The sequence below is a fragment of the Eschrichtius robustus genome, chromosome 2 (assembly GCF_028021215.1).
Source record: "Eschrichtius robustus isolate mEscRob2 chromosome 2, mEscRob2.pri, whole genome shotgun sequence".
NCBI lineage: Eukaryota > Metazoa > Chordata > Mammalia > Artiodactyla > Eschrichtiidae > Eschrichtius > Eschrichtius robustus.
Genome location: NC_090825.1, coordinates 42,973,344 through 43,045,432, shown reverse-complemented (window position 1 = coordinate 43,045,432; position 72,089 = coordinate 42,973,344). Strand labels below are relative to the sequence as shown.

The following is a 72,089-nucleotide window of genomic DNA, read 5'->3' as shown; positions in this document are numbered from 1 at the left end:
TTAGGAATCCGCCCTCTTCTTCACCTCCAACATGAAAGCATCTCCTGATTCCCATCCCCACCACACTTCCACCCCCACCAAGGGCAAAAGCTTTTTTAAAGCAACACATATGCTTGGTGAGTCAAAGAACAAAAATTCAAGGACTTCCCTGGTAGCACAGTGGTTAAGAATCCGCCTGCCAATGCAGGGGACACAGGTTTGAGCCCTGGTCCGGGAAGATCCCACATGCCACGGAGCAACTAAGCCCGTGTGCTGCAACTACTGAGCCTGCGCTCTAGAGCCTGCGAGCCACAAATACTGAGCCCGTGTGATGCAACTACTGAAGCCCGCGCGCCTAGAGCCCGTGCTCCACAACAAGAGAAGCCACTGCAGTGAGAAGCCAGTGCACCGCAACGAAGAGTAGCCCCCGCTCGCCACAACTAGAGAAAGCCTGCGTGCAGCAACGAAGACCCAACGCAGCCAAAAATAAATAAATAATTAATTTTTTTTAAATTTCAAGAAAAAAATTAAAGCCAGTATGGATCCTTACAAACTAGCTTATTCAATCTTATCATCCTGCTGACAAGGAAAATGAGAAGATGAATGAGTGAACTTTCCAACACCTCAAGAGGAAAAAACTCGATCCGGAGGGTTCTAATAGAAAAAGAGGACAGCCCTGCCCTCAGAAGTCATTGTCTGGAAAGGAAGATGAGATAAACAGGCTTAGAATCAGGCTTATCCTTAAAAAAGAACACATCAGAAAAGTCAAATAAATCCAAGCCACACACCAGGCTCTGAGTTATCTCCAGGCTAAACGATGAGACAGCCCCAAATGTAGAGTGATACCCCAATTTCTCAATGTAGAAGATCCTAAAGAAAAAAATATGGACACCTTGAATGTTTACATTTCTGAGATGTTGATTAAATAGTCAGATGTCTAACTACAGTCCATATTTTAAGTCAGACTATATAGAATATAGGATATATAGACTATTGATTTTTTTCACTCATACCTTATGAAATAATTCTATCCAAATCTTCGTATGCTCTTGGACAGCAAGACCTTTCCTTGTCATCACAAGCTCCCCTTTTTGAATCATCAGCACATTTTCCCAGAGCTCAGCCCATCTAGTTGTTTGAGACACAGCATGATGAAGCTGTCAATGGAAACAGCATTCCAAGCCCTAAGTACCACTTGTGTAATATTAACACAGTTTCCCCCAATTATCTTAGAAATGCCCATGTATCATCTCTAATGTAACCTCTTATCATTTTGTTTTTTAAAGGAGTCTTTTAAAAATTTGTTTACAATGAAATCTAACACATTAAAAATTGAGATCTTACTGCAGGAGTTATTTATTGCTAAATCTTTGGGTTTTGCCTCTGGTTCCTTTTATGGAAATTCTCCTGGTGATCTCCACATGCTTTCCAAACTAGTGTGAATTTTGATGAATGGGTTTTTCCTAAACAGAACTTATTTTCAAAGTAATTGAGAGCGAACCTATAAAATGAGAAACCTTATAAGAAATTTACTACTGAGGGATTCTTCCTTTTCTAGGAAATGATTTTAAGGGAAACACTCATTTTCTATTCAGGCAAAAAGCTGTATTCATCAGGCATGCCTTCCTGGAAGAAAATAATTTTCTGTGGAATTTTGAACAAGTAATGGGCATGAATTGGTGAAAAGGAGAGGGACTAGTGTGTGCAAACTGTTCTCATATTAATGTTGCCTTGGTTTTTGGGGTCAGATTGAACTATAATTCTTTTTGTGATGTATGATTTAAATTGCAGAATTGGGCAAAAGAATTTTTGTTAACCTCTCTGAGTAACATCCAGATATTACCTGCCCTGCTTCCAGCCCTTGGCCAAAAGTAATCAAGGATGCCCAGTTGTCACATCTCCATTTTTCTCAGCATGGCCACAGTCAGGTTGATCTGCAACCCGCAGTCAAGTGCTACGGGGAGGGAATCCCAGGACAGAAACAGAAATGCCCAAGATGACATCTAATCAAAAATCTCTGACCTCGGGGCTCCCCTGGTGGCGCAGTGGTTAAGAATCCACCTGCCAATGCAGGGGACATGGGTTCGAGCCCTGGTCCGGGAAGATCCCACATGCCGTGGAACAACTAAGACAGTGTGCCACAACTACTGAGCCTGCACTCTAGAGCCTGCGAGCCACAACTACCGAAGCCCGTGTGCGTGCCTAGAGCCCGTGCTCTGCAACAAGAGAAGCCACTGCAATGAGAAGCCCGCGCACCGCAATGAAGAGTAGCCCCCGCTCACAGCAACTAGAGAAAGCCCGCAGCCAGCAACAAAGACCCAACGCGGCCAAAAATAAATTAATTAATTAAAAAAAAAAATCTCTGACCTAAATTAAGGAAAGTTCAATAGAGACATCCAATCACCACATTTTTACTGAATTTGAGGCAGCATGGGGCAGGTTTCTCTCTTCTCCAATAGAATCATGGAAAGCAAGCCATTCCCATTTCCAAACAAGGTGGGCTTGTGCAAACAATACTGCAGGTGTCAGATTCTCTCCTGATCCCATGAAAAATGAAGTGTCATGACTCCATGATGTCAGAGACCTCCGCAGGGCCTCCCATAGCACAGAGGGAATAGTAAGAAATAAAGTGAGTGGGACAGACAGGAACTTGAGGCCAGCGAGGTGCCCAGGGCACACAGCACAGCATTCAGTGCACATGCTCAACCCTGGGAGTGAACCCCACCCTGCTTGGTGACCATGTATCCAGCTGGGAGCCAGGTTTCCTGTCGTCATATGAGGTTGCAAGTTGTCCAGGTTCTCCAACTGGGCAAGTGGGATGACTGAGAGGATTATTCTAGCACTTCAGTGAGGAATGGACAAGAGAGGGTAAAGCCTGGAATGAGAAACTGTTAAGGAGAGTTTCTCTGATGCTGGTGAAAACTAAAGGGGGCTTAGACTAGGAGGAAAACAGGAAGGCAAAAGCAGCTCACAAGACATTTAAGATGCCACATAGCCAGTCAGGAAAGAGAGAAAGGAGATATATCTGGATAAATGAGCCAGAGAGGCAAAGGAAAATCTACTCTACTTTTGATGCTGTCTCCAAAGAGAGACATCCTGCAGACAATTAGGGAAGCCTGAGGTCCCAGGTGCCTGTCATATGACACCAGGTTCCATCCTCCCTCTTTAGGACTGGCAGACTTCTGTCCTGGGGAGGCCAATTTGTTGGTTTCAGGGGCTCATGTTCATGCCATGTCTCTGGCTGTACCTATGAGCTGGGGAGGGTTGGGCCGACAGCAAGGGAGGACTTCCAGGGTATGACTAGACAGGGAACTTCACAAGGGTGTCTCCAGGCAACTGCTAATGGCAAAGAGCTGAGAAATTCCTCAATTCCACTTTCAAGACAATTGTAGTCAATACCACTGCCCAATTAATATCTTCCTTTATCCCTCCTTCCTATATTCCAGCACCAACTACCTAAACTCCCCAGGACGCTGCCCTGTGACTTCAGGCCTCACCTGAGGTTCTGTCTGTGAAGAGCATCGAGCACGATGGCACTGATAAGGGGTAGGAAAATGTGGGACTTCTGCCCCAGACCCTCTCCAGGTTCTCAGTAAGGCCAGGTTTATACCCCACCCAAGTTCAACTCTTCCCAGTTACACAGATAGACCCACACAGAAATGAACGAACAATGCAAGGTTACCCATTAGAAAAAGCATCCAACAGTGAAAAGCCGAAAGCTTTTTCTACAAGATCAGGGACAAGACAAGGATGCCCACTCTTGAAGCTTTTACTCAACATAGTATTGGAAGTATTAGCCAGAGCAATTAGGCAAGAAAAAGAAAAAAAAGGCATCCAAGTTGGAAAAGAAGTAAAACTGTCACTATTTGCAGATGACATGATATTACATGGAGAAAGCCCTAAAGACTCCACACACAGAAAAACTGTTAGAACTAATCAACAAATTCTGTAAAGTTGCAGGATACAAAATCAATATACAAAAAATCAGATGTGTTTCTATGCAGTAATAACACTATCAGAAAGAGAAATTAAGAACACAATTGCATTTACAATTACATCAAAAAGAATAAAAAACCTAGAACATTGCTCCCCAGCTGCAGTGTCAGGGCAGCCTTTTGGCACTAGGAACTCTGGTCTGAAGGGCTAGTGCAAGGCCTCTGCATGCAGTCCCCTGTGAGCAACTGAAACTAGACAAAGCATGAAGGAAAAAAAGAAAAAGATGGGAAAAAAGAATATCAGAAGAGAGTGAGCAGCCTGCCCAAGGTCACACAAAACTAATCAGAAAGAGAAAATTTCCAACCCAGATCTCCCCCCAATTTTTTAAAACATATATTAATGAAATAAAATAGAAGAGAGTTAAATTTGAATAAAAGTTCAAGGTAAAGAGAGGAGCAAGGACAAGAACCCAGACCTGGACCCTCCTAGGCAGCCTTAGCAGTAGTATATTAGTATAGTGTATAAAAATCAAAACAGTTAACATTTGCCCTCCTCTAACAAAAACAACCAAAATCACAACTAACTGCTGAACAACCGTCGACAAAAAGACTGGAACCTACCAAAAAAGATATTCTACATCCAAAGACAAAGAAGAAGTCACGATGAGATGGAAGGAGAGGAGCTATTGTGATATAATCAAATCTCATACCCACCATGTGGGCAACCCACAAACTGGAAAATAATTACATTGCAGAGGTTCTCCCACAGGAGTGAGAGTTCTGAGCCCCACATCAGACTCCCCAGCCTGAAGGTCTGCCATCAGAAGGAGGAGCCCCCAGAGCATTTGGCTTTGAAGGCCAATGGGGCTTGAGTGCAGGACTGGGGGAAACAGAGATTCCGCTCTTAGAGGACACACAAGTTGTTCTGTGCACTGAGACCCAGAGCAAAGCAATGACTCCATAGAAGCCTGGACCAGACCTACCCGCAGATCTTGGAGGGTCTCCTGGGGAGGTGGGGGTCAGCTGTGGTTCACTGTGGGGACAAGGACAGTGGTGGCAGAGGCCCCAGGGAATAGTCATTGACGTGAGCTCTACCAGAGGTCGCCACTTTGGAACAGAGACCCAGCCCCACCCAACAGCCTGCAGGCTCCAGTGCAGGGACACTTCAGGCCAAACAATCAACAGGGTGGGAACACAGCCACGCCCATCAAAAGACAGGCTGCCTAAAGTCATCCTGAGCTCACAGACACCTCCAAACACACTAGAGGGACAAGACCCAGCTCCATCCACCAGTGGATGGGCACCAGTCCCTCCCACCAGGAAGCTGAACAAGCTCCAGGACCAACCTCACCCACCAGGGGGCAGACACCAGAAGCAAGAGGAACTATGATCCTGCAGCCTGCAGAATGGAGACCACAAACACAGAAAGTTAGACAAAATGAGACAGCAGAGAAATATGATCCAGATGAAGAAACAAGATAAAACCCCAGAAGAACAACTAAATGAAGGGGTGATATGCAATCTACCAGAAAGAAAATTCAGAGTAAAGATAGTAAAGATGATCCAAGATCTCAGAAAAAGAATGGAGGCACAGACCATGAAGACACAAGAAATGTTTAAGAAAGAGCTACAAGATTTAAAGAACAAAGAGGGATGAATAATAAAATAACTGAAATGAAAAACACACTAGAATGTATCAGTAACAGAATTAATGAGGCAGAAGAATGAATAAGTGAGCTGGAAGGCAGACTGGTGGAAATCATTGCCAAGGAACAGAATAAAGAGAAAAGAATGAATAGAAATGAGGACAATCTCAGAGACCTCTGGGACAACATTAAATGCATCAACATTCATATTATAGGGGTGCCGAAGGAGAAGAGAGAGAGAAAGAGATGGAAAAAAATATTTGAAGAGATAATAGCAGAAAACTTCCCTAACACGGGAAAGGAATCACTCAAGTCCAGGAAACACAGAGTCCCATACAGGATAAACCCAAGGAGGAACACGCCTATACACATATTAATCAAACTGACAAAAATTAAAGACAAAGAGAAATATTAAAAGCAACAAGGAAAAAGCAACAAATAACATACAAGGAAACCCCCATAAGGTTATCAGCTGATTTTTCAGCAGAAACTCTGCTGGCCAGAAGGGAGTGGCACAATATATTTAAAGTGATGAAAGGGAAAAACCTACAACCAAGAATACTCTACCCACCAAGGCTCTCATTCAGACTCGACAGAGAAATCGAAAACTTTACATACAAGCAAAATGTAAAAGAATTCAGTGCCACCAAACCAGCTTTACAACAAATGCTAAAGGAACTTCTCTAGGCAGAAAAGGCCACAACTAGAAACAAGAAAATTACAAATGGGAAAGCTCACCGGTAAAAGCAAACATACAGTAAAGGTAGGAAATCATCCACACGCAAGTACGATATCAAAGCCAGCAATAGTGAGAAGAGGAGAGGACAAATGCAGGACATTGGAAATCCCTTTGAAATTAAGAGACCAGAAACTTTAAAACAATCTTGTACACATATAGACTGCTATATCAAAACCTCATGGTAACCACAAACCAAAAATCTACAATAGATACATACACAAAAAAGAAAAAGAAATCCAAAACAATGCTAACGATAGTCACCAAATCACAGGAGAAGAGAACAAAAGAGGAAGGAAGAAAAAAGACCTACAAAAACAAATCCAAAATAATTAACAAAATGGCAATATGAACATACGCATCAATAATTACCTTAAATGTAAACGGATTAAATGCTGCAACCAAAAGACACAGACTGGTTGCATGGATACAAAAACAAGACCCGTATATATGCTGTCTACAAGAGACCCACTTCAGATCTAGGGACACATACAGGCTGAAAGTGAGGGGGTGGAAAAAGATATTCCATGCAAATGGAAATTAAAAGAAAGCTGGAGTAGCAATACTCATATCAGACAAAATAGACTTTAAAATAAAGACTGTTACAAGAGACAAAGAAGGACACTACATAATGATCAAGGGATCAATCCAAGTAGAAAATATAACAATTGCAAATATATATGCACCCAACATAGGAGCACCTCAATATATAAGGCAAATGCTAAGAATCATAAAAGGAGAAATCAACAGTAACACAATAATAGTGGGGAATTTTAACAGCCGACTTACACCAATGGACAGATCATCCAGACAGACAATCAATAAGGAAACACAAGCTTTAAATGACACAATAGACCAGATAGACATTATTGATATTTATAGGACATTCCATCCGAAAGCAGCAGAATACACTTTCTCCTCAAGTGCACATGGAACATTCTCCAGGATAGATCACATCTTGGGTCACAAATCAAGCCTCAGTAAATTTAAGAAAATTGAAATCATATCAAGCATCTTTTCTGACCACAATGCTATGAGATTAAAAATCAACTACAAGAAAAAAAACTGTAAAAAACACAAACACGTGGAGGCTAAACAATATGTTACTAAACAACCAATGGATCACTGCAGAAATCAAAGAGGAAATCCAAAAAAAAAAACCTAGAGACAAATGAAAATGAAAACACAATGACCCAAAACCTATGGGATGTGGCAAAAGAAGTTCTAAGAGGGAAGTTTATAGCAATACAATTTTACCTCAGGAAACAAGAAAAATCTGAAATAAACAACCTAACCCTACACCTAAGGCAACTAGAGAAAGAAGAACGAACAAAACCCAAAGTTAGTAGAATGAAAGAAATCAGAAAGATCAGAGCAGAAATAAATGAAATAGAAATGAAGAAAACAATAGCAAAGATCAATGAAACTAAAAGCTGGTTCTTTGAAAAAATTGATAAACCTCTAGCCAGACTCATCGAGAAAATAAAGGGAGAGGGCTCAAATCAATAAAATTAGGAATGAAAAAGGAGAAGTTACAACAGACACTGCAGAAATACAAAGGATCATAAGAGACTACTACAAGCAACTATATGCCAATAAAATGGACAACCTAAAAGAAATGGACAGGGCTTCCCTGGTGGCACAGTGGTTAAGAATCTGCCTGTCAATGCAGGGGACACGGGTTCGAGCCCTGGCCTGGGAAGATCCCACATGCCGCGGAGCAACTAAGCCTGTGCGCCACAACTACTGAGCCTGCGCTCTAGAGCCCACAAGCCACAACTACTGAGCCCACATGCCACAACTACTGAAGCCCTCTCGCCCAGAGCTTGTGCTCTGCAACAAGAGAAGCCACGACAATGAGAAGCCCGCACACCGCAATGAAGAGTAGCCCCCGCTCACCACAACTAGAGAAAGCCCACGCACAGCAATGAAGACTCAACACAGCCAAAAATAAACAAATAAAAAAATTTTAAAAAGAAATCGACAAATTCTTAGAAAGGTACAATCTTCCACGACTGAACCAGGAAGAAATAGAAAATATGAACAGACAAATCACAAATACTGAAATCGAAACTGATTTTAAAACTTCCAACAAACAGAAGTCCACGACCAGATGGCTTCACAGGTGAATCTGGCTATATCAAACGCTTAGAGAAGAAACACCTATCTTTCTGAAAGTCTTCCAAAAAATTGCAGAGGAAGGAAAACTCCCAAACTCATTCTATGAGGCCACCATCAACCTGATACCAAAGCCAGACAAAGATATCACAAAAAAGAAAATTACAGGCCAATATCACTGATGAATACAGATGCAAAAATCCTCAACAAAATACTAGCAAACAGAATCCAACAACACATTAAAAGGATCATACACCATGATCAAGTGGGACTTAACCCAGGGATGCAAAGATTTTTCAATATACACAAATCAATCACTGTGATACAGCACATCAACAAATTGAAGAAGAAAAACTATATGATCATCTCAATAGATGCAGAAAAAGCTTTTGACAAAATTCAACACCCATTTATGATAAAAACTTTCCAGAAAGTGGGCATAGTGGGAACTTACCTCAACATAATAAAGGCCATATACAACAAACCCACAGCTAACATCATACTCAATGGTGAAAAACTGAAAGCATTTCCTCTAAGATCAGGAACAAGACAAGGATACCCACTCTTGCCACTTTTATTCAACATAGTTTTGGAAGTCCTAGCCACGGCGATCAGAGAAGAAAAAGAAATAAAAGGAATACAAATTGGAAGGAAAGAAGTAAAAGTGTCACTGTTTGCATATGACATGGTGCTATACATAGAAAATCCTAAAGATGCAACCAGAAAACTACTAGAGCTCATAAGTGAATTTAGTAAAGTTGCAGGATACAAAATTAACGCACAGAAATCTCTTCCATTTCTATACACTAACAAAGAAAGATCAGAAAGAGAAATGAAGGAAACAATCCCATTTACCATCACATCAAAAAGTATTAAATACCTAGGAGTAAACTTACCTAAGGAGGCAAAAGGCCTGTACTCTGAAAACTATACTACACTGATGAAAGAAATGGAAGATAACACAAACAGATGGAAAGATATAGCATGTTCTTGGATTGGAAGAATCAATATTGTCAAAATGACTATACTACCCAAGGCAATCTACAGATTCAATGTAATCCCTATCAAATTACCAATGGCATTTTGCACAGAACTAGAACAAAAAAATTTTTAATTTGTATGGAAACGCAAAAGACCCTGAAATAGCCAAAGCAATCCTGAGAAAGAAAAATGGTGCTAGAGGAAGCAGGTTTCCTGAGTTCAGACTATACTACAAAACTACAGTCATCAAAATGTATGGTATTGGCACAAAAACAGATATAATATATAATATTTTATATTATATACAAAATAGATAATCAACAAGGACCTACTATATAGCACAAGGAACTCTACTCAATATTCTGTGATAACCTATATGGAAAAAGAATCTGAAAAAGAACAGATATATGTATATATGTATAACTGAATCACTTTGTTGTACACCTGAAACTAACACAATATTGTAAATCAACTATACTCCAATATAAAATAAAAATTAACTTAAAAAAGTTAATATTCAAAAAAAGGAATAAAATACCTAGAAATAAATTTAACCAAGGAGGTGAAAGAGCTATACACTGAAAACTATAAGACATTGATAAAAGACACAAATAAATGGAAAGATATCCTGTACTTGTGGATTGGCAGAATACTGTTTAAATGTCCACACTATCCAAAGCTACCTAAGATTCAATGCAACCCCTATCAAAATTCCAATGGAATTTTTCACAGAAATAGAACAAACCTAAAATCCTAAAATGTGTGTGGAATCACAAAAGACCCCAAGTAGCTAAAGCAATCTTGAGAAAGTACAACAAAGCTAGAGACATCACGCTCCCTGATTTCAAACTACATTACAAAGTTATAGTAGTCAAAACCATATGGTGCTGGTATAAAAATAGACACATAGATCAACGGAACTGAATAGAGAGCCCAGAAAAAAAACCATGAATTTATGGTCCATTAATTTATGACAAAGGAACCAAGAATATATAGTGAGGAAAGGACAGTCTCTTCAATAAATAGTTCTGAAAAAAACTGGACAGCCACATGCAAAAAATTAAACTAGACCACTACCTTAAACCATACACAAAAATTAACCCAAAGTGAATTAAAGACTTAAATGTAAGACCTGAAACCATAAAACTCCTGAACTAAATTCACATTAAGCTCCCAATCCACCCTGCAAAACAATGAAATTTATTGTGACAATAGAGGCATTAAGTGTATTAAGAACACAACTTTCTCAAACAGACCTGAATTTTATTGAATCCTAGTTCCATTGCTTTCTAGTGATATGACCTTGGGCAATGTCATCTCATTAGCTCTATTTTTTAAAAAATGAGAATAATAATTGAGCCTACCTCACAGAGTTGTTTTGAGGCTTAAATAAAATAAGACCCATAAAACTTTTGCATAGTGACTGGTCCATAGTAAGTACTCAATAAATGGCATTTAGCATTAGTAAAATGATATGGAAAGTACAAAGAAAGAACACAAAACCTGAATTTCTAAGTTTTCTTTTCCTTCCAAATATACCTCAGGAAGACTAGGCATCAATTAAAGGACACAATGGATGGGAGTTTTATCAGATTAGTAAATGTTCCACCACTGTTGTCCCAAACATAATCTAAGCTTATTTTGTAGGAATATAACTCAAAGAGTTAAAAGACCACTTTGTCTTCAAGGGGGAGAAATGCTTGGGTATAATGTGGGGTGAAAATCAGAGGCAAGGAGAGCAGTGGAGAGGCTGTTGCTCTAATTCTGGGAGAGACTTGAACAGTGACAGGGTCAGGAAGACAAAGAGGAAGGAATGGATAGTTGAGGGTATTAAGGGGGTAGGATCATTAGTATGTGATCAACTGATTAGATACGGTAGGTAAGGGAGCGGGCACTCTAGCTGCTTTACCAAATGTGAGAGGAGAGGCAGTCAAGTGGGAAGAGAATGCATTGGGGAGAGTCAAGTTGGCTTCAGAAATGCATATGCAGCCGGTGAAAAGCAGAGACTGGAGCAGAAAAGATACCTGGGCTAGAGGCAAAGGCTTGAGAATTCTGAGCAAAGGTGTGTGGACTAAGAATGTCACCTGCCATTTCAGTAAACAAAGGATGTTGTGGCCATCAAGCCCTCAGCCACTGCAGCTGTCCCCTACCAGAGGGAAATTCAGGGTGGAGAAAACAGGATACTGGTCCTAGGTAGTTAAGATGTATACCAAAGGAATGATTACAATAAGCCCAGAGTCTTGTGTCTTCCCATACATAAAAAAGCATTAAATTCATTAACTTGAGAGGTCTGGTTTTTGTGATTCACAGTAATCTTTTGATGTTCGACTACGTAGGTGTTTTTTGGTTTTTGTTTTTTGTTTTCCATCCTATATATCCTGGCCCCTCCCTTATCTCTTTGGAACAGTTCCTCAGAGCTTTCTGAGAGGCTGTCTCCCAGGCTATAGTCCTCAGTAAGACCACCGAATAAAACATCATTCTCAGCTTTTAAGTTGTGCATTTTTTTTCAGTTGACAGGTGGTATAGCTTTTACAATTTTTTTTACAAAAAAAAAAAAAAAAAAAGATATCAGTAATTGCCTTCCAAGATCTGACGAATACTGAGTGAAAAGAAGACACAAAGTGTTGAGGCGGGACCCCCAGGTCTGAAGCAGACAACCCACCTGGCTTCCGGGTTCCCCAACCTCAAAATCTCCAGAGCACGTCCGCTCCTCTCCCTCCCCTCAGCCACCCAGCCTCCCCTCCCCTCCCAACTCGTTCCAACACGCCCACAGGAAAACCTCCATTTCAACAACTAACACGCCCCTCCTTTCTCTATCAGCTTTGCCCGTCTTCACCCTCATCAGGACCCTGCAGGTGTCTCTCCCTCCATCACATTCATCCAGAGGTCCACACCCAGGATAAACCTACTTACCTGTCTCTCCTCCATGCAAAATATTTTTGGGCACACCAGCACCATGACCAACCAATCACAAATGTAAAGTTATTCTTTCACCACTGCAAGAACTATTTCTTACCTTTCCTTCACTGCTCAAAACTTCCATCACCATTTACTCTCCTGTGAGATAAGCTTGCCTCACATTCAAAACACTATTTAAAAAAAATTTTTTAAACACACAACAATAAGCACATCTCTTATTCACTGGGCATTTACTATGTGCCAAGCACTGTATTCAGCTCAGAACAATCATCACTTCATTTATCTCCCCTTAATTGAATTCCATGATACTATTCCCCCCACCCCCATTTTATAGATAAAGAAACTGAGGCTTAGGGAAGCTAAGGAACTCATGCAAGGCCACAAGTGAGCAGGCAGCAAAGCTTGGGGTCAAAACAGGTCCGCCGGCAATGCTCTTGCTCCAAGCACCAAGCTCTAGCCTAAATATTGGGGGTCACCCACCCACAGGCGGAGGCCACAGGGGAACATTAAATGACAATCTTTGATGAACACACATAGCACAGTACTTGGTATATGTTAAATAAACATGTGCTCTGTATATTTAGCTGCTAAATGTGGCCGCCCTGCCAGGGTGCCACGGTACCTCCCCATCCAGCCAATTGCCCAAGCGTTGCTTCCTGCCCCTGTCCCTGTGGCTCCTCTTTGGTGGGCAGCTGGTGTCCTCGGCCTCCACACGCAGTCAAAAGTGCCTGGAAAGTTACACATCCAGTGGGGAAGCCCGTAGCAATGACCGAGGGGTTTAAGAGCATAAAAGCCCAGGCCCCTTGCCTTGGCCAGGGACACGCTCTGGGGACCCAGTCAATTACCTCCAGCATCTTCTAGGGGTCAGGCAGGGGCTGCCCTCCTCAGGACCACGTCTGAAATCCCACTCTCCTTGGCTTCTTCCCCTTTCCCATCAAGCTTCCCTCACTCCTTTCCCAGTGCCTCCTGGGAACGCGCTGGTGATAAATTTGCTACACTTGGTGTCTCAGGGTTTGCTTTGGGGGAATTAACCTAAGGCACCCTCCCTCCCAGCACCCTGAACAGATGCAGCTGTCACTGCTCTGACCATAATGGGCCCAGGCTTGATCTGGGTTGAGAGCAGACAGGTGTGCAAGGAGGGCCCAGGTGATGGTCGGAGGCCGACTCACTCACAGGGTCAGACTCTCTCGCCTGGCCGCAGCCTACCAAACTCAGAAAGCGCCCATCGAGTGACCTCTTCATGCATTCCATTTAACAGCCGGGCACCACTTGGGACACTGGCTGGGGGAGCTTGCTGCTCGATCCTGTCGGCCTGGCAGGTGCTGCCCTGCTTCTCCACCCACAAGGAAAGCTGAGCCCTGAGCCGGCCCTCCATGTGGACCCACCTGCCTCTGAGGAAACAGCCTTTCCTCCTTCCGCTCCATGTCCCATTTGGAAGGTGCTGGCCTCACAACAGCTTCTGATTAGCAGCCAGTTTGGCGTTTTGAGTTACAAAACACTCAGCCAGAGTTATTCTATACTCTGGCACGAGAGGTGGGTGAGGGACCTAAGAAAATATATGTGACCTGAGAAAAACAATTATTGGCTAAAAACCAAGAAAAGAAAATTGCAAGGTTATGTAAGTAAGCTGATATCAAACATAACATGAAATAAACTTCATTATTTTGGAATTCAGAAAAAATGTTATTATGTTGGTAAACAAGTTGCAAATTACATTAGAATAGAGGGATTTTCTCAGTTCACAAGAATCCCTATAGATGCAGGATGACTGCTGAGAAATCACAAAACAAAGTTACATACAGTCAAATAATTTCAAAAAAAAACATAAAAACCTTTCCAAATTTTTACGGCAAAAAAAAATTATACTTAATGTGAAATGTGGAAATTTCAATATATTTGACAGTATGTGGGCTTCCTGGGGCCCACGAAAGCTTTCAGGGTGCCCAGCTTTCAGCATACACTGTACCATCCCCACCTACTTTCACCAACCAACATGCCCCAACTCATCAGCCACAACTCTGGCAGACCAGCCAGAAATCACCCTATTCTCCACTGTGTTACAAGGGGCTGGGACATTTGGCCAATCTAATCTGAGGGGGCTGGTCGGAGCCTCAAAGTGAGGACGAGGATGGACACACAACAGTCTTTGCCAAGAGCCTGGCAGGGCTCTGGTCCACCGGGAGGAGCGGATACTTCTGTGACACCAGTGTCCCTCGGGGAGGATGGGATGGCCTGTGTATAAAGCCCAGGTCATCCTAGGAGATGGGACAGAGCAAACCCTGAGGCCTGCAGTCCCACACCCACCTGGCTTGATGGCAAAATCACTTAATGGTTAAATGGTTAAAAGATGGACATGGGCCGCAGGGGTGAATTCAGGAGACAGTCAAGTTCGTTGCTGTTGTAAGAAAAGGAATGAGCATTCATGGGCGGTTCTCTGTGACATGACCAGGTGTACTGAGGGGCCAGCTGGGGTCATGAGGAGCATCATGGGAACTGGGAGGGACCCTGGAGCCCGACTGGAGGTTGATGGACCTCCAAGGAGTGGGGAGCAAGGGCCACCCTTACACTCCAGCTTTTCCAGTCAGGGGACGGGCTCCCTGAGGGCATTGTTGCAGGGCACAAGCTGGCTGACGGTCTGGGGACAGCTGGACCATCACACTCAAGATAATGCCAGCCCGAGGACATAACCTTAAAAGAGGGGACAGGCCCAGGGCCTGCAGCCTAGGGTTACCCCATCTTGGTTTGCCTGGGACTTTCGAGTTTTAGCACCGCAAAGCCCACATCCTGGGATACCCGTCAGTCCCGTACAGCTGAGTACCCTACCCACCTCCAGGGCCACATACAGGCCCTCAGGAGCTGGGGGCACAGCAGACAGTGGGAGGGAGAAGCAGGGAGGCATGTAACCCTAGAAAACAGAGCTTTGTTGCCAGCGTTCTGTAGTCTTGCTGGTGAGAATAAGCCAGAGAATTCCTGGTTTGTTATTGGGTCTGTGTCCTAATCCCACCAAGGGTGTGGCCTGTGGAAGCCAGGGTACTGAAACCAAGCAGGACCCCATGGGACTCCTGAGTCCCCCGTTTCTTGTTTGTAGGGAAGAGACTCCAGCCTCCGTGACCTTCCCGGAGTTCCAAAGGGCAGATTTGAACAATTACTAATCAGGGAAGGGAGGGAGTGCAGAGACAAGGGAGAAGCCAACAAGAAACTATAGCGCAGCCTTGGGGTCTTTGTTCCACCTCAAGGCATACACATTAACAATATCTTTGAGCTCTTTATAGAACTAAAACCCAACAAATGGAGGCAGTTAGCATTCTTCATACCAGAGAAGACCACCTGAGGCCAAATTAAAGGAAACAGAGATGCTCATCAAGAGACCACCTGAGACCAGATTAAAGGAGTGCAAGCCTTGTACACACCCTGATCCTGTCAGCAACCCCACCCTTGAACTACTGCTGTAAAACTCCTCACCTATCCTTCCAGGTTGGGACACCCTGCTTTCGAGGGCAGGCGCCTGCTGTGTCCCCCTTTGCCTGGCAAAGCAATAAAGCTTTTCTTCTCTGCTTCACCCAAAACGCTGTCTCCGAGATTCGATTCGGCACTTGTGCACAGAAGCTGAGTTTTCGGCATCAGTACCAGAGTTCAAACACCTGTAGACTTCACGGTCACTTCCTCCCTGCTGCCCCTCACCGGCAGAGGCGGCCAGGCACCAAAGCCAGCAAGGAGTGGGAGGAAGCTGGGGTGACCATTCATGAGCCCTGAGGATGGCTCTGCCGCCACCCCCCCAGGTTTGGTCCCAACTCACATGTAGTGGCTCAGATCCCAGACACCACCGTGTGCTGTCCCCAGGCTCTCGTGGGGCCTGACTGCTTTCCCGGCCTAAGAAGTCAGGAATGTGTCCATCTGTAGGCCTGCATGTCTGCTGTGCTGCAGGCAGCATACCCATGGGCCCCCAATGCCACCCTGTCCTCACCTGAGACCGCAGACCTCGGAGGGACCCCCCGCCACAAGCTCATTTGCTTGGGACTCTCCCAGCCAAGGAGGGCAGGGGGAACACAAAGGATGATATTCAGACAGTAGGAGCCCTGGGTTTCGTTCTGTTGTTTTTCTTTTGGGTTTGTTCTTTTCAGAAGTTTTTGTTTCGGGGTTTTGTGGGTTTTTTAAATAAATAAATAAATAAATTTATTTATGGCTGCGTTGGGTCTTCATTGCTGTGTGCAGGCTTTCTTTTTAGTTGCAGTGAGCAGGGGCTACTCTTCATTGCAGTGCGCGGGCTTCTCACTGCAGTGGCTTCTCTTGTTGCAGAGCACAGGCTTTAGGTGCACGGGCTTCAGTAGTTGTGGCACACAGGCTCAGTAGCTGTGGCTCGCAGGCTCAGTAGCTGTGGCTCGCGGGCTCTAGAGTGCAGGCTCAGTAGTTGTGGTGCACGGGCTTAGTTGCTCCACGGCATGTGGGATCTTCCCAGACCAGGGCTCAAACCCGTGTCCCCTGCATTGGCAGGTGGATTCTTGACCACTGTGCCACCAGGGAAGCCCATGTTTGGGGGTTTTTTGTTTCTGGTTTTTGTGTGTCTGTGTTTGGGGTATTTTTTTGGTTTTGTTTTTTGTTTTGTTTGTTTTGTTTTGGCAGGGGGAGATGGAAAAAATTGCTTTGGGTCCAAGAGATGCTGCCTTTGGGTGGAGCATTTTCCCTTTGGTTAAAGTATCATGTGTTCTCTAGAACCAGCCCTGAGATGTCATGGAATTGTCAGTTTAGGAGGCTGTTACCTTACCATTAGGAAATCAGCATCCAACAACCCTAGAGGCTTTTTTCCCGGAACTCATATTTTTTTCCTGGAAGACAACAAAGGCTGGCTGAATAAAACACATCTTGGGAGGGGCTTGAGTTACAGATACATGCCGACTCCTCCAGAGAAAATGTTCAATTTAGCTTCTAAGTAAATATTTGCTATTTATTTGGAAAGGCAAAGGGAAGATTTTTCGTCCTTTGGGTTCATCCCTGTGAAGGAAGATCTGGAATAAAGAAGCTCTGAGATGTGTACATATCACGGCATGGTTTTGACTCCCCGGCACTGGGGGTTGTCCACCAGTTGGGGTGTGCTGCCATGGAATGCCAAGCGCTGCCATGTCCTGAGCGTCAAGTTAATACTTGGAATTCTGAACAGAAGTTTGTTTGGCGCGGCATTCCCTCCCCTTGTCCTCTCCCGGGGCCTTGCCCTTGTGGTTCTTATAAGCCAAGACCCCCAAGGGTCCCATCAGCTGAGGGCAGCCCTAGGTCTGCTCTCTTGGCCGCTCTCTCTGGGAGCCAGCCCATCTGGAGGACAATGCGCCCTGGTCAGTCCTCTGCCCCACAGGAGTGGGGCCTGTCCCTGCAGAGCGAGGCCTGTGGAGTCCAGCTGGGCTTGAGACCCGGTGTGTCTAATGCTGGGGTGACCATTAGCAAGCCCTCTGGGTCACAGATCTAGGGCCAGGCACCCTAGGCAGCTTTGCTGGCAATGAGATGGTATGGATCTCTGTCTGGGAGTGGTCCACATCCAGCTCCCACTGGGCTCTGGTCTCAGACAAGGCTGGTCCACGGGTCAGGAACACTAAAAAGTAGACAAAGTTAACAGATGCGGAGTGAGGCTTTGGTTGGGGCCTTAATGATGTGCTTCAGGCCTCAGGCAGAGCTCAGCCCCAGCGAGCAAAGGGAGATAGGACTCCAGAAGAACCATCAGAGAGATGCAACAGTGCTGGCTGTGTAGATGGAAGAGAGGGTCACAAGCCAAGGAATAAAGGCTGCTTCTAGAAAAGGCACGGAAACAGATTCTCCCCCAGAGCCTCCAGAAGGAACGCAGCCCTGCTGATGCCTTGATTTTAGCCCTGTGAGATGACATTGAACATCTAACCTATAGAACTGGAAAATAATAATTCATGTCATTCAAGGCACTAAGTTTGTGGTAATTTGTTACAGCAGCCATAGACAACCAATACCTGTTAACTCTTTAAAAGTGTAGCACTCTTTAAAAGTGTAGCACATGAGCAAATAATTTAAAAGAAACCTCGCCCATTACTATGCTAAGGAGTTTGGATGTTACCTGTGGACCATTCCATCAGGAATTAGGAAGCAGGCAAGAGATGGAACCAGATCTGTGTATAAAATCATTCTGGAGGTAATGTGGAGGATGGGTTTGTGGGTAGAAAGTAGGGCTGCAGGAAGGAAGACCAGTGAGGCATCTGCTCAAAGGTCCAGATCAAAGATGACCAAACCAGGGTTGGCACGGGATTAGAGGGAATGGAGTAGAGAGGGCTGATGGGGAGAGAAGTTTTGCAGAGAGGAGTATAAGGATTTGGTGACCCACTGGATGCTGGTGACGAGGAAGGCGCTTCAATGACTCCAAGTGTCTAAGTATGAGAATGGAGAAACAAGGTCTGAAAGAGAAGTAAATAGGTTGTGGATACACATTCTTTGTCTTGGACGTGTTCATTCCAAGTGGAGATGTCCAGTGAGCAGTTGGAAGTGTGGATCCTGGGCTCGATGCAGATGGAGATTTGGGGATGACACAGATGCAGCTGAAGCCTGAGTGTAGATGACGGAGAGCTTGTGAAGCGATCTGTCCACCAGGGACTCAACCCCAGGGAGCTCCGAGGGTCAAGGGGCAAGTCAGCCAAGAGGAGTCTGAGAAACAAAGAACAGAAGAGTGATTAGGGAGGAGTGGAAAGAAGGGATTAGTGGGAGGGGAAAGTCACCTGCAGAGCCCTGTTCCAACTGTCATGGGAAGTCCCCTCTTCCACCAGACCTCCCTTTGCCCTGCCCGAGGTCCCAGGGTGCTCCCAGAGTCTATCACTCTGTCGTGGCACCTCGTCTGGCTTCTGCAGCCTCCCAAGCCCATCCTGAAGCTCAGGCTCCCTGGGTCTTCTCCCTTCCTCTCATTCCCTGTGCTGAGAACATGGACATGGTGCCCGCCCCCAACCCTACCCACTCCTGGATCTGAAACCAATCTCAGGGGTCCTGGCAGGCAATGAGAGAGAGGAAGGGTCTCCAGGCCCAGCCAAGAAGAGATTCTCAAGGGCCCTCCACACCTTGGAGTCTCCACTCCCCTTTAACTCTCTCTGACCCCAGGAGCCAACTTGTTATTGACCAGAGGCAGAGTAGCACAAGAGGAGTTGGGAGGCTGGGCTCCAACCCACCACTCCCTGGTTGCAGAACCTTGGCTAAGTCACTTAAGCCTCTCTGAGCTCAGTTTCCTCGTCTGTAAATTGGATAATGGTACTACCCTATCTATGGTCCCCACCCTTCTGCAAGTTGGGTAATAGCACCTCACAGCGCTGTGAGAATTGCTGGATAAGGCACAGAAAGCCCTTAGCACATGCCTGGTACAGCAAGTGCTGGTAAACATTAGCTGTGGGCGACCATAGTGATGAACAGAACAAAATCTGGTAACCGCCCCACTCCAGCGTTTCTCCAACAAGAGCGGGCACGCATGTGCCTTATATTTGGGTACTTAAGAGGCCAGTCTGGTGCCCTTGTACCCTGTTCCAAAATTGTCTGCTCCTGAAGCACTTGCTTCCTATTCCTCTAGAATATTTTAGCAGTGCAATCTTCTCACTACCAAAAAAAGGAAAAGAAAAGGAGTTCAGCCACCTGGAGAAGCTGCTACACTAGATGTGGCCCTTTCTACCCTGAAGCACAGGCCGGGCTGTGGGGTCACAGGTAGCAGAGGCAGGTGAAGATCGAGGAGCATCCTTTGTCCTCTTTTAAGTTGGAAGCAACCAGAGCAAGTTTAGAGGCCGAGAGGAAGGAACTGTTGGAGAGGGAGAAGTTGAAGGTACAGGAGAGGCCGAGGAAGGGATGGACGAGAGCAGGGCCACCTCTGCCTCTGAGACCCTCCCAGAAGAGAGACGGGCCGGCAGCGCATCCTCCGTGAGTGAGGGCCACGTCACCTGCTGAGAGCAGTGAGGGGAGACCCCGAGGGAGCTCGAGGAGCGGGAAGGAGTTTGAAATGCTGCCATGAGGAATCAAGCAGGAGCACAACCACAGCTCGGGCGTGAGGCCCGGCTGGCTCCTTGGTGGGAGGCGCGCAGGGGTAACTGCCGGCGTCTGATCCCTGGTCACCTGGAGCTCTGGTGCTTCCCACAGCCACAAGACCCCTCATGTCTAACAAAGCTAGCTTTTTACATTTTTTCAAGTCTCATTTTAAACATCTGAGTGGGTAAAGCTTTAAAATGGAAATATAGCATTACATAAAAACGGTATTACAGCTTTATTATTTGAAAGATCAAAATGTAAAATGCACTTATAATAAAGCATTTTAAAGGCTATTCTCATTACAATAACATGTTTTCATACTCTCCTTAAGACAGAGAACTTTCTTGCACATGCATTACGTGTTGCATCGACATATGAACAATATGTGGAAAAGACAACGTGCACAGCCCACAGAGAGGCGTCTCTCCTGGTACACGTGGTCAGCCTTCCTCGTTGCCATCATCAATCTGGTTTGCACATCTTGATTTCTGTCTCCGAGTCCAGGCCTCGGGACACCTTCCTGGCATTTCGCCGTACACATATAGTGAAGTTGGGCAGGACAGAGAATTCCATTCCTACAAAGGGAATCAGCACCTCGATTCCCTTGAACAGCCCCCTGCGGCTCAGGGCCGGCTGGCTGTGTGCTCTCCTGGAGGGGTCACCTCCCACCACCCCCCTGCCTCTCCCACACCTTTCTCAGCAGCAAGGGGACAGGCATCTGGGCAGGATGGGCCAGCAGGAGCTCAGTGCGGAGGGCAGGGGCGGCCTCCAGGCTCTTGCAAACGTGGACTGCGGCTGTTTGTGCTTCGGAGCAAACTCTCCCCCTGCTGACCCCAGTGTCCAGTAAAAGCTGCAGAGGGAACAAGGCCTGCTAATGACCCTTGTCACTCCGCTCCGGACCTCCCACCCAGCAAGAGCGCAAGACACAATAAGGCCACATACTTTGATTATAAATAGGCCTTGTTGCTAATTAATGTTTGCATAAAACAATTAACAAAATACATCAGCATGAAATTTCTTTTTAAATACCCTACAAAACCCACATATTTTTAAATAGTCAACCAGAGGACAAAGTCCATCAATTGTTCTAAAGTCCTGCTGAGTGCCTCTAATTTCTAGCAGCTCAGCTGGTCTCTCAACGCCCCTGGAAGCTTAGAAATCGAAGACTCTGTAATGTCAACAGGTGGACATGTGGACAGTAAAATATAGATGGGAAAAGTTTAGCTTCATAATGATTTAAGCAACACAAATAACTATGAAGTCTCATTAACCATACCCAGTAAATTGACAAAATCCAATTAACAGCAGTGAAGAGCTGATTATCAGTGGAAAAGGACAAAGGATACTTCAGACGTGTCTGGTGATATTGCAAATCAGTGTAGCTTTTTGGGGGGCACAGTCATGCAGTAACCATAAAACTCTGACCCAGCCAATCTACCTCTGGAAACAACCCCAAGGAGTGAGGACAAAGGCGGGAAAAGAAAATTTTGTGCAACGAAGTTCCCTGAAGTGTCTCTCTATACGAGGAGGACATTTAAAACAATTCTTAGCAAGCCACAACACGCAGGTACACCGAGGGGTTCCGTGTGGCCACCATGAGCTGTATTCATACATGGAATTTTACACACGAAATAATGAGTGACAGTAAAGGGAGACTGCAATCGAATCAATATATAACTTGCAATAGATGAAAACATGTACAGGGACACACAGATCAGGCGTGAATTAAGAACGATATAAATAATTGGTATTAAGAGATTTTTGTCATCGATGTTGTAAAGTTGAGTCCAGAACAAAATTTAAATTTACAACAAAAAAAAGAGTGACACCTGGAGCTCTGTATGGACGCTTAGCAGCACGCATGGCAAGTGCCGTGGGCCCAGGGCCGGGGTTAGCTCAGGCCCTCAGGCGCTGCCAGACGTGTGACGGTTGCGGGGTGGGAGATAAAATGACCTGGGTCAAGGACCACTGGAGTAAGTGGTAAGCAGCCATCACATCTCCAGCTTAGCTATGGGCAGCAGCGGACAGGGACCGTGAGGGCTCTGGGGGGCCAGAGATGTGTGCCCCTCTAAGGGGGCCGTCCCTATCCGGTTAGAAACCCAGGATGACACAGTCTGATTTTGTTTTCCTCATTAGCAACCATTTCCAAGTTAAAGTGCTTTGTGCAGTCTGAGCCCCATGTCTGTGGGCTACACAGGGGTGGGCCAGTGAACTATTTCTGTAAAGGGCCAGATGGTGATCATTTTAGGTTCTGTAGGAGAAACTCTCTGTCACAACTACTCAGTTCTGTCCGTGTGTGGGTAGCAGCTGCAGGAGACACATAAAGGATGGCGCGGCTGTGTCCCCATTAGGCGTCACCGGTAGACACTGAAATTTGAATTCTATGGAATTTTCACATCTCATTAAACGTTATTCTTCCTTTCATTTCGTTTTCTAGCCTTTCAAAATGTCAGGATCATTTCTGGCTCACGGGCCCACAGAAACAGAGCCCAGACTGGGCCTGAGGGCTGGCTGGCTGGCTGAGCCCTGGGCTGAAGCGTGCCTGCAGCGGCAGCAGTAGGTAGGGGTCGGCGGAGAGCAGGGCGCGGGGTCGCGGGCTGGGTGCGCGCCGGGCAGACTTCACAGGCTTTCCGCGCACGAGGTAGGAGCGGCCTGGGGACGGCTGGGGCCCTTTTCAAACCACGCCCTCCCCACCCGGACCCGCCCCCCACCTGGTGCTTTTACTTGTGTTTTACTGCAGCCACCTGAGAAAGAATGAAGGTATCATCTCTCTTTTTTAACCACAGATTGGCTTCTCTGCCATTCTTTAACATTTTTTTCCCTGATATTATTGTAAAAGAAAGGCTATTAATAGGGCGCTAACGTAGCTGTTTGCATGGTTCCCAGAGCCCTAGAAAACTCTAACGGGAATTCTATCCGTTTTTAATGACCTTGCTAAAACACAAGTTTTCCTGTTTGTGTCCTCTCAACGTCTCTCTGACAGGAACAGAGAAAACGCACATGGCCTTCTCCAGTCACAGAGGCAGCGCAGGACACTGGGAGTGGGGACAGTTCATGACTCGATTCCAGGAGAGGAAGGTCACCACTGGCTTCTTTTAGGCCATGTCCTGTGACCTGCTCTGGAGAGCAAAGTGTGTGGCCTGCAGAATGCGTTTCTGGGCTTCCTGCTCCTCTTACTAGCAGGAGATGCTGACTCCTATGAAACTATCTTGGACGATCTAGAACAAAACAGAGGGCCCTGATTTCCCTAGCCCTCAAAGGTGGCAAAAGTAAATTTGGAAATCACACAAGGGGGGCTGATGGGAAGGGGAGAAAGGAATAAAAAGAAAAGAAACAAGAAATAGGAAAAAAAAAAAAAAGGAAGTGTTAAAAAGATGAGAAGCTGCTGGGAGTTGTGGGAAAAAAGCAGAAGACAGGAGGCAAGAAGGAAAGTGAGAAAAGGGAAGAAGAAATGAAAAGAGGAAGGGCCAGGGTGTGGTATTTGCAAACTATTCATTCAGGCTTTCATGAATAATTAAGGGAAGGAGAGAAGAGGGCAACATCTTCATCTCTGAAACCCACTCACAGAAGCCATCTGTGACCTCTTCTTTCTCCCCAGCCATCAAATTCTTGGAATTTAGGTTCAAAAGCCTCACCCAGGTGTGAGACAAACAAGATTAGAGGGGCTTACTACGGCCCTCCTGTCCCTCAGCTGGAGGTGGCAGAGGGTCACAGGAGGGAGGGAGGAGTTTTGGGGCACCAAGCTAGGACCTCCTGTGAGTTCACAAATCAGAGGCAGGCGGAAAGGGCCCCGTCTGGAACTCTGGGGGACTGGCGGCTCATAGAAGTGCCCACATCACAACAGTCGGGGGTGGGGGAGGTATCAGGGCGGAGAGAACCCACCACAGCCGGGACCTCGTGCATCCCCTTCGTTTGGTCCCTTTCCACTCCCAGGACACAGGTTCCCCAGAGCCCTGCTCCAGGCCCCCCTTATTCCTTGATTTATCAGTAGTTGCTGCTCTGTAAACTAGGAGTGACGAATCTGGGGGATGGGAGGGTGCTACAGACGCTGGAGATTTAACGAGGAGAGAGCTTTGGGAAGGCATCCCCCTGCCTGTGCCTGTGATAAGGATGCAGCGATTGGCTGAGGACAGTGGCAGGTGATGGGCTGGCGGGGTGGCATCCCTGCCAGACTCCATGCTGCTTCCCTGAACATCCGCTGGCGTCCGGAGCCAGTCCCAGGGTGGACGGGGCACAAAATCCCAAGTGAGGCCGAGTTACAAACCCGAGGCGACGCAAATCGTTGCCCTGGGCCGTGGCCACTTCAAAAGGCCAGGGGCTCGGGCCAGAAATTAATTTTAGTTCTAGAAAAGTAAAGTGATGGTTTTGCACACCTGAGTCGGTGGCTTGTGAAGTTTGTGCCCGCTACACAAGCACTGACTTCTCAAGCACTCTTAGGAAAATTACCGTCAGCCTTTCTCTCTGGCAAATGCCGGGCTCGCTGTGCCCCGCTGACCCCATCTCACCAGGCTCTCAGCGACCTCCCCTGATGGCCACGTGAGTCTTAGCCACACGTCAGGAAGTCATGTGATGTCACTGTGCTCAGGGTAGGAGCCCAGTGCCAGCCATAAGTTCCCGGGTATCTGCCATTAGCACTTGGGCTAAAGGCTCCAGTCATGGTTGCAAGCCCTGGGCTTTGGTGCGCGAAGGCAGAGGAGTCCTGGTGTTGGAGCAGCACAGGTGCTAAGCCTTCCATGTCCCCAGGCCCTGCTCCGCTGCTTCTGGGAAGAGGCCTTTGAAGGGTGTGTTCAGTAAGCATTCCTGGGTTCTGAGCCAGTGTGAGGGGACAGAGTCCCTGTAAAAAGCTGCTGCAGTCTTTGGTATCTTTCTATTCCCAGGCTTGGGTGCAAGATAGAGGGGCAGCGAGGGCCTCCAGGAACTGTCTGCAGGGCTGGGCAGTGGCCTGGACAGTGGTGTGGACCTGCCGGCCCGGCGAGAGTCCGCTCCCCAGCGCACTGCCAAGGCCCTCCCTCGTTCCTCCATCCCCAGCCATGCAGTGGACCAAGGGCCAGAGTCCTGGGCAGGGGTTTTGCTACAGACACTTGAGATTTAATGAGGGTAATGAGGCATTTCAGGCACACCATCAGGAGGGCCACACCACCTCCCACCCCTATGTTGAGAGAGACTTAATCTCTAAAGTGGTGTCAGCGCTACCTCAGAGGTGTAGCCTGGAGCCAGGGAGGTCAAGGTGGAGGGAGAGAGCCTCGCCTCCTGCCAGACCACCCAGGTGCCAACTAAGCAACTGTCCTTTGGCAACAGGGAAGGTCTCTCCTGGAGCTGTGAGGAGTGGCCCCAGCAAAGACTGTGCCCATGGCCCAATTCCTCAGGAAGGCCAGACATGTCCACCTCTGGTGTCCACTGCCCCTCCAAGTCAATCTGCCAGAGGCCTTAGCGAGAGCCTGTTATCTGAACAAAAGAAAATAAATTGCTTTTCCTCTGCAAAGTGCTCAGGCTGATCACCATCCTTTCTTTTTAAATCTTTATTTTTAATTAATTAATTTATTTATTTATGTTTGGCTGCGTTGGGTCTTCATTGCTGTGCGCAGGCTTTCTCTAGTTATGGCGAGCGGGGGCTACTCTTTGTTGCAGCGCACGGGCTTCTCATTGCAGTGGCCTCTCTTGTTGTGGAGCACGGGCTCTAGGCACACGGGCTTCAGTAGTTGTGGCATGAGGGCTCAGTAGTTGTGGCGCACAGGCTTAGTTGCTCCACGGCATGTGGGATCTTCCCAGACCAGGGCTCGAACCCGTGTCCCCTGCACTGACAGGCGGATTCTTAACCACTGCACCACCAGGGAAGTCCACCATCCTTTCTTCTCAAGCAAGCTACACGTCTGGGCCAACTAACCTCAACGAGTCACTCGGGGGTGTGCGAGACTTTCTGTAACACAAGCGGGATGGGGAGACGCCAAGGAAGCTCTTGTAGCCAAGTCTTCTCTCTGCAAGTCATGCACACTGAGACGTAGGGGGATTCAAGCCATGGCGGCATTTAGACTTCTCTTTGGGTTTGGTCTAGAAGTTTTTCAGACATGAGAAATTCTCTGGTTGTCACTGTATTTTCCAAGTATGGGTTTGGTGCTCCTTCCCCACAGAGATGGTCTGGCCCTAAACCTTGGGTAGGAGGGAGCAGATGCTCTTTGGCTTCTGAGCAGATCCCCTCTGGCATTCCAGAACGCAGGTGTTGCGATTCTCTGGGTGGGATCTCGACTGAAACTGCGGGACAATAAGTCCTATATGGGGAGGTCATGTACTCATTTTTTTCCCCTCCCAAGATATTTTCCTGACCCTTTTCAGGTTCCTCTGTGGAAACCGCTTCCAGAAAATTCTCAAAATTTACCACCAACCTGTCAGTAAGGTCACTGGGGGCAGAACATGGTTTTAGAATCCCATCTTCTTCTGTGTTCACAGAGTCATCAAACTCCTTCAGATTTAGCTTATCCTGGAAAAGAGAAAGGGACACCCCAATGGTCATTTGGGGGCCACATATGATGTAGCCAAAAGCTATTAGGCTTGGGACACCCAAAGCCCCACCTCTGGACCAGCCCCCCTCATTCCTCTTAGAGGCCAGAAGTGGTGCCCTTCCATGGGAGCTTACCAAGAGTGGCCCATTTCCTGAGAAGAATGCAGTGTATTCAAACAATTTCTTCTTCTAGAGAGCTCAAGGCTATTTTCCACATAATCATATGCTCATAAAATCCCAGTGAAGATGGAAGCATCAAAATTAGAATTATCATAAAGACAAATAACTTGCCCAACATCACCAGAAAATCAAAGGTGGCCTCCTGGTGGGGGTGGTGTCCGACATCTTTGTATCCCCAGAGCCTAGCTCACTGCCTGGCGTAGAGTGAGTGATTAATAAGTGACTGCTACAGAGGCCAGACCTACAGATGATTCAAAAAACATTTTAGACATCAGACAAGACTGCTTATGAATTAGTTTACTCTCTTAATAACTTTTGGTAAGTAGGAGATTAAATAAGGTAACACATGAATGATAAAGGAGAGAAGAAAATAGAAACAACCAAAATTTAATTAAATAAATAATAAAAATAATTTTCATGTCCGTGCTAAAAAAAGACTTCTGAGTTGAAACAGGGGCTAATATTAAAAATTCGTTATCAAGGAATACTGGAAACAGTCTTTCAGTAGCAAGGATTTAAAGGTTATATTTGATTGGGCTTCTTTCTACTTAACCAAGAAATTAAACCTTAAAATTTCAGAACCGTTTTCAATTTAAAAATGTATGAAAATGGGAGGTTTCTGTTATGGATAACTCCCTAGAAAACCCCATTGCCAACGTCTCCAATCTGAGAAAAACAATTTGATGCAGCCTGCCCCAGCCTTTGGACAGAAATGCACATTAGCGGCCCCTCGGGTCCCCAGGTGGTCTCTAGATTAACTTGCTCTTGGCTGCTTTTTAAATGGTCTCCAGTCTTATAGCTGGGTTCTCCTGCTTTCTAATTAGACAGTCAGGTCCTTAAGGGTAGGGCCAGTGTCTCTTCCGTGGCATCCTTTATAGGAGCAGTTTTATGCCCAGCAAACACTGGCTCCTATGAGTCTGGTAAAGCCCTTTCCTCTTGTCCAAAGAATGAGGTCAAAGTCATTTCAGGAAGGCTGATTCCACCTGTCCTGCCAGCCATTCCCTGGGACTTTTTAACCTCGAGTTCTCTTTATGTGAACCCTATGCAAACCTCAGTCCATCACCGTGTCCACCTCCCACAACCAGCCTGCTCAACAATCTCCTTAACAAAAACAGGAGTGTTTACCTTGAAATGATCTCCACGCCACATGGCTATACTGCTTTCAGCAGGGCTGGGGACACTGAGCCAACATAGGTGCTTTAATTTGCTAATAAGAGATAAGATTTTAAAATAGGAAGTGAGTCCAAGAAGCATTTTACTTCTACTGCATGCCAAGCCAAAAGAGTAGGGCTTCGATGCAGGGAATTGTATGGCTCCCTATTGAATAAGGGCAAGCTCACAGCCTCCTGACAGAAACTGGGAAAGCAAAGTACTTTGGGGGGTGAAATCGCAAGTCAACTATGGGACGTGATGGGAGGAGACCTTTCCCCAGGCAATGCTGTTCTTACTCTTCCCCGCTCTCCCACCCCTGCATCTCCACCCCCTGGTCCTGATGCCGGAAATCACACCATCACAGAGCCATTTCCTTGAGATTTATTCCCCAGGAAAGGTAACACTCTAAGCCTGTTAAGACACCCACACTTCAGAGCAGTGATTCTCAAAGTGTGGTCCCAACCAGCAGCATCAGTACCACCTGGGAGCTTGTTACACGTGCAAAATGTACGAGAATGTGTGCTGATGACTCGCTTACAACCCAAAGCTGGGAACTGAGGTTGACATTATCTCGGCCATAACTAAGCACAGCTGCTTGGCAGAGAAGGCCCACGACTGTGTAACTCTGGAGAGAGCGGTCTAATGGGGAGAGAGCCCTTGACCCTCAGGGTAGAATGAGGCTCTCTGGGGAGAGAAGGCACGAGACCCTGAAGACAAGCTGCCTTCCCTACAGTGGCCAGAGCAGGCAGGACAAATGGCCCTCAGCGAGCCCTCCGACACTTCGCCACAAGCAAAGACCCGCCGGTGCTGGGCATACGCTGGCCAGTGCTCTAACTCCATGGGCACCCTGTTCCCTGCTCTGCCTGGGAGAGAGGCTGGTGGCCTTGAGGCCCCTTGCTGCTGCCAGGGGTCCCCTCTAGACACACAGAGAGAGGATCTTCTCCCCAACTCTAGTCTCAGATGCCGAACACAGCAGACAAAGCCTGTGGGGCAGCTGGCACTTCCCTGGCTTCAAAAAGTCCTAGGCCCGGTGCACAGCGCTGTCGGGAGTACAAGTCCTTTTGTTTGGTTAGAATTCTGATTGCCACAGTGTAAGGCACACAATAAATTCAATAAATATGTATCAACTCAATAAATGAATGGACACCCCTTAATGGCAGTGTGCCCTCTTCCACCCATGGTGTCTTCCACCCCTTTCCACCCCCGATTTTGAGGGCCCACACTGTTGTCTACAAACTCACTTGTGTTTTTTGAGATCATATGCCACCGTCAGGATGATGAGAATAAGGGAACCCCCTCCAACCAGAGAAGTTATAACGAAAATCTCAAAGACACCTTTGAGAAAAGGAGAACAAAAGTTCGTAGCAGGTTGAGCCCCTTACTTTCTTGACAAAAATCAAAGATTAATGTTTTCTTCCAGTAGCTTCAGCAACATATACCCTATTAGTTTTCTTTCAATTTAATTCAAATTCATTCAATTTCTCTTCTCCCTGAATAATACTGACAGAAATTGTGTTCCCCAGGTTCATCCTCCAACTTCATTCATCTAGTACACATTTTCTGAGCACTTACAATTTGCCAAACACTATTCTGGGTAATAAAATAAATAGCAAGAAGCAAGAAACACAAGATCCCTACTCTCGTGGAGCTTACCTTCTGGTTCAAGAATTTGGACAATAAATAATGCAAGATTATTTCAGATAAAATGGGGTGATAGAGAGTAGGGTAAAGTGGGTAGGGGGTTAGCACCTTTAAATAGGGTGGCAAAGGAAGACTCCTTGGAGAAGTGAAATCTGAGCTAATGTGAATAATGAGACGGGACCGCCCACGTTCATGCAGGGGAAAGCATTCCAGGCAGAAGGGAAAGCATTCCAGGCAGAAGGAAAAGCATAAATGGGAACATAAACGGGAAGTGGTGGGAGGTGAGATCAGGAAGGGACAGATGAGGAAGGGTCCTGAAAGCAATGGGAAGAAGTTTGGATTTAATTCAAAATACAACAGAAGCCATTGGTGGCTTTTAAGCAGGGGGTCTAGGATTTTAAACTCTGGCTGCTATGTGGAAAACAGATGGTAGAGGATCAAAGACAGAAGCAGGGAGATCTATAAGAACCAAGAGTAACAGACCTATCACGAGTACTGAAATTGAAACTGTAATTAAAATCTTCCAACAAGTCCAGATGGCTTCACAGGTGAATTCTATCAAACATTTAGAGAAGAGCTAACACCTATCCTTCTCAAACTCTTCTAAAAAACTTCAGAGGGAGGAACACTCCCAAAATCATTCAACAAGGCCACCACTACCCTGATACCAAATCCAGACAAAGATATCACAAAAAATTACAGACCAATTTCACTGATGAACATCAGTGCAAAAATCCTCAACAAAATACTAGCAAACAGAATCCAACAACACATTAAAAGGATCGTACACCATGATCAAGTGGGATTTATCCCAGGAATGCAAGGATTCTTCAATATACACAAATCAATCAGTGTGATACACCATATTAACAGATTAAGGAATAAAAACCATATGATCATCTCAATAGATGCAGAAAAAGCTTTTGACAAAATTCAGCACCATTTTTGATAAAAAACTCTCCAGAAAATGGGCATAGAGGGAACCTACCTCAACATAATAAAGGCCATATATGACAAACCCACAGCAAACATCATTCTTAACGGTGAAAAACTGAAAGCATTTCCCCTAAGATCAGGAACAAGACAAGGATGTCCACACTTGCCCCCTTATTCAACACAGTTTTGAAGTCCTAGCCATGGCAATCAGAGAAGAAAAAGAAATAAAAGGAATATAAATTGGAAAAGAAGAAGTAAAACTGTCACTGTTTGCAAATGACATGATACTATACATAGAAAATCCTAAAGATGCCACCAGAAAATTACTAGAACTAATCAATGAATTTGGTAAGGTGGCAGGATACAAAATTAATGCACAGAAATCTCTTACATTCCTATACACTAACAATGAAAAATCAGAAAGAGAACTTAAGGAAACAATCCCATTCACCATCGCAACAAAAAGAATAAAATACCTAGGAATAAACCTACCTAAGGAGGCAAAAGATCTGGACTCAGAAAACTATAAAGCACTGATGAAAGAAATCAAAGATGACATAAACAGATGGAGAAATATACCATGTTCTTGGATTGGAAGAATCAATATTGTGAAAATGACTATACTACCCAAAGCAATCTACAGATTCAATGCAATCCCTATTAAATTACCAATGGCATTCTTCACAGAATTAGAACAAAAAATTTTACAATTTGTATGGAAACACAAAAGATCCCGAATAGCCAAAGCAATCTTGAGAAAGAAATGGAGCTGGAGGAATCAGGCTCCCTGACTAATCTACACTACAAGGCTACAGTAATCAAGGCAGTATGGTACTGGCACAAAAACAGAAATATAGATCAATGGTACAGGATAGAAATCCCAGAGATAAACCCACACACATATGGTCACCTAATTTATGACACAGGAGGCAAGAACATACAATGGAGAAAAGGCAGCCTCTTCAATAAGTGGTGCTGGGAAAACTGGACAGCTACATGTAAAAGAATGAAATTAGAACATTCCCTAACACCATACACAAAAATAAACTCAAAATGGATTCGAGACCTAAATGTAAGACTGGATACTATAAAACTCTTAGACAAAAACATAGGCAGACCACTCTTTGACATAAACCACAGCAAGATTTTTTTTGACCCACCTCCTAGAGTAATGAAAATAAAAACAAAAATAAACAAATGGGACCTAATTAAACTTAAAAGCTTTTGCACAGCAAAGGAAACCATAAATAAGATGAAAAGACAGAATCTTCAGAATGGGAGAAAATATGTGCAAACGAAGCAACAGACAAAGGATTCATCTCCAAAATATACAAACAGCTCATGGAGCTCAATATCAAAAAAACAAACAACCCAATTAAAAAATGGGCAGAAGATCTAAATAGACATTTCACCAGAGAAGACATACAGATGGCCAAGAGGCACGTGAAAAGATGCTCAACATCACTAATTATTAGAGAAATGCAAATCAAAACTGCAATGAGGTATCACCTCACACTGGTCAGAATGGCCATCATCAAAAAATCTACAAACAGTAAATGCTGGAGAGGGCGTGGAGAAAAGGGAACCCTCTTACACTGTTGGTGGGAACATAAATTGATACAGCCACTGTGGAAAACAGTATGGAGGTTCCTTAAAAAACTAAAAATAGAACTACCAAATGACCCAGCAATCCCACTACTGGGCATATACCCTGAGAAAACCATAATGCAAAAGGACACATGTACCCCAATGTTCATTGCAGCACTATTTACAATAGCCAGGACATGGAAACAACCTAAATGTCCAACAACAGATGAAAGGATAAAGAAGATGTGGTACATATATACAATGAAATATTACTCAGCCATAAAAAGGTATGAGGTTTTTTTTGTTCATTTGTTTTACATGATAATATTTATCTTTTATTAGATATATTACATATTCCCAAAAAGATATAAAATCTTCCAAGAGAAAATATCAAAACCTACTGATTTCAAGGTAAGCAACATAGTCAAAATGAAAGCAAAGAATTTCTTCCAGACAAAGGAATGTGAAAACATTTCAGCACAAATACAACAAAGACATGGGAAGGTAATTACAATGTTTTACATTTTACAGCATTTTGTTTTAATCAGTATTTGTAGAAAACAAGGATGCTGAGTTCTCAAACACTGTAGTTACAACGGCAAATTAAATTTTCAGAAAAAACAATAAGAGAAAGTAATGAACTACTGAACATCTGCAATAATAAATGTAATAAAACATAAGCAAACAAATATGCCACTGAGATCACAACTGAAGTGTCTGATTTTTAGTGTGTGCCGGGGACACTAAATTACTTAATCAGTTCTTGACCGCAACCCAAAGCAAAAGCATCCTCTCTTCATTTCCCTGATGATTTATTCTAAAAATAAAAAGCAGAAACTTGCTGGTAAAAGAGAATTTCTGCTTTACCTGTGAGCAGCTGGTGGCAACACACACTGAATAAGACCCCAACCAAACACGGGACAGATGCATCTCAAACAACCGGGAGTGGCAAAACCACTATTATTGCAACAAGATTTTTTAATTTCAATTGATCAGAAATTCCAGAACAATTAAGCACACCCACTTAAACCACAGAACACAGTGAACTCCTATAGGAAGGTTTTATTGGGTCATTTGTAGTGATGTGGATGGACCTAGAGTCTGTCATACAGAGTGAAGTAAGCCAGAAAGAGAAAAACAACTACCGTATATTAATGCATAGATGTGGAATCTAGAAAAATGGTACAGATGAACCTATTTGCAGGGCAGGAATAGAGATGTAGATGTAGAGAACGGACATGTGGACACAGGGCGGGAAGGGGAGGGTGGGACAAATTGGGAGATTAGGACTGACATATATACACTACCATGTGTAAAACAGATAGCTAGCAGGAACATGCACAGGAAGCTCAGCTCAGTGCTCTGTGACGACCTAGATGGGTGGGATGGGGGGGAGGGGTGGGAGGGAAGTCCAAGAGGGAGGGGAAATAGGTATATATATAGCTGGTTCACTTCACTGTACAGCAGAAACTAACACAACATTGTAAAGCAATTATACTCCAATTAAAAAAATGACAAACAAACAAACAAAAGAACCAAGAGTAAGAAACTTCTAGTCTCCAAGACAGGCTCTTGCCTTCAACCTGACCTGTAGAGAAAATTCCATCAGATAATGCAATTTGTGCCTAGCGTTGTGAAAATATAACATGATTTTAAAAGATTTTAAAGAGCAATATCAAAAAGAACTCCCAAAAGACAATGTTAGTCAATAAAAACAGAACATGTTTTCTGTGTAAAAACACATGCTTTACTCACATTTTCCAGAACCATAAGCTATTTGTATTCTTTTGGATGTGTGATGATGAACAGGAGAATTTCAAGAATACTTAGTCTATTTATAGCTTTTATTGAAAATTTTGCAATGTTCCTTCACTTTTAAGGTTCATTTTTTAAAAAAGTGTTAGTATATCCTTAAAATCAAACCGCTGTCATTCAAAGACAGATTTCTGTTTCTCCCATTCTCCTGTTTCTCTGTTTCTCCCATTCTCCTTCCTTCTTTCTTCTTCATCTCTCTCTTCAGCCTGTCTTCTTTCCCTCTTGAATATTCCCCATAACCATCGTATGAATCACATTATATTTTACATTATTGTTGTATTTATTAAATTTTTCTTGCTCCCATTTTTTAATATAAAAGCTGATTAGTAGAACATATTATACACTTTTCTACTCAAAAAACTCCACAAACAATGAGGTTAAGTGGGCCAATGGTGCTTGATCAACCATGGTTTTCCCTTGTTTGACACACAGGGACTGGTGACTATGAACTTGGGGATAGCCTTGAGGTGGGAGCTGGTTTGGAGTGACAGTGAAGTTGGCATTAACTTGATCCCTCCTCCCTAAGAAGATTCGGGGCTACCCAGGAAGAAGCAAAATGACCCATCTTTCCAAATTCAGCTCTCAATTTTCCTGCTCTCCCTCCTCCCTCCTCACCCATATGCTTTCCAGGAAGGCCAGTGAGTCAGACAGCAGATGGTTCTTCTCACTTCTCCCTTTCATTTGCCTTCCCCCTGCCTTTGGGAAACATCATCTATGACTAGCCTAAAGGAAATGCCAAGGAGACATTCCCGGGGACTGAAGGAGTACTCACTAATTGACAATGTCTTGAAGTTTATCCTGGTGCCACTAGTTCCCCCAGCACTGGTGCTGGCCATGACCTGAACAGTGTAAGAGGTCTTTCGTGTCAGGGACTCCAGGCTATACTGCAGGATGCTGGAGTTGACTGTCTTGGCTAAAGGAAAAATATAAAAGTCAAACACCACAGCCAAACCCAAGTGAAAACTGTGCTTTAGTGGCACTGAAATAAAAGCATTAGAACCTGGGCTTCCAAGCTTGGCCACCTCATACCCCAATCTCTCTATTCATGTTCTGATTAAAATTAGCCTATCAAGATGGATCAAAGACCTAAATATAAGAGTTAAATCTATATGATGCTTAGAAAACAGAGGATAAATCTATATGTCCTTGAATTTGGAAATGATTTCTTAAATATGACACCAAACACACAAGCAGCAAAAAGATTAAACTGAACTTCATCAAAATTAAAAGTTGTTGTGCATCAAAAGACACTATCAAGAGAGTGAAAAAACAACTTACAGAATGGGAAAATATTTGCAAATCATATATTTAATAAGGAATTTGTATCTAGAATATGTTAAAAAAAACAAAAACAAAACTCTTAACAACTCAACAACCGGAAGACAAACAACCCAATTTTAAAATGGCAAAGAGTCTGAAAAGACTTTCTCCAAAGAAGATACACAAATGGCCAAAGAGCAAGTACAAAGATGGTCTATATCATTAGTTATTAAGGAAGTACAAATCAAAACCACATTGAAGTTAAAAAAAAAAAAAAAACGCATTGAAATAGCACTTTACACCCACTAGGATAGCCACACGTTTTTTTTAAGTGGAAAATATCAAGTGTTGGTAAGGATGTGGAGAAATTAGAATTCTCATATATTGCTGGTAGAAATGCAAATTAGTGTAGCTGCTATGGAAAAGAGTTTGGTGGTTCCTAAATAAGTTAAACTAGAATTACCAATATGACCCAGCAATTCTACTCCTAGTAATACACTCCAAAGAATAAAAAGCAGAGATTCAAACAGATAGTTGTACACCAATGTTCATAGCAGCATTAATCACACTGGCTAAAAGATGAAAACAACCCAAATGTCCCATCAACTGATGAATGGATAAACAAAATGTTTATCCATATAATAGAAAATTATTTAGCCATAAAAAGGAATGAGGTGCTAATACATGCTATAACATGGATGAACTTTGAACACATTATGCTAAGTGAAAGAAGCCAGGCAAAAAAAGGCCACATACTGTATGATTCTGTTTATATGAAATATCCAGAATAGGTAAATCCATAGAAACAGAAAGCAATTTTGTGGTTGCCAGGGACTGTGGGACAAGGGTAAGGTAGTGACTGAATGGGTACAGGATTTCTATTTGGGGTGGAAATAGGTAGTGGTAATGGTTGCACAACATTATGGATGTACTTAATGCCACTAAATTGTACACTTTCAAATGTTTAAAGTGGTAAGTTTTGTGTTATATGTATTTTACTGTAACAACAACAACAAAAAATTAGCCTAAATGGGAATCCAAGACTAGCCCAGAATTTAGGATGTTAGGCAATATTGTAGACGCAAGAAAAAGGCAGTGGACAGTAGGAGTCATGGTAAAGGGTCCTGCACTGAAGTAAGTGCCACCAAACAGGGTCTGTCCCCCTCCAGCCTTTAATCCAGGTATGCCCCACTCCGGAATAAAGGTCAGGAAGCTCCCAGAAGGCCCACCTGTTCATGGCCTGACAGGCACAAATTATATCAAGTCCTCTGGTTCCTACAGGACTCTCAGGTACAGTCATTTCACTCTCACCTGACTCTAAAAAACTCAAGAGGTGGGTGCCCTTGGCCCCATTTTCAGAGAAGCTCAAAGAAGCTGAGTGATTCCTGCATGGTGGCAGGGCACCAGCCATGGGAGTCACCCCTATAGCAGGTCTATCCATAGCATCTATCTGGGGCTTGGGGTTCTTTCAACTTGTCTATAAGCTCACTTACAGAATTCCTTTCCATCTTCAGCTTGGTAAAATATGGTACAGTTGTTGATGAAACCATTTCTCTGACTCTTGGGAATCTCCTTCCATGTAATTGTGACTGTCTCCACACCAATGTTCTCCGCCTTTGTCATGGGACCTGCTGATGGAACTTTATAGGACAGGGAGATAAATAATAAACACCGAATCACACACCAGCAGATCCTCGCCCCACAAAATCTCTGGCCAGTCCTCAGACTGTAATCAGTGCTGGGGGTGGGAGGTGGGGGAAGAGTAGGGAACTGATGAATCAGTTTGTTTGAGAAAATTGTTGTCTAGAATCATCCATCTTGAACAGGAAGGAAAGCAGTGTCAAAGACCAGAGAACAAGACCTCTCACTCTGACTTGGAAACCAGATCTTTCATTCATACCTGTAATAGCTATTATCAAACAATTGAAGAGTATGCCTCCATGGGCTACCTCTGAGTGACAGGATATATTTCCTAAGGTTGAATCTGGAAGATGTTAACTTTCAAAAAGATAAAGTCTGAGTGGTTTGCCAATAAAACCCTGGCTTATCACTACACAATTAAAAATAATTTTTTAGCATCTCCAAGTTATGAATAACTCTTAGGGTCCCTAACTTGGTCTTAGCTAAATGTTGTTTCTGCTTACAGCGCTATTTGCGCTAAGTTTCTTTGTGACTTTGGGCAAGTTATTTCACCTCTCTGAGCCTCAATTTTCCATGTGTTAGATGACGGGCTTGGACTTGATGATCTCTAATGTCTACTCCAGCTTTAAAATTCAGTGAATCCAGGGACTTCCTTGGTGGTGCAGTAGTTGAGACTCCACGCTTCCAATGCAGGGGGCGCAGGTTCGATCCCTGGTCGGGGAACTAAGATCCCACATGCCGCACAGCGCAGCCAAAAAAAAATTCAGTGAATCCACACCGTGACCACAACTAGGTCAAACATACATAGGTTACTACGAGCTAAGGTGCAGCACGGATGGGCACTAAAGCAGCTGTGAACAAGCTACAGGCCTTCACAGCCTTGTGTAAATGTTGGACAGGCCCCAGTGTTTCCTTTCCTCAACAGAAACTTGTCCGTACATACCACCTTCTTTGACATAAGCCTGGAGAGAATATGGCTCACCCACTCGGTCTTGCAACATTGGATACACAGAGATGTTATAGCACCAGAAAGGTTTTAGTTCATCTGTGGAAAAAGGGGAGGGGGGAGAGAGAGAGAGGGAAGGTGGGGGAGGGAGGGAGATGGAGAGGAAAGGAGGGGGGGAGAGAGAGTGGGGGGAGAGAGAAACAAGCATTAGGCACAGAGCATGGCATAGAAGGAAAGCTAGACTAAGACTTATGGCCTATGACTTACAGAAGATATTTTATTTTTCTATAGTTTCCACATATGGAAAATAAGGAAGTTAGGTTGGATGGTCTCTAATGTCTATTCCAGTTCTAACATTTTAAAATTAATTCTTAGAACTAAACCTGCACCACTCTGACAAAATGATAGAGCCACCCAGGAAGGGAGAAGTAAGAGCTCCAGTCTCTCCTCCATCACTGATTCTGTTACATGATTTGGGGGCACTACAGAATAAACTTAATCCTTCTTTCAATAGCATATCACCCTAGAGAACTCAGGTACCATAAATTGTAGCTCTTCTGTCTGTCTGCATCCCTACATAAGCATAACTCTTCATATGGATGCTATTAAGTATTAAGAAATGGTTGGACTGATAGGATTGGGAGAGTAAAGCCTCACTTATGTGTCTTACATGGAGCAGGGGCTTTCTTGAAAAGAAGGTTATTCCCTGTATCAGTCACCTGGGGAAGGGGCCTAGATCTTAACCAGGCAACCAGAACTGAAGGAGGTGCCCTGGGTAGGACAGATGGGATACAAACTCTGGTGTTATCCACATGATCAAGATATCTGGGAAGAGCTCTCTGATGGTGGGTGTCAAGATGGTTTTTTCCACCTGGAAACACGCCAGCTGCCTGGTCTGATACCCATGGCTTCCTATTCTAGTATTGCTGGGAAATGCCAAGAAGTACACTTCCTTAAGCTTGCCCTAGCTTGTCAAATTCTATTACTCACATTTACAGCTTTGAAGCCAAAGTTAAGGATTTAAAAACTGATGAAAATGAAACTGAATCCTACACAGAGGGAATTTGTGGGCTCTGCACCTTTTGTCGGCTACCCTACTGGATCGTCCAGTTCCTGGTCTGAGACAAAGATTCCCAGGAAATGGTCGAGGACTCTGAGTCCAAATCTGGGACCCACTCAATCATCCATGTATCCACCTCCAGAGCAGAGCTTTGCCACTCCACCACCAGCTGGTCCTGAGTGAAGCAGGTCTGCATGGCCTCGATGCACTGAAATGCTGAAAGGAGAAAAGAGGACTGCTTCACAACACCCAACTCATCCTCCAAATGCACCAACCACATTAACATCCATTCATTGCCCAAAGTGTAAAGAAGGTCAAAGTTCAGGATCCCCACTGCAGCCTTCCCCTATGATACTGTTTTTACTGCTTTTATTGTGTCCCTTTTCCTTACCCTCAATATTTGATGAAGTGCCTTCTTCATGTTTTGTTATCTTCCCCAATTTTACCTATTTCCAGCAAAGAATCTTACTAGAAGGTTGATGACTAAGACGACTTACAGGGTAGCTCTGGTGTCTCTGCAAGTCAAAAGGAAAGCAAGCCTGAGACAAGCTGGCCATGTTAAGAATGAGTCAGAGACTGGAATTATGCTACTCTAAGCCAAGGAAAGCCTGAGGCTTCTAGAAGCTGGAATAAGTAAGGAAGGATTCTCCCTGAGAAGCTTTTGAGGGAGCATGGCCCTGCCAACACCTTGTTTTCAGACTTCTAGCCTGCAGAACGATGAGGCAATGAGTTTCTGTTGTTTGAAGTCACCCAGTCTATGATGCTTCGTTGGGAAGATCTAGGAAAATCAGTCAGCACCTTTGGCTCGGCCTCCTCTTCCTCCCCTTCCTTGGCCTTGCTTCCTCCACTTCCTTTTCTGGTCTCTCTAGAGGCGTTTTCTTAGTAAACCACCTGCACCCAAATCCTGACTTGAAGACAGGAGTGAGTGTTGGCTGCTAACCCCACACTCCTTCTCTTTACCAACACTGGGGGCTCTGAGGAGGAGAAGTCAGGTTGAAAGAGGAAACAAGCCCAGGCTCTGGACCACGGTGGGTGTAGAATCAAGTCATGAGTCAGCCTTGTAAGACGAAAGGGGCTGGGCAGCATTAAGGGTGCTGAAAGAAAAGTTTCCAAATCATCATTCTACTGAATGTCAACTAACTGCCTCCGTCGCTCAACAAGAACTTTTTGAGCAATTTCTCCCAATACAATATACCCCCTGGTGTGGTAGGAATACAGATCCCTCCAGGGAAAAGAGGAAAGGGACTTTGGCCGTAAACACTATTAATTTTTTGTGATTTGCATGAAGGCAGTCACCCTGGGCCTATCAAATACCGTTCTCAGAGGCTGGTAGTGCCTCACCTTTGCCAGCCATCCTGGCCCGACCTGAACTCTACCTCAACTCAAGTCCCAACCTCCTCCTCAGCCCCTCATCACACAACTGGCCATGTTTTGCTAGGTCCTGCCTCAGACTACTCCATAGCTACCCGCTGGCTAAGGTCTCCTAGAACTCAGGGGACGTTCAGGCCAGAAGGAAATTGAAGGTATATCTATTCCAATCCCTTATTTGAAAGATGGGAGAATAGAGGCCCACAGAGGAAAATAACCAGTTCAGTGTCACACAGCAGCTGTGTCCAGATTTCTAAGTCACTTTATTAATACCAAGTCCAAGGCTCTGGATAAAGTACATTGTACAAGTTTGGAATCATGCAGACCTGGGTTTGAATTCCACTTGAGAGACTCTGACCAAATTACTAAGCTTTCCTGAATCTCAGCTTCATCAGCTATAAAGTGAATCTAATAGCACCTACCCCATGGGTCATTTCAAGGATAAAATTAGATTAACCTATATCATCTTAGCACAATGTCTGATATATCCTAATGGACAATATTAGATAATTACACTTACTTAATGATTGTTAAACTTACAATTATTATTATAACTATTCTCCAGTTGACTCTACTTTATTAAACAAAATTCTGTAGAGCATTACTTTCTTATATATGTCTAGGACCAGGACCTGTAAAGAGGTCTATAAAGGGCCAAATATAAACATTTTAGGTTTTGCAGGCCTCTGTCGCAACTACTCAGATCTGCCATTGTTGCACAAAGGGAGACACAGACAATGTAAAAACAAACAGGTGTGGTTGTGTTCCAATAAAGCTTTACTTACAAAAACAGGTGTCAGGCCAGGTTTGACCCACGAGCTATAGTTTGCCTACACTTGGTCTGGAACCATTATAACTGATGATTGTGCCTACACTTGTGACATAAAGCAAATATCTTCAGAATTGGGAAAAATAAAAAACCCTGTGTGAATTTAGCATAATCTTAAAGTATATTTTATGATTTTTTAAAGTTGATAATCCATGTCTAATAGAAATTCAATTAGTTAGAAATTTTGTTAAGAATCACAATAATAATAATTAGCACTAGATAAAGTATTCTATACACAGTCTCATTTAATATTCACAATAGCCTTATGAGGGAGGTATAGCTAAAAGCCCATTTAATAAGTAGCTAAGGTTTAGAGAGGTTAGATAATTTGCCCAAGGTTTGTGGTATCTAGTGAAAGAACAAAGATTTGAATCCAGAGCTGCTTGACTCCAAAGTCCATGTTTTTATTCCCTACCCTTTCCTGCCTCCCACTACAGGGCCACACCAGGAAACTGCGATTACTATTCATCAGCGCCTCTGTTAACACAGAATGTGTGTTCAGTGACACACACATTTGTTGGAAACTTCATCACCACGGGTACTGGATAGGCAGGAACTAGGATGCCAGGAGCTAAGGGCTGTGGCAAACACTGACTAAAACAATATCAAATACTGACTAAAATAATATCAAATGTAGCTCAAAACACACACACACAAAAACGAATATCTAGGAGTTCTAAAATGAGGCAAAAGAACACATGGGTTAAATTTAAGAAGAGAAAGAAGAAGGGCTTCCCTGGTGGTCCAAGTGGTTAAGAATCTGCCTTCCAATGCAGGGGGTGCGGATTCGATCCCTGGTCGGGGAACTAAGATCCCACATGCCACAGGGCAACTAAGCCAGCACACTGCAACTACTGAGCCTGCGCACTTTGGAGCCTGCTCGCTCGCTACAACTAGAGAGAAGCCCGTGCACCGCAACGAAGAGCCCACGTGCTGCAACGAAAGATCCCACGTGCCTCAACTAAGACCCAACGCAGCCAAAAACAAATAGATAAATAAATGTAAAAATTAAAAAATAAATAAAAATTAAAATACTATGATAAAAAAAAAAAAAGAAGAGAAAGAAGAAAGCACAGGCAGACAAGTCTAGCGTTGGTAGTGTAAATGCCTGATATAATTCTAGATCTAAGCAAACAGAGAGAGATGGAGAATTGGAGAGCGCATTCCCTAGCTATGGTGTGTTTCAACAAATACTGAGCGCCTTTTCTATGCCAACTGCTCTATGTTTATTCTAGATTTTGGAAATGGAAGAGGAGGAGGAGGAGAGGATCAGGAGGAGAAAGAAAATGAGGAGAAGAGAAAAACAGACCAAAAAGAAAAATCTCTGCCCTCATGGAACTTGCATCCTATTGATGGAGAGATAGGTAATAATCAAAATAAATGAGAAAATCTATAGAATGAGGAATAGTAAGATCTATAGAGAAAAATAAAGCAGGGAAGAGGGAATCCATTGCTTGCAATTCCTTGACTGAGACTCAAAGAAGCTATTTTATTCCAAAACAGAATACAAAATATGAGTTTACCTGGGAGCAGTAACATTTTCTAAATTACTTAATTAAAGGTGTAACAAGCAATTTATTGGCAAGTATAAACATTAGAAATTTCCCTAACTTGATAGTCAAATGGAAGGGAGAAAAGGAAGAAAACAGGAGAGTGAGCAAACCAAGCCTGGATACAGTCAGTCCTGTGAGGGGAAGATTTCAAAAGAGGTTTCAGCCACTGAGGATAAATGTGGCAGATTTGACAGATTTTTATGGCTTAACCCAGCTTATGTTGACTCAGAACAAAATAAATACAAGCTGCATGTAGAACTTCTAGGCTCATGACTTTGTATCATATGACTTATGAAGTCTCTGATTTTCAACACAGGCTTTGTTCCAAAGGAACTTTATTTCAAGAGGTTCATGAATTACTCAAAGATTATGATCACTCCCCCATAACCTAAAAAGTCCTCACTTCAGAATCATTTTGACTCTAGAGAAACAGCAGCCTCTGAGAGGATAGGGACTACTCCTTGGACATTTGGATGGGGTCAGGCATCTAAGTAAGAAGTTTATGTTATACTTACGCTTTTCATCAATAGCTGGAATCCTCTGCGTGGCCACCGGAGACTCCCCAAGAGAATTGTAAGAAATCACATATACCTGGTAGGTCTTGCCTCCCTGATACAATTTAAGCTGCTGGTTAGTGGTGTTCATTGTCTCTGTGAGGTTAGTGTTGTTTTCTGGAAAGTACCATATGTTGTAGCCAAGAGTTTTCTCCAGGACCGGGGCTCCTCTTGCCTTCTGAACACAGAGGAAACAAAATTTATCACCAAAAGCGAAGAAAGAAAGGCACTGAGACAGTCATAAATGGTGGGAATCAGGGTGGGAGGTAATATTAACTATAAGGTGCTAAACTACAATCAGGTAATTACCCTTCCGGGATGCATAACATACCCTGTGCCAATAACAACTTTATTGAGATATAATTCACACACCAGAAAATTCACTTTTTTGAAGTGTACAACTCATTGGCTTTTAGTATATTCAGAGTTGTGTAATCATCACCACTATCTAATTTTAGTCCATTCTTTTTTAAGCAGCTCTAATTCTTAGAAAACTCTCCTACTGAAGCAAAAGGAAGGCCAGCCCCCAGGCGAGGGGGAGGAGGGCATTGAAGTCCATCTCACCTACTTCACAGGTTGGACTACTTGACCCAGGTTGGTCTGGCCTCACGCGGTATGTGCCATTGTTTACTTTCCTACCTCAAAAATATGTTGACAGGGTTTCTCTGGTGACGCAGTGGTTAAGAATCCACCTGCCAATGCAGGGGACACGGGTTCGATCCTTGGTCCAGGAAGATCCCACATGCCACGGAGCAACTAAGTCTGTGGCCACAACTACTGAGCCTGCTTTCTAGAGCCTGTGAGCCACAACTACTGAAGTCCACGCGCCTAGAGCCCGTGCTCCACAACAAGAGAAGCCACAGCAATGAGAAGCCCACGCATCGCAACAAAAAGTACCCCCACTCACCACAACTAGAGAAAGCCTGTGCACAGCAATGAAGACCCAACGCAGCCAAAAATAGATGAGTATTACCTGAGAATTCTGGAGACACACCAAAGAGTTTTGGCATCTCACTGCTCTCCTCCCTCTCTTCTTTCCCCCAGCTCCCCACCTCCTCTCTCCTATTTCCTGGCTGTTTTTTCCCTCTGTTTGCCCTTTTCCTTTACTGCTTCTTCCCCTCCTTTTCTGTTCTTTTTCTTACGATCTCCTCTCATCTCTTCCTCCTCGCTCATCTCCTCTGCATTACCCACCTGGCTCCTCCTTTGTTCCTCACTCCCCGGCCTCCATCCTACAAAGGACCCTTTTTCTATCCTTGCACCCCACTATCCCAGTACTCAGGAAGTCACTTGTGCAGTATATGTTGGCAGTAACTTCAGGACACACTAGTAAGCTCACCGCAAGCCAGTGCTCTTCTCCACTGTGGCAGTGGGGCTATATAATTTTACATTGCCTTCTAGTGGAGGCCAGCTAGTGACGGTCTTCTCCAGAAGGTCAAGGTGCCTCCTGCACTTACACTTTTTACCTGTCCCAAATGTTAACATTTCAGACCAAAGAAGAGGGGCCAGGGTCTGTAATGCACATTTAGGCCATCTACAAAATGATTTATAGGGCTTTTTGGAAACCATTGTGAGATTTGGGGCATCAAAGCCTCTAGGGAAGGAAATTAAGGAGGTAAAACACCAATAATCACAGTTCTTAGAGGTGTAAGAGACCAAGGCTTTTTAACAGAAATTGTAAATAAATAACCCAGAGGGAGGTCACCTTCCACAGCAACTGCACTGGCCTTCTTCCATCCACCTCAGCTAGTCCCAGGACCCGCCACAGATCCAGGCCATGTGGAGCTGTAAGGGACAAGAGTGAGGTGCTCAACACAGACCAGAGGGAGCTGCAGCAGGAGATGGTGAAATTAGCTAGGCTGCCTGTTTAGAAAATGCAGTTGAAAAGGATTTGCTTGAGGGAGGCAGCAGGAGTGAGGGGAGGAGTGGCAGTATGGCAACATTGCAACAATGTCTTCATTTCGTGGCTGAAGGACTGGAATCAACCAAAGGTCAAAAGTAACTGGCAATCTATAAAATCAGTATCCTATATATAAATCACTCCCCCACCACACAATGAAAACGTTGGGATTTTCTTGTGTTGGAACACTACTATAATGTGGTGCAAAGCTTTGTACTTTGTGAAAAAATAAAATCACAATTATTTAGTGCAAAAATAAAAATAAAATAAAATAAAACTGCCCTTGGATCTGATGACTAAAGGTAAAATAAAACTACAATAGACCCCATCATAATATAATTTATCACTCAAATCTGGATTGGAATGTGACATCTCCTGTCCTCTAAGATATAACATTCACATACATTATAGCTGGGAATGACATAGGTAACTGATAAAGAGATTATACAGAGAGGAACCAAGATGGCGGAGTAGAAGGACGTGCTCTCACTCCCTCTTGCAAGAACACCAGAATCACAACTAGCTGCTGGACAATCATCGACAGGAAGACACTGGAACTCCCAAAAAAGATACCCCACATCCAAAGATAAAGGAGAAGCCACAATGAGACGGTAGGAGGGGCGCAATCACAGTAAAATCAAATCCCATAACTGCTGGGTGGGTGACTCACAGACTGGAGAACACTTATACCACAGAAGTCCACCCACTGGAGTGAAGGTTCTGAGCCCCACGTCAAGCTTCCCAACCTGGGGGTCCGGCAACGGGAGGAGGAATTCCTAGAGAATCAGACTTTGAAGACTAGTGGGATTTGATTGCAGGACTTCGACAGGACTGGGGGAAATAGAGACTCCACTCTTGGAGGGCACACACAAAGTAGTGTGCGCATGAGGACCCAGGGGAAGGAGCAGTGACCTCATAGGAGACTGAACCAGACCTACCTGCTATTGTTGGAGGGTCTCCTGCAGAGGTGGGGGGTGCCTGTGGCTCACCATGGGGACAAGGACCCTGGCAGCAGAAGTTCTGGGAAGTACTCCTTGGCGTGAGCCCTCCCAGAGTCTGCCATTAGCCCCACCAAAGAGACCAGCTAGGCTCCAGTGTTGGGTTGCCTCGGGCCAAACAGCCAACAGGGAGGGAACCCAGCCCCACCCATGAGCAGTCAAGCAGATTAAAGTTTTACTGAGCTCTGCCCACCACAGCAACAGTCAGCTCTACCCACCACCACTCCCTCCCATCAGGAAACTTGCACAAGCCTCTTAGATAGCCTCATCCACCACAGGGCAGACAGCAGAAGTAAGAAGAACTACAGTCCTGCAGCCTGTGGAACAAAAATCACATTCACAGAAAGACAAGATGAAAAGGCAGAGGGCTATGTACCAGATGAAGGAACAAGATAAAACCCCAGAAAAACAACCAAATGAAGTGGAGATAGGCAACCTTCCAGAAAAAGAATTCAGAATAATGAGAGTGAAGATGATCCAGAATCGTGGAAAAAGAATGGAGGCAAGGATCAAGAAGATGCAAGAAATGTTTAACAAAGACCTAGAAGAACTAAAGAACAAACAAACAGAGATGAACAAAACAATAATTAAAATGAAAAATACACTAGAAGGATCAATAGCAGAATGACTGAGGCAGAAGAATGGGTAAGTGACCTGAAAAACAGAATAGTGGAAATCACTGCTGCAGAACAGAATAAAGAAAAAAGAATGAAAAGAAATGAAGACAGTTTAAGAGACCTCTGGGACAACATTAAACACATCAACACTCGCATTATAGGGGTCCCAGAAGGAAAAGAGAGAGGGGACCTGAGAAAATATTTGAAAAGATAATAGCAGAAAACTTCCCTAACACGGGAAAGGAAACAGTCACTCAAGTCCAGGAAGCACAGAGAGTCCCAGGCAGGATAAACCCAAGGAGGAACATGCCAAGAGACATAGTAATCAAATTGACAAAAATTAAAGACAAATAAAAAATATTAAAAGCAACAAGGGAAAAATGACAAATAATATACAAGGGAACTCCCATAAGGTTATCAGCTGATTTCTCAGCAGAAACTCTACAGGCCAGAAGGGAGTGGCACAACATATTTAAAGTGATGAAAGGGAAGAACCTACAACCAAGAATACTCTACCCAGCAAGGCTCTCATTCAGATTTGACAGAGAAATCAAAAGCTTTACAGACAAGCAAAAGCTAAGAGAATTCAGCACCACCAGACCAGCTTTGAAACAAATGTTAAAGAAACTTCTCTAGGGCAGAAAGAGACCGGCAACTTAAAACAACACTGCACATATATAGATTGCTATATTAAAAGCTCGTGGGAACAGCAAACCCAAAAGCTACAATAGATACACATACAAAAGAGAAAAAGCAACCCAAACAACACTAAAGATGGTCATCAAACCACAAGAGAAGAGAACAAAAGCGGAAGGGAAGAAAAAGGACCTATGAAAACAAACCCAAAACAATTAAGAAAATGTTAATAGGAACATACATATCGATAATTACCTTAAATATAAATGGATTAAATGCTCCAACCAAAAGACATAGACTGGCTGAATGGATTGAAAAACAAGACCCACTGTCTACAAGAGACCCACTTCAGACCTAGGGACACATACAGACTGAAAGTGAAGGGATGGAAAAAGGTATTCCATGCAAATGGAAATCAAAAGAAAGCTGGAGTAGCAATACTCATAGCAGACAAAATAAGCTTTAAAATAAAGACTGTTATAAGAGATGAAGAAGGACACTACATAATTATCAAGGGATCAATCCAAGAAGAAGACGTAACAATTGTAAATGTATATGTACCCAACATAGGAGCACCTCAATATGTAAGGCAAATACTAATAGCCATAAAGGGAGAAATCGACAGTAACACAATAATAGTGAGGGACTTTAACCCCCACTTTCATCAATGGACAGATCATCCAGACAGAAAATCAGTAATGAAACACAGACCTTAAATGATACATTAGACCAGATGGACTTAATTGATATTTATACAGCATTCCATCCAAAAGCAGCAGAATGCACATTCCTCTCATGTGCACATGGAACATTTTCCAGGATTGACCACATGCTGGGCCACAAAGCGAGCCTCCATAAATTTAAGAAAATTGATATCATATCAAGCATCTTTTCTGACCACAACACTATGAGATTAGAAGTAAACTACAGAAAAAAACTGTAAAACACAAACATGTGGAAGCTAAACAATATGCTACTAAACAACCAATGGATCACTGAAGAAATCAAAGAGGAAATCAAAAAATACCTAGAGACAAATGAAAACAAAAGCACAATGATCCAAAACTTATGGGATGCAGCAAAACCCATGCAGCAAAACCTAAGAGGGAAGTTTATAGCAATACAATCTTACCTCAGGAAACATGAAAAATCTCAAATAAACAACCTAACCTTACACCTAAAGCAACTAGAGAAAGAAGAACAAGCAAAACCAAAAGTTAATAGAGGGAAAGAAATCATAAAGATCAGAGCAGAAATAAATGAAATAGAGACGAAGAAAACAAAAGCAAAGATCAATGAAACTAAAAGCTGGTTCTTTGAAAAGATAAACAAAATTGATAAAACTTTAGCCAGACTCATGAAGAAAAAAAGGGACAAGACTCAAATCAATAAAATTAGAAATGAAAAAGGTGAAGTTACAAAGGACACCAGAGAAATACAAAGGACCATGAGAGACTACTACAAGCAAGTGTATGCCAATAAAATGGACAACCTAGAAGAAATGGACAAATTCTTAGAAAGGTACAATCTCTCAAGACTGAACCAGGAAGAAATAGAAAATATGAACAGACCAATCACAAGTACTGAAATTGAAACTGATTTTTAAACTCCCAACAAACAAAAGTCCAGGATCAGATGGCTTCACAAGTGAATTCTATCAAACATTTAGGGAAGAGCTAACTATCCTTCTGAAACTGTTCCAAAAAAATTGCAGAGGACGGAAAACTCCCAAATTCATTCTATGAGGCCACCATCACCCTGATACCAAAACCAGACAAAGATACCACAAAAAGAAAATTACAGGCCAATATCACTGATGAACATAGATGCAAAAATCCTCAACAAAATACTAACAAACAGAATCCAAAAACACATTAAAAGGATCATACGCCATGATCAAGTGGGATTTATCCCAGGGATGCAAGGATTTTTCAATATCTCCAAATCAATCAGTGTGATACACCACAACAACAAATTGAAGAATACATACCATATGATCATCTAATGGATGCAGAAAAAGCTTTTGACAAAATTCAAAACCCATTTATGATAAAAACTCTCCAGAAAGTGGGCATAGAGGGAATATACCTCAACATAATAAAGGCCATATATGACAAACCTACAGCTAACATCATACTCAACGGTGAAAAGCTGAAAGCATTTCCTCTAAGATCAGGAACAAGACAAGGATACCCACTCTCACCACTTTTATTCCACATAGTTTTGGAAGTCTTAGCTACAGCAATCAGACAAGAAAAAGAAATAAAAGGACTCCAAATTGGAAAAGAAGAAGTTAAACCATCACTGTTTGCAGATGACATGATACTATACACAGAAAACCCTAAAGACACTACTGGAAAACTACTAGAGCTCATCAATGAATTTGGTAAAGTTGCAGTTTACAAAATTAATACACAGAAATCTCTTGCATTTCTATACACTAACAATGAAAGATCAGAAAGAGAAATTAAAGAAACAATCCCATTTACCATCACATCAAAAAGAATAAAATACCTAGGAATAAACCTACCTAAGGAGACAAAAGACCTGTACTCTGAAAAGTACAAGATACTGATGAAAGAAATTGAAGACGACACAAACAAGTGGAAAGATATACCATGTTCTTGGATTGGCAGAATCAGTGACTATACTACCCAAGGCAATCTACAGATTCAATGCAATCCCTATCAAATTACCAATGGCATTTTTCACAGAACTAGAACAAAAAAAATCGTAAAATCTGTATGTAGACACAAAAGACCCTGAACAGCCAAAGCAACCTAGAGGAAAATAAAAACCAAAAATGCAGCAGAGGGAATCAGGATGCCCAGCTTCAGACTATACTACAAAGCTACAGTCATCAAAACAGTATGATACTGGCACAAAAATAGAAATATAGATTAGTGGAACAGGATACAAAGCCCAGAAATAAACCCATGAACCTATGGTCAATTAATCTACAACAATGGAGGCGAGACTGTACAATGGAGGAAAGACAGCCTCTTCAATAAATGGTGCTGGGAAAACTTGACAGATATATGTAGAAAAATGAAATTAGAACATTCTTTAACACCATACACAAAAATAAACTCAAAATGGATTAAAGACCTAAATTTGAGACTGGACACTATAAAACTCTTACAGTAAAACAGGCAGAACACTCTCTGACATAAATCACAGCAATATCTTTTTCAATATGTCTCCCAGAGTAATGGAAATAAAAACAAAAATAAACAAATGGGACCTAATTAAACTCAAAAGCTTTTGCACAGTAAAGAAAACCATAAACAAAACGAAAAGACAATCCACAGAATGGGAGAAAATACTTGCAAATGATGTGAATGACAAGGGATTAGTCTCTAAAATTTACACACAGCTCATGTGGCTTAATATCATCAAAACAAACAATCCAATCAAAACATGACAGAAGACCTAAATAGACATTTCTCCAAAGAAAACATACAGATGGCCAAGAGGCACATGAAAAGATGTTCAACATCACTAATTATTAGAGAAATGCTAATCAAAACTACTATGAGATATTACCTCACACCAGTCAGAATGGCTACCATCAAAAAATCCACAAACAATAAATCCTGGAGAGGGTGTGGAGAGAAGGGAACCCTCCTACACTGTTGGTGGGAATGTAAATTGGTACAGCCACTGTGGAGAACAGTATGGAGGTTCCTTAAAAACTTAAAATAGAGCTATCATATGATCCAGCAATCCCACTCTTGGGCATATATTTGGAGAAAAACATGGTCTGAAAGAATACATGCACCTCAATGTTCACTGCAGCACTGTTTACAATTCCCAAGACATGGAAGTAACCTAAATGTCTATCGAAAGAGGAATGGATAAAGAAGATGTGGTACATATATACAATGGAATATTAGTCAGCCATTAAAAAGAATGAAATAGTGCCATTTGCAGCAACATGGATGGACCTAGAGATTGTCATATTGAGTGAAGTAAGTCAGACAGAGAAAGAGAAATATTGTATGATATCACTTATACGCAGAATCTTAAAAAATGATGCAAATGAACTTATTTACAAAACAGAAACAGACTCACAGACTTAGAGAATGAACTTATGGTTACCAGGGGGAAAGGGTGGAGGGGAGGGATAGTTAGGGAGTTTGGGATTGACATATACACACTGCTATATTTAAAATGGATAACCAACAAGGACCTACTGTATAGCACAGGGAACTCTGCTCAATATTATGTAGCAACCTAAATGGGAAAAGAATTTGAAAAAGAATAGATTCAGGTATATGTATAACTGAATCACTTTTCTGTACACCTGAAACTAACACAACATTGTTAATCAACTACACTCCAATATAAAATAAAAAGATTTAAAAATAACAACTATATTAATAGCTTGGTGAAACAATATTTAAACAGTGTCTAAGCGGTTTCATCTTGTCCAATAGGCTAATTTTGAGATGTTAATGTTCCACTCTCTTATGTTTCCTTCCTTCCCCATTATAAGCAAGAAGACAAGACCCTTGTTATTTCTTTTACTCAGGAATGTGAACAGGCTGGAAATGTCCACTTGAAGTCAATGACTCTTCCAGTCGTTAGGGAGGGCTCAGATTAATGGGAGAGGTACCTCAAGGAAGGGAGAAGAGAGTGTCTAGAGAGGCAGCAGAGAATAAGAGGAAGAAAACCTCCACCCAGCCCCAGACCATGGAGAGGTAAAGGATTTTCTAGGTTTCAAGAGTTTGATCTGAAGGGCTTCCCCAGGACTTTGGTGGTGCTCATGAACCTGGAACCTCAGCATAACTATGAGTTTATGTGTTGGGGTGAAGGTGATCCCTAATAATGCCTGAGATCAAATTTCCTGCCATTCCAACAGGATAGGGACTATCAGATTCAGGCTGAATTTTTAAAGTTGTTATATTACTTTCAAGAGTTATGGAATAGGAGTCACACCCCTATGTGTTCCAATTTCCAAACTGTATATCATTCATGTAATAATTTACATTCTGTGGTAGACATCTTCTCAAACGTCTCCCATTGGAATTTAAATTGACGCAGCCAGTATGGAAAACAGTATGGAGATTCCTCAAAATCTAAAAATAAAACTACCATATGATCCAGCAATTCCACTTCTGAGTATTTACCCAGAGAAAACAAAAACAGTATTTCGAAAGGATACATGCACACCTATGTTCACTGCAGCATTATTTACAATAGCCAAGATACGGAAGCACCCTAAGTGTCCATCAATGGATGAACGGTTAAAGAAGATGTGGTATAAATATACAGTAAAATACTACTCAGCCATAGAAAAAGAATGAAATCCTGTCATTTGAGACAACATGGATGGACCTTGAGGGTACCATGCTAAGTGAAATATGTCAGACAAAGAAAGATACATACTGCATGATTTCACTTGTATGTGAAATGTAAAAACAAAACAAACAAAATTCACAGATACAGAGAACAGACTGATGGTTGCCAGAGTGGAGAGGAGTTAAGGGGAGGGCAAATTGGGAGAAGGGGATCAAAAGGTACAAACTTCCAGTTATAAAAGATATGAGTCATGGGGATGTAATGTACAGCATAGTGACTATAGTCAATATTGTACTGCAAGTCTGAAAGTTGCTAAGAAAATAAATCTTAAAAGTTCTCATTACAAGAAAAAATTCTTATAACTTTGTATGGTGACAGAGCATAACTAGACAGATTGTGATAATTTCTTAATGTATACAAATACCGTATCATTATGTTGTACACCTGAAACTAATATACTGTTGGATGTCAATTAGACTTCAATTAAAAAAATAAAAATGTCTGCCAATCATCTTGCCTTTTGTTATTCATGCTCTGTGTAATGCTCTCTTGAGTGTAGGTTGGAATTGGTGAGTCACTTCTAATTAACAGAACACAGAAAAAGTGATGGGATGTCACTTCTGTGATCAGGTTATAAAATTTTAACTTTTTTCTTTCTCAACTCTCTCCTGACCCCTCACTTGCTCACCCTGATGACACCAGTGGTCACATTGTAAACTGTGCTATGGAGAGGCACATGTGGCAAGGAACTCACAGGGCAACCTTTGATAACAGCTCGTGAGAAACTGCGGTCTTAAGTCCAACAACCTGAGAGGAACTAAATCTTGCCAACAACCACTTGAGTGAGCTTGGAAGCAGATCCTTACTCAACCAAGTCCTGAGATGACCATCCCAGCCAACACCTTCATTGCAGCTTTGTGAGACACGCAGAACCAGAGGACCCGGCTAAGTCATGCCCAGATTCCTAACCCACAGAAATGGTGAGATAATAAATGTTGATTTATGCCTCTCAGTTTGGGGCTAATTTATTATGCAGCAATAGATAACTAAAACAGATTTCAAGAGAAAAAGTAGAAAAGAGAATGTGCTAATATACATTTACCTATGGGTGATATTTAGAAAGTAAAATCTAGCCAGTGTTTCTTAAGCAGTGGTGCACATCAGAATAACTCAGGGCTAAGAGGAGTGTTAGAAGACAGAAATATACGGAAAAGGTAAAGTGGGGTAATAAAAAATAAGGAAAACGAAGTCCATTTTTTTCCAATGAGATTCCACTGCCCAAGCCTCTGGTTCAGTCCATAGCAGGTGAGGCTGTCAGAGCCACTGTCTCAGGATTTGCTTTCCTTGTTACAAAAGGGCTTTGGTTCACCACATTTCTTATGTGGTCTTTCAGGATCCTTTGGTTTCCTGCTATCTACCAGTTGAATTTGGTTTCCAAATTGCACTAAAGATAAATGCAGGGGCTTCCCTGGTGGAGCAGTAGTTAAGAATCCGCCTGCCCTTGCAGGGGACAGGGGTTCAAGCCCTGGCCTGGGAAGATCCCACATGCCACGGAGCAACTAAGCCCATGCACCACAACTACTGAGCCTGCACTCTAGAGCCCGTGAGCCACAACTACTGAAGCCTGCATGCCACAACTACTGAAGCCCGCATGCCACAACTACTGAAGCCTGCACGCCTATAGACCGTGCTCTGCAGCAAGAGAAGCCACTACAATGAGAAGCCCGCGCACCACAATGAAGAGTAGCCCCCACTCGCCACAATTAGAGAAAGCCCATGCGCAGCAACAAAGACCCAACGCAGCCAAAAATAAATAAATAAATAAAAATTTAAAAAAAGAAAAAAAGATAAATGCAAGTGAAGAGGGACACTGTTGTGATATCATCAGAATCTTATCCCCAGTCCTTATTCCTAGACAGGCTTAGCAGTCAGATTTGGGGAAATGGCTCCAGTTGGATCCTTAGAACATTCCATAGTTTAATTAATTTGTTCTGCCCTGGCAGAGGTTGTGAAACAGCTCACGGCAGTCCTGACACAGAGTAAAGTGAAAGTTTCCTTTCATATGTGTAGTCTCTTCAGGACTCCCTCCAGTTAGTGAGACCCATGAGCTAGTGAAATTAGTAAAGTCTCATTTTCAGTCATATCATGTTTCCCAAAACTACTAAGCAAGATTTCAAGTCATTCCCAGAAAGCCTTGGCATGCTTAGAGGTGCTAACAATCCCTAGAAAACACTAGTGAGTGGGGGAAAAAAAGAGGACATAAGATTTGACAGTTAGGTGTTTTACTACTTTGACCTTTACAGGATAAGGACTTTGGGCCAAAAAAAGAAAAAGGAAAACTTACTCTTCTCAGGTGACTGAGAAATAATTTACTTAGCCATGGGAAGCTCTCATAATTAAATACAGAGGAACAATCATCAAAGAAAAATTAGACATTGACCTCTCTGCTTCAGAATGTCCACTGTATTCCCTTCTGATTCTATACCCTAAACCTCAATCTATCTCAACAGAACATGTTAGGACAGTCTAAAACAGAGATGCCAAAGACATAAACTGCCAAATTCAAGATCTTATGTAGGAAATGTTCAAAAGAAAGATAGGTAAGAAAATATAAAAAGATATTGTATCTAACCAAGATTAAGACTTTTTGATTCTGTACTTGCTTTTTTTAAAATTGAAGTATAGTTGATTTACACGATTATATTAGTTTCAGGTGTACAACATAGTGATTAATATTTTTATAGATTATAATCCATTTAAAGTTATTACAAAATATTGGCTATGTTCCCTGTGCTGTACAATATAACCCTGTAGCTTATTTTATACATAATAGTTTGTATTTCTTAATCCTCTACCCCCGTCTCTCCCCAATGGTAACCACTAATTTGTTCTCTATAACTGTGAGTCTGTTTTGTTATGTTTATTCATTTATTTTTCAGATTCCGCATACAAATGATAACATATAGTATTTGTCTTTCTCTGTTTCAATTATTTCACTAAGCATAATATATTCCAGGTCCATATATGTTGTTGCAAATGGCACAATTTCATTCTTTTTTATGGCCAAGTAATATCCCATTGTATATATATACCACACCCTCTTTATCCACGCAGCTGTTGATGGACAATTAGGTTGCTTCCATATCTCGGTTACTGCAAATAATGCTGCTTTGAACACTGGAGTGCATATATCTTTTCAAATTCGTGTTTTCCTTTTACATACCCAGGAGTGGAATTGCTGGATCATATGGTATCTCTAGTTTTTAGTTTTTTGAGGAACTTACATACTGTTTTCCATAGTGGCTGCACCAATTTACATTCCCACCAACAGCATAGGAGGGTTTCCTTTTCTCCACATCCTCACCAACACTTGTTATTTGTAGACTTTTTGATGATAGCCATGACATGTGTGAGGTGATATCTCACTGGGTTTTGATTTGCATTTCCCTAATGATTAGCAACGTTGAACATCTTTTCTTCTGCCTGTTGGCCATCTGTATGTCTTCTTTGGAAAAATGTCTGTTCGGGTCTTCTGCCCATTTTTTAATTGGGCTATTGGTTTTTTTTGATACTAAGTTGTATGAGCTATTTATATATATATTGGATATTAACTCCTTGTTGGTCATATCATTTGCAAATATTTTCTCCCATTCAGTAGGTTGTCTTTTCTTTGTTAATGGTTTCCTTTGCTGTGCAAAAGCTTTTAGTCTAATTAGGCCCCATTTGTTTATTTTTGCTTTTATTTCTTTTGCCTTAGGAGACAGATCCAAAAGAATATTGCTACACTTTATGTCAAAGTGTGTTCCGCTTTTGTTTTCCTCTAAGGCTTCAGGGTTTCTTTTGTTTTGTTTTGTTTTGTTTTTAATTAATTAATTTATTTATTTATTTATTTTTGGCTGTGTTGGGTCTTCGTTTCTGTGCGAGGGCTTTCTCCAGTTGTGGCAAGCGGGGGCCACTCTTCATCGCTGTGCGCGGGCTTCACACTGTCGCGGCCTCTCCCGTTGCGGAGCACAGGCTCCAGACGCGCAGGCTCAGTACTTGTGGCTCACGGGCTTAGTTGCTCCGTGGCATGTGGGATCTTCCCAGACCAAGGCTCGAACCCGTGTCCCCTGCATTGGCAGGCAGATTCTTAACCACTGCGCCACCAGGGAAGCCCGGCTTCAGGTTTTATATTTAGGTTTTTAACCCATTTTGAGTTTATTTTTACATATGGCGTGAGGAAATGTTCTAATCTCATTGTTTTACATATAGCTGTCCAGTTTTCCCAGCACCACTTGTTGAAGTGATTATCTTTTCTCCATTGTATATTCTTGCCTCCTTTGTCAAAGACTAATTGAACATAAATGTGTGGGTTTATTTCTGGGCTCTTTATTCTGTCCCATTGATCTATGAGTCTGTTTTTGTGCAAGTACCATACTGTTTTGATTACTGTAGATTTGTAGTACAGTCTGAAGTCAGGGTGCGTAACACTTACAGCTTTGTTCTTTTTTCCTCAAGATTGCTTTGGATATTCAGAGTCTTTTGTGGTCCCATATAAATTTTAGGATTATTTGTTCTACTGTGAAAAATGTCATGAGTATTTTAAATAGGGATTGCATTAAATCTATAGATTGCTTTGGGTAGTATGGATATTTTAACAAAATTATTCCAATCCATGAACATGGGATACCTTGCCATTTCTTTGTATCATCTTCAATTTCCTTCATCAATGCTTCATAGTTTTCAGGGACTTCCCTGGCGGTCCAGTGGTTAAGACTCCATGGTTCCAATGCAGGGGACGCAGTTTCAATTCCTGGTCAGGGAACTAAGATCCCACATGCTCTCGCACACAGCCTTAAAAAAAAAAGTTTTATAGTTTTCAGAGCACAGGTCTTTCACCTCCTTGGTTACGTTTATTATTAGGTGTTTTATTCTTTTGATGTGATTTTAAATAGAATTGCTTTCTTGCTTTCTCTTTCTGAAAGTTCATTACTAGTGGCTAGAAAAACAACAGATTTCTGTATAGTAATCTTGTATCTTACAACTTTAATGAATTCATTTATTACTTCTGATAGTTTTTGGTGGAGACTTTAGGGTTTTTTACATATATAGTATCACATCATCTGCAAATAGAGACAGTTTTATTTCTTCCCATCCAATTTGGATGACTTTTATTTCTTTTTCTTGTTTGCTGTGGCTAGGACTTCCAATACTATGTTAAATTAAAGTGGCGAGAGTGGACATCCTTGTCTTATTCCTGATTTGAGAGGAAAAGCTTTCAGCTTTTCACTGTTGAGAATAATGTTAGCTGTGAGTTTGTCATAAATGCCCTTTATTATGTTGAAGTATGTTCCCTATATACCAACTTCAATGAGAGTTTTTTTTATTGTGATTGGATGGTGAATTTTGTCAAATGCTTTTTCTGAGTCTATTGAGATGATCATGTGATTTTTTTATCCTTCCTTTTGTTAAGGTGGTGTATCACATTGATTGATTTGCAAATATTGAACCATCCTTGCATCCCTGGAATAAATCCTACCTAATCATTGTGTATGATCCTTTTAATATATTGTTGGATTTGGTTTGCTAATATTTTGTTGAGGATTTTTGCATCTATGTTCATCAGAGATATTGGCCTGTGATTTTGTTTTTTTCTATAGTGTCTTTGTCTGCTTTTGGTATCAGGGTAATACTAGCCTCATAGAAATGAATTTGGAAGTGTTCCCTCCTCTTCAACTTTTTTGGAATAGTTTGAGAAGTATAGGTATTAGTGCTTCTTTATGTGTTTGATAGAATTCCCCTGTGAAGTCTTCCAGCCCTGGACTTTTGTTTGCTGGAAGTTTTTAAAATTACAAATTCAATTTCACTACTAGTGATTGGTCAGTTCAGATTGCCTATTTCTTCCTGATTCAGACTTGGAAGACTGTATGCTTATAGAAATGTGTCCATTTCTTCTAGTTTGTCCAATTTGTTGGTGTATAACTGTTCATAGTATTCTCTTACAATTTTTTGTAGCTCTGTGGTATCAGCTGTTATTTCTCGTCTTTCACTTCTTATTTTATTTGGGTCCTCTATTTTTTTCTGGATGGGCCTGGCTAAAGACTTATCAATTTTGTTTTGTTTTGTTTCGTTTTTCAAAAAAACAGCTCTTGGCTTCACTGATCTTTTCTATTGGTTTTTTTTGGGGGGGGGAGGGGCTCTATTTCATTTCCTTGTTGATCTTTACTATTTCCTTCCTTCTACTGGCTTTGGGCTTTGTTTGTTCTTCTTTTTCTCATTCCTTTAGATGGTAGGTTAGGTTGTTTGAGATTTTTCTTGTTTCCTGAGGTAGGCCTCTATAGCTATAAGCTTCCCTTTTAGACCTGTTTTTGTTGTGTCCCATAGATTTTGGAAAGTTGTGCTTTTATTTTGTCTCAAGGTATTTTCTGATTTTCTTTTTATTTCTTCATTGACCCATTGGTTTTTTAGTAGCTTGTTGTTTAGTCTCCATGTGTTTGGCTTTTTTTCCCATTTTTCTTACTGTAGTTGATTTCTAGTTTCATACTGTTGTGGTCAGAAGAAATGCTTGATATAATTTCTATCCTCTTAAATTTGTTGAGACTTGTGTTGTGGCCTAGCATATGATCTACCCCAGAGAACGTTACATGTGCACTTGAAAAGAACGTGTATTCTGCTGGTTTTGGATGGAATATCCTATAGATATCTATTAAGTCCAACTGATCGAATGTATCATTTAATACTACTGTTTCCTTGTTGATTTTCTGTCTGGATGATCTGTCCTCTGATGTAAGTGGGGTGTTAAAGTCACCTATTATTAATGTCAATTTCTCCCTTTACATCTGTTAATATTTGCTTTATACATTTAGGTGCTCCTATGTAAGGTACATACATGTTAACAAATGTTATATCCTCTTATTGTATTGATCCCTTTTATCAATATATATTGGCCTTATTTGTCTTTTGTTATAGACTTTGTTTTAAAGTCTGTCTTATCTTACAAAAACAGAAACATAGGTCAATGGAAGAAGATAGAAAGCCCAGAGATAAACCCACACACCTATGGTCAACTAATCTATGACAAAGGAGGCAAGGATATACAATGGAGAAAAGACAGTCTCTTCAATAAGTGGTGCTGGGAAAACTGGCCAGCTACATGTAAAAGAATGAAATTAGAACACTCCCTAACACCAAACACAAAAATAAACTCAAAATGGATTAGAGACCTAAATGTAAGACCAGACACTATAAAACTCTTAGAGGAAAACATAGGAAGAACACTCTTTGACATAAATCACAGCAAGATCTTTTTTGATCCACCTCCTAGAGTAATGGAAATAAAAACAAAAATAAACACATGGGACCTAATGAAACTTAAAAGCTTTTGTACAGCAAAGGAAACCATAAACAAGACGAAAAGACAACCCTCAGAATGGGAGAAAATATTTGCAAATGAATCAATGGACAAAGGATTAATCTCCAAAATATATAAACAGCTCATGCAGCTCAATATTTAAAAAACAAACAACCCAATCCAAAAATGGGCAGAAGACCTAAATAGACATTTCTCCAAAGAAGACATACAGATGGCCAAGAAGCACATGAAAAGCTGCTCAACATCACTAATTATTAGAGAAATGCAAACCAAAACTGCAACGAGATACCACCTCACACAAGTTAGAATGGGCATCATCAGAAAATCTACAAACAACAAATGCTGGAGAGGGTGTGGAGAAAAGGGAACCCTCTTGCACTGTTGGTGGGAATGTAAATTGATACAGCCACTGTGGAGAACAGTATGGAGGTTCCTTAAAAAATTAAAAATAGAATTACCATATGACCCAGCAATCCCACTACTGGGCATATACCCAGAGAAAACCATAATTCAAAAAGACACATGCACCCCAATGTTCATTGCAGCACTATTTACAACAGCCAGGTCATGGAAGCAACCTAAATGCCCATCAACAGACAAATGGATAAAGAAGATGTGGTACACATATACAATGGAATATTACTCAGCCATAAAAAGGAACGAAATTGGGTCATTTGTTGAGACGTGGATGGATCTAGAGACTGTCATACAGAGTGAAGTAAGTCAGAAAGAGAAAAACAAATATTGTATATTAACGCATGTATGTGGAACCTAGAAAAGTGGTACAGATGAACTGGTTTGCAGGGCAGAAGTTGAGACACAGATGTAGAGAACAAACGTATGGACACCAAGGGGGGAAAGCCACGGTGGGGTGCGGATGGTGGTGTGATGAATTGGGCGATTGGGATTGACATGTATACACTGATGTGTATAAAATTGATGACTAAAAACCTACTGTATAAAAAAGTAAATAAAATTCAAAAATTAAAATCTATCTTGTCTTATATGAGTATTGCTACCCCAGCTTTCTTGTCATGTCTACTTGCATGAAATATTCTTTTCCATACCCTCACTTTAATTCCATGTGTGTCTTTAGCTCTGAAGTGAGTCTCTTGTAAGCAGCATATACATGGGTCTTACTGTTTTATCCAATTAGGCACCCTATGTCTTTTGATTGGAACATTTGGTCCACGGACATTTAAATATACTTATTTCCATTTTGCTACTTGTTTTCTGGTTGTTTTTGTAGTTCTGTTTTCTTCTTTTTTAGTTTCTTCCCTTGTGGTTTGATTATTTGCTTTAGTGGTATGCTTGTGTTCTTTTCTCTCTAGTTTTTGTGTATCTATTGTAGGTTTTTGATTTGCAGTTACCATGGAGTTCATATGTTGATCTATATCTACCTGTTTTAATTAAACTGGTAGTCATTAAGTTCACACACATTCTAAAAGACTTACATTTTTTTACTCCCTACCCCTGCATTTTTGTATTTTTGATGTCATATTTTACATCTTGTTTATCCCTTTTTTGTAGTTATAGTTGATTTTACAATTTTTTTAATCTTTTAATCTTTGTACTAGGTTATTTAAGGTGATTCACAGCCTTTACTATGTATTTGCCTTTACTAATTGGATTTTTCATTTCCTATAAATTCTTACTTCTTGTTGTAGCCTTTTCTTTTCCACTTATAGAAACATTTCTTTTAGGGTTGGTTTAGTATTGATGAATTCTTTTCATTTTTTTACTCATCTAAGAAGTTCTTTACCTCTCTTCCAATTCTGAATTATACCCTTGCTCAGTAGAGTATCCTAAGTTTCAGGCTTTTTCCCTTCAGCACTTTAAATAAATCATGCCACTCCCCTCTGGCCTGCAAAGTTTCTGCAGAAAAATCAGCTGATGGCCTTATGGGAGTTCCCTTTTAAGTGACTCTGTTTTTCTCTTGCTGCCTTTAGAATTCTAACTTTTTGCCATTTTAATTATGTCTTGTTGTGGGTCTCTTTGTGTTCATATCTTTTGGGGGACTCTGTGCTTCCTATATCTGGATATCCATTTCCTTCTTCAGTTTCAGGAATTTTTCAGCCACAGTTTAATCAAATTACATTTTCAGTACATTTTTCTCTCTCTTCTGAGATGCCTATAATGTGAATATTAGTATACTTGGTGTTTTCCCACAGGTCCCTTAATCTGTTTTCATTTTTTTTCTTTTTGCTGTTCTGATTGGGTGATTTCCCTTATTCTATCTTCCAGATCACTTATGTGTTCTTCTGTATCACTTTAGTCTGCTGTTCATTTCTTCACGTGTGTTTTTCATTTGTTATTGTATTCTTCAGTTCTGACTGGTTCTTTTTTACATTTCTACTTCCTTATTAAAATTCTCACTGTGTTCATCTATTCTTTTGCCTAATTCAGTTAGCAATCTTATTACTAATGCTTTTAACTCTTTATCTGGTAAATTATCGTTTTCATTAGTTTTTTCAGGGTTCTTTTTCTTGTTCTTTCATTTGAAAATAAAAATGCCTATTTCTCATTTTGCTTAACTTTCTCTTTTGAAATTAGGTGAAACAGTTACCTATCCCAGTCTTGCAAGGTTGTCCTTGTGTGGGAGCATGCCTATACAGTCTGCATGTGCCCGGTGGCTTTCCTGGGAGAGCTGGACCTGAAGTGATCATGAGTCATGTCTTTCCCCAGGGTGTGCTGGCAACTATCACCTTGGTGGGAGGTGGGGCTGGAGATGGAGAGATTAGAGTCAGAGCCAGGTGTGAGCCAGGGCATCTCCTCTGCTCAATGACCAACATCATTCTATTGGGGTCAGGGGCAGGTCCCAAACTGCTGGAACAAAAGGCCTGAGGGTCAGGTCTGAGCTGGTTCTGTTCCTTCTAAGTCTGTGCTTTCCCCCTCCCAGCATCAGCACCTTTACCCCAGAGGGGAGCAGTGCTGGAGCAAGAGGGACTCAAGTGAGTGATGGGAGTTGGTGACTGGTGCAGGCCAGGGTGCACACTGGGGCAGTCCCAGCACACCAGAGTTCCACACCACTCCCGATCTGTTGCCCCCATAAATGCCAGTAATATCTGCCCTCACCCTATACGGGTGTTGTGCTGGGTCTGAGACACCTCCATCCTCCACAACTGTGCACTCTCCTCAGAAACAGCAGCCTTCACCCTAGCGGGAAGCTGCACTGCAGAGCAAGAGGAGCTGGAGCAGGTGCTTGGCATCGGCTGGGGCATGCACTGGGTGGTCGAGGGAAACCAGCCTAAGTCCCAGGCAGTTTCAATCCACGTCCTCTGCCTTGTTTCAGGAGTAAGCAAGCATGTGCATGCTCTTTGTGAGCCAAGTCTAGTTTCCTAACAGTTCTATTGTTAGTCCCACTGGTTTTCACACCAACTAAAAGGACTTGTCGGGGCTTCCCTGGTGGCGCAGTGGTTGAGAATCTGCCTGCTATGCAGGGGACACGGGTTCGAGCCCTGGTCTGGGAAGATCCCACATGCCGCGGAGCAACTGGGCCCGTGAGCCACAATTACTGAGCCTGCGCGTCTGGAGCCTGTGCTCCGCAACAAGAGAGGCCGTGATAGTGAGAGGCCCGCGCACCGCGATGAAGAGTGGCCCCCGCTTGCCACAACTAGAGAAAGCCCTCACACAGAAACGAGGACCCAACACAGCCAAAAATAAATAAATAAATAAATAAAATAAATAAGTGAAATTCTTAAAAAAATAAATAAATAAAAAAAAAGGACTTGTCTTCCCAGTGTCAGACCTCAGGGCTAAGGCACCCAATACACGGTTTGAACTGTTCACTCCCCAGGGAGGATCTCTGAGCCCACATAATCCTGCTCCTCTTCTGTGTCTCCTCCCAGGGACACAGGTCCTGACCTGACCACTTTTCTTTCCTTCCTATGCAACTCCATGTGGATCTTACAGCCTTGGTTACATAAGTCTTTCTGCCAGTCTCCAGTTTGTTTTCTGTGAGAACTGCTCCACACGTAGATGTATTTCTATGTGTTCATCAGGGGAGGTGAGCTCCATATTCTCCTACTTGGCCTTCTTGCTCTCTATCTGCTGGTACTTTCTTGATTTTTATCCAAAAGCATCAGTTAGATCACAACTGTTACCTGGATGATGTCAACTGTAAAATGCATTCTGATTTCAAAGATATTAAAACGTGAGGAAATGTCCATCCTAGAATAGATGAGAGTAGTTTCACGTCCTGAGAATAGAAGTATTTAGATTTCATATGTAAGGAGTCCACCTCCCAGCCCAAAAAACCTGACTTTTCAGGCCGACCATAGGCAATTACAAAGGCTTTCCCTGGCAGGCTTCACAGGAGAAAGAGGCCTTCTCCATATCAGATTTGGTACAAAATCAATACACAGTGCATTGCCATCTCTGAAAGTTGTTGCATACAAGGACTCAGGTCCCCATGGATGGCCATGCTCTTACACACATCTGCATTCCTGGCCCAGGCATCTCTATCAGGAAGTCTTCCTATGGTGGAAAACTTGAAGACAATTTTCTACACCCGACTCAGTACTTTCCCACTCCTAGCTCTTCCTTCTTCCTTCTCCCAGCCCCTAGGTCCATAAATCTGCAGGTGCCTTTTGTTCAGGGCTCCCTGAGCAGTGAGACAACCCCCAACATCTGTGTTGATCCACCTGACCCTCAACCAGTAGGCCATTCCATAGGGAAAAGTGGACCAGAGGGAGTCTTTCTTTAGTTTAGACCCTTGTTTATACAAACTCAGTAAGTGATTAACGACTTGACTGTCACTTTCACTTTGGCTTGTTGTTTAATCCAGTACTCCCAATACCTGGCAGTTCAGCTCTCTCTCTCCATCTCAGCCGAGCTGCTGCCACTACTCAAGTCAAACAGAATGCAGTAAAGCAATTTGAACACAAACCATGGGAACAGTCAGGTTCTTAAGAAGTCTATCGGCCAGGGTTTCCACTTGTTGTTTTCTGTGTACTCAAGCAAATGTTGAGGAACTGCTACTCATTAAACACTGAGAACACTGAGTTGGAATGGCTAGATATGACATGACATGAGTCAAATGGGAAACAATTCACAACACTGTAGATATATATTTGGATGACAAAATACTTGGGTCTATGAGAAAAGAATTCAGGAATGGGAGGAAGCATTATGAACTACAGTAATCAAGGAAGGCTTCGTGAAAGAAGTGTGAGCAGAGCACCAAACTAGTAAAATTTGGGTAATTAGTGGGAAAAAACATAGGGATGTTAAAACATAAAACTCCCATTCTCAAAGAATATAGTCCTTTTTTCACACTATGGAACATTGTGCAAGTTAGATTTTTGTTGTTGTTGTTGTTGTTAAATTAGCTGTGTCTGCCCCTATAACAACAAAATAGTTTCCTCTGCAGAGCAACATAGAATAGGATATGATTATTTTTCAAATTAAAACCTTAATTATTTTGACTTCATTCATTTTCCTTTAGCTTATATTCCCCAAATTCAAACCAATGAAGTATAAAAAGATCAGACTATTTTTCCCCATAGTTGTTTAGCTAATCCACTATGTGGCAATTAATATGCAATTTGACCAGAGTTACCAGCCACTGGAGTGGAAAGAGGCATGCTCCAAAAATGTATAGCCATTCTGGCCTAAATAGCTCCACACTAAATGCTTATTAGGAATAATTAAATTTTGGAAACAAAGACGTAGCTTGGGAAGCCTGGTTTCCCTCCAGCTATTCAATCAAATTAGTTTATTAATTAAGTCTCACTTTCAACTCTACCAACTTTAAAATAGGATATTATTTTCAAACCACAAATATTTCTTGAGCACTTTCTCAGTGCCAGGCAGAAGCCCCTGCCTTCCTAGAGCTTACAGTCAACTTAGTCTAGACTTTAGAGTTGCACTGTCACTAAAGTAGCCATAGCCACTAACCACATATGGCTACTAAGCACTTGAAACATAGCTAGTGCAACTGAAAAACTGAATTTTTTTAAATTTTATTTTACTTAATCTAAATTTAAAACCTGAGACATGATTCAGCTATTGGAAAACTTAATTATGTCTGGAACAACTTGAGTATGTGAATCTATATTGGGTACATGAATCATAATTTGCTATATATAAAATCTAAATATCGATCCTAAGTATTTCCAATGAAGACAGCATCCAAATTGAGATATGAGGTAATTATAAAATATATACTGGATTTCAAAGATTTAGTACAAAATGGTAAAGTACCTTAATTTTTATATTGATTACATACTGAAATGATATTTGGGATATATTGATCACATATGTGGCTCACAATATACTTCTATCAGACAGTACTGCTCTAGAGCAATGATTTGCCCAAGGAAGGCTTAAATGCAGGGCTACTTAGGAAGCTCTACTGCACCTCAACTCACACTCATTTTCTTTCTGTTCCCTTCTTTCTTCCCTTGTTTTCTTCTCCCTCTCTTCCTTCTAACAATGATGTGCACTGGACTCAAGAGCTAGAAAGACTGCTGACCCAGGGTTTAAATAATTCAAGGCAACCGCTTATTCGTTGATGATTTTAATTACAAAAGATCAGTGGAATGACTTAGCAACTACAATATATTAGGAGTATCTTAGTAGCTCAAGGGAAAGGTGTGAAAGAAACAGCTTTGCATTTCTCCATGGACAGTCTTAGAAGTAGTTTTCTAATAAGTCACTAAAAACTACTTAAACACTTTTTAAAAGTTTTAGAGAGCGGTGCAAGCAAGACGGCGGAAGAGTAAGACGCGGAGATCACCTTCCTTCCCACAGATACATTAGAAATACATCTACACGTGGAACTGCTCCTACAGAACACCCACTGAACGCTGGCAGAAGACGTCCGACCTCCCAAAAGGCAAGAAACTCCCCATGTACTTGGGTAGGGCAAAAGAAAAAAGAAATAACAGAGACAAAAGAATAGGGACGGGACCTGCACCAGTGGGAGGGAGCTGTGAAGAAGGAAAGGTTTCCACACACTAGGAAGCCCCTTCGCGGGCAGAGACTGCGGGTGGCGGAGGGGGGAGCTTTGGAACCACGGAGGAGAGCGCAGCAACAGGGGTGCGGAGAGCAAAGCGGAGATATTCCCGCACAGAGGATCGGTGCCGAGCAGCACTCACCAGCCCGAGAGGCTTGTCTGCTCACCCGCTGGGGCGGGCGGGGGCTGGGAGCTAAGGCTCGGGCTTCGGTCAGATCCCAGGGAGAGGACTGGGGTTGGCGGCGTGAACACAGCCTGAAGGGGTTAGCGCACCACAGCTAGCCGGGAGGGAGTCCGGGAAAAAGTCTGTAGCTGCCGAAGAGGCAAGAGACTTTTTCTTGCCTCTTTGTTTCGCGGCGCGCAAGGAGAGGGGATTCAGAGCGCCGCCTAAACGAACTCCAGAGACGGGCGCGAGCCGCGGCTATCAGCGCGGACCCCACAGCAACAGGGGCGCAGAGGGAAAAGCGGAGAGATTCCCGCACCGAGGATCGGTGCCGACCAGCACTCACCAGCCCGAGAGGCTTGTCTGCTCACCCGCCAGGGCGGGCGGGGGCTGGGAGCTAAGGCTCGGGCTTCGGTCAGATCCCAGGGAGAGGACTGGGGTTGGCTGAGTGAACACAGCCTTAAGGGACTAGTGCGCCACGGCTAGACGGGAGGGAGTCCGGGAAAAAGCTTGGAGCTGCCGAAGAGGCAAGAGACCATTGTTTCGGGGTGTGCAAGGAGGGGGGATTCAGAGCGCCGCCTAAACGAGCTCCAGAGACGGGCACGAGCTGCGGCTATCAGCGTGGACCTCAGAGACAGGCATGAGATGCTAAGGCTGCTGCAGCCACCAAGAAGCCTGTGTGCGAGCACAGGTCACTATCCACACCGACCCTCCTGGAAGCCTGTGCAGCCCGCCACTGCCAGGCTCCCGTGATCCAGGGACAACTTCCCCGGGAGAATGCACGGCGCGCCTCAGGCTGCTGCAACTTCCCGCTGGCCTCTGCTGCCGCAGGCTTGCCCCGCATCCATACCCCTCCCTCCCCCCAGCCTGAGTGAGCCAGAGCCCCCGAAGCAGCTGCTCCTTTAACCCCGTTCTGTCTGGGCGGGGAACAGACGCCCTCAGGCGACCTACACGCAGAGGCGGGTCCAAATCCAAAGCTGAACCCCGGGAGCTGTACGAACAAAGAAGAGAAAGTTAAATCTCTCCCAGCAGCCTCAGAAGCAGCGGATTAAAGCTCCACAAACAACTTGATGTGCCTGCATCTGTTGAATACCTGAATAGACAATGAATCATCCCAAATTCAGGAGATGGACTTCGGGAGCAGGATATCTTAATTTTTCCCCTTTTCCTTTTTTGGTGAGTGTATATATGTATGCTTCTGGGTGAGATTTTGTCTGTATAGCTTTGCTTTCACCATTAGTCCAAGGGTTCAGTCTGTCCTTTTTTTTTTTTTTTTTACTTAAAAAAATTTTTTTTATTAATGTTTTCTTAATAATTTTTTCCTTATTTTCTATTTTTAAAAATTAAAAATTTTTTTCTTAATAAGTTTTCATATTTTTTATTTTAAAAAATTAAAAATTTTTTTCTTAATAATTTTTTTCATTTTTTTTTTCACACACACACACTGTATTTTATTTTTACAAGAGATAGACTGACACCAAGTATTGTACATGGATGACCACAACAAAAGCAACAATGATTGCAATTACCAAACATGAAACACACTCATACTATGTCATAATATTGACATTCAGTCCAGTAATCCTCCACTGTAACAGCTCCTTTACTTTGCAGTGAAAATTGATTTGCATATTCTTTGCCTCTGAGTCCTTGTGGGATTTTTTTTTTTTTTAATTCAGACAGAAAGTCACAAAAATTATACTCATCCTCATCAGTTCACTCAGTCCCATGTAATTAATTTTTTTTTCATCTTGATCTTTTGTTAGCAGTTTTATGAGTTCATCAGTTTTTCATTAGAGTTTCATTAGAGTTCTGAAAATGCTTTTTATTATAAAAAATTAATAAATTTATTTGAAAAAATTAAAAAATTTTTCTTAATAAATTTATTCTTAATAATTTTTTTCTTATTTTTTTATTATAATAGCTTTATTTTATTTTATTTTATTTTATTTTATCCTCTTTCTTTCTTTCTTTCTATTTTTTCTCCCTTTTATTCTGAGCCATGTGGATGAAAGGCTCTTGGTGCTCCAGCCAGGCATCAGGGCTGTGCCTCTGAGGTGGGAGAGCCAACTTCAGGACACTGGTCCACAAGAGACCTCCCAGCTCCACATAATACCAAATGGCAAAAATCTCTCAGAGATCTCCATCTCAACATCAAGACCCAGCTTCACTCAACGACCAGCAAGCTACAGTGCTGGATGCCCTATGCCAAACAACTAGCAAGACAGGAACACAGCCCCATCCATTACCAGAGAGGCTGCCTAAAATCATAATAAGGCCACAGACACCCCAAAACACACCACCAGACGTGGACCTGACCACCAGAAAGACAAGATCCAGGCTCATCCACCAGAACACAGGCACTAGTCCCCTCCACCAGGAAGCCTACACAACCCACTGAACCAACCTTAGCCACTGGGGACAGATACCAAAAACAACGGGAACTATGAACCTGCAGCCTGTGAAAAGGAGACCCCAAACACAGTAAGATAAGCAAAATGAGACGACAAAAAAACACACAGCAGATGAAGGAGCAGGGTCAAAACACACCAGACATAACAAATGAAGAGGAAATAGGCAGTCTAACTGAAAAAGAATTCAGAATAACGATAGTAAACATGATCCAAAATCTTGAAAATAGAATAGACAAAATGCAAGAAACATTTAACAAGGACATAGAAGAACTAAAGAGGAAAAAAGCAACGATGAAAAACACAATAAATGAAATTAAAAATACTCTAGACGGGATCAATAGCAGAATAACTGAGGCAGAAGAAAGGATAAGTGACCTGGAAGACACAATGGTGGAATTCACTGCTGTGGAACAGAATAAAGAAAAAAGAATGAAAAGAACTGAAGACAGTCTCAGAGACCTCTGGGACAACATTAAACGCACCAACATTCGAATTATAGGGGTCCCAGAAGAAGAAGAGAAAAAGAAAGGAACTGAGAAAATATTTGAAGAGATAATAGTTGAAAACTTCCCTAATATGGGAAAGGAGATAGTTAATCAAGTCCTGGAAGCACAGAGAGTCCCATACAGGATAAATCCAAGGAGAAACACGCCAAGACACATATTAATCAAACTATCAAAAATTAAATATAAAGAAAACATATTAAAAGCAGCAAGGGAAAAACAACAAATAACACACAAGGGAATTCCCATAAGGTTAACAGCTGATATTTCAGCAGAAACTCTGCAAGCCAGAAGGGAGTGGCAGGATATACTTAAAGTGATGAAGGAGAAAAACCTACAACCAAGGTTACTCTATCCAGCAAGGATCTCATTCAGATTTGATGGAGAAATTAAAACCTTTACAGACAAGCAAAAGCTGAGAGAGTTCAGCTCCACCAAACCAGCTTTACAACAAATGCTAAAGGAACTTCTCTAGGCAAGAAACACAAGAGAAGGAAAACACCTACAATAACAAACCCAAAACATTTAAGAAAATGGGAATAGGAACATACATATTGATAATTACCTTGAATGTAAATGGATTAAATGATCCCACCAAAAGACACAGACTGGCTGAATGGATACAAAAACAAGACCCATATATATGCTGTCTACAAGAGACCCAATTCAGACCTAGAGACACATACAGACTGAAAGTGAGGGGATGGAAAAAGATATTCCATGCAAATGGAAATCAAAAGAAAGCTGGAGTAGCAATTCTCATATCAGACAAAATAGACTTTAAAATAAAGACTATTACAAGAGACAAAGAAGGACACTACATAATGATCAAGGGATCGATCCAAGAGGAAGGTATAACAATTGTAAATATTTATGCACCCAACATAGGAGCACCTCAATACATAAGGCAAATACTAACAGCCATAAAAGGGGAAATCGACAGCAACACAATCATAGTAGGGGACTTTAACACCCCACTTTCACCAATGGACAGATCATCCAAAATGAAAATAAATAAGGAAACACAAGCTTTAAATGATACATTAAACAAGATGGACTTAATTGATATTTATAGGACATTCCACCCAAAAACAACAGAATACACATTTTTCTCAAGTGCTCATGGAACATTCTCCAGGATAGATCATATCTTGGGTCACAAATCAAGCCTTGGTAAATTTAAGAAAATTGAAATGTATCAAGTATCTTTTCCGACCACAACGCTATGAGACTAGATATCAATTACAGGAAAAGATCTGTAAAAAATACAAACACATGGAGGCTACACAATACACTACTTAATAACGCAGTGATCACTGAAGAAATCAAAGGGGAAATCAAAAAATACCTAGAAACAAATGACAATGGAGACACGACGACCCAAAACCTATGGCATGCAGCAAAAGCAGTTCTAAGAGGGAAGTTTATAGCAATACAAGCCTACATCAAGAAACAGGAAACATCTCGAATAAACAACCTAACCTTGCACCTAAAGCAATTAGAGAAAGAAGAACAAAAAAACCCCAAAGCTAGCAGAAGGAAAGAAATCATAAAGATTAGATCAGAAATAAATGAAAAAGAAATGAAGGAAACAATAGCAAAGATCAATGAAACTAAAAGCTGGTTCTTTGAGAAGATAAACAAAATTGATAAACCATTAGCCAGACTCATCAAGAGAAAAAGGGAGAAGACTCAAATCAATAGAATTAGAAGTGAAAAAGGAGAAGTAACCACTGACACTGCAGAAATACAAATGATCATGAGAGATTACTACAAGCAACTCTATGCCAATAAAATGGACAACCTGGAAGAAATGGACAGATTCTTAGAAATGCACAAACTGCCGAGACTGAACCAGGAAGAAATAGAAAATATGAACAGACCAATCACAAGCACTGAAATTGAAACTGTGATTAAA

The 72,089-nt window shown here is 42.4% G+C and overlaps 1 protein-coding gene across 1 annotated transcript; it reads right to left on the bottom strand.

Annotated features, from left to right (window-relative positions):
- Positions 1-26,337: 26,337 nt before the first annotated feature.
- On the bottom strand, positions 26,338-63,354 carry IL31RA (interleukin 31 receptor A). The gene is given in 10 exon segments (XM_068534811.1): positions 26,338-26,787; positions 28,114-28,195; positions 29,382-29,475; positions 34,892-35,032; positions 36,873-37,019; positions 37,964-38,065; positions 39,060-39,242; positions 43,292-43,508; positions 45,033-45,112; positions 63,216-63,354. Coding segments are annotated over 10 exon segments (1,635 nt in total).
- Between the last annotated feature and the right edge of the window lie 8,735 nt (positions 63,355-72,089).